The sequence below is a fragment of the Lycium barbarum genome, chromosome 6, assembly GCF_019175385.1.
Source record: "Lycium barbarum isolate Lr01 chromosome 6, ASM1917538v2, whole genome shotgun sequence".
Lineage (NCBI taxonomy): Eukaryota > Viridiplantae > Streptophyta > Magnoliopsida > Solanales > Solanaceae > Lycium > Lycium barbarum.
Genome location: NC_083342.1, coordinates 124,009,784 through 124,081,872, shown reverse-complemented (window position 1 = coordinate 124,081,872; position 72,089 = coordinate 124,009,784). Strand labels below are relative to the sequence as shown.

General features: G+C 36.2%; 3 protein-coding genes and 1 long non-coding RNA gene across 4 annotated transcripts; 3 read left to right on the top strand and 1 right to left on the bottom strand.

Annotated features, from left to right (window-relative positions):
* Positions 1-18,992: 18,992 nt before the first annotated feature.
* Positions 18,993-20,028, top strand: LOC132600117 (germin-like protein subfamily 1 member 18). Its single transcript, XM_060313227.1, has 2 exons — positions 18,993-19,175; positions 19,291-20,028. The coding sequence occupies exons 1-2, from the start codon at positions 19,052-19,054 to the stop codon at positions 19,851-19,853; spliced, it is 687 nt and encodes a 228-aa protein (XP_060169210.1). The 5' UTR covers positions 18,993-19,051; the 3' UTR covers positions 19,854-20,028.
* A 29,948-nt stretch (positions 20,029-49,976) lies between these two features.
* Positions 49,977-50,996, top strand: LOC132600116 (germin-like protein subfamily 1 member 13). The gene is made up of 2 exons (XM_060313226.1): positions 49,977-50,159; positions 50,271-50,996. Exons 1-2 carry the CDS (start codon positions 50,036-50,038, stop codon positions 50,831-50,833), a joined length of 687 nt encoding a protein of 228 aa, XP_060169209.1. The 5' UTR covers positions 49,977-50,035; the 3' UTR covers positions 50,834-50,996.
* Positions 50,997-58,260: 7,264 nt separating this feature from the next.
* Positions 58,261-59,784, top strand: LOC132600115 (uncharacterized). Its single transcript, XR_009567127.1, has 2 exons — positions 58,261-58,349; positions 58,562-59,784. It is a non-coding gene; the product is annotated as an uncharacterized LOC132600115 (long non-coding RNA).
* An 874-nt stretch (positions 59,785-60,658) lies between these two features.
* On the bottom strand, positions 60,659-62,617 carry LOC132644582 (disease resistance protein RPV1-like). Its single transcript, XM_060361169.1, has 2 exons — positions 62,094-62,617; positions 60,659-61,802 (listed from the first exon to the last, which is right to left on the bottom strand). Exons 1-2 carry the CDS (start codon positions 62,615-62,617, stop codon positions 60,659-60,661), a joined length of 1,668 nt encoding a protein of 555 aa, XP_060217152.1.
* Positions 62,618-72,089: the final 9,472 nt, after the last annotated feature.

The following is a 72,089-nucleotide window of genomic DNA, read 5'->3' as shown; positions in this document are numbered from 1 at the left end:
CCTCCGAAGAATTTCGGAAATAACCTTCATGTTTCAGCAGCTGATAGATAGAACTATCAATTTTGAAAGTAGCATTTCCAGTTCTAGGAGGAACCACAGCAGAAGCATAATCAGCTTTATTGATGAATTCCGCAAAGATATTTTCATCCTCATCCTCTTCTGGTGCAGGTGGGTTCACTTGGAGTCCACCTTGGTTTCCTTGATTCCGATTCGGTCTTCCTGCCATGTTCACCTGGTTCACCACAACAGCAAACAAGGTGTGATGGAATAGAAATTTTTTTAAAGAAGAGTACACAACAATCAGTGATTTCTAAACCGTATTCCCCGGCAACAGCGCCAAAATTTAATACGCTCAAATTACACCTATTAATGGCGTAAAGCGGACGTTGCCAAATATAGTAACCCAAATAAGGTTGGGGTCGAATCCCACAGGGAATATGGAGAGAAAAGGGTACTAATTGTATGCGATATTAGTCTTTAAAGGCTTTAATCCTATTCCGAATATTTTAAAAAGAGATTTGGTTTGTAATAGCTATTCTGAAGTGTTTGGAATTTGTTTGGATTTGGAGAACCAAAGTTGTGTCCCCGCAATGATTAGATGTTATACTATGGGTATCAATATGATATATTTCTAATGGGTCGCGGTTATGTATGCACTTAATCTCTAATATACTTTCTAATATTTTTCCAATAGTTAGAAAGTATTTCTTTTCATGATTTTCCCAAATGCAGAAAAGTTATAAATAAGGTTGATTAAATATGCCAAGTAGAACTCATCTTATTCCTAAGCGAGTTCATTAAACGAGGGTTAGCGCCCCGAGTCCTTGTTATATTATTTCAAATCACACCCTAGTTCATCTTTCCAAATAAACTAGGGTTTGTGCATGAACAAGTGTTTGCAACCACTTATAGAACAATGAATACGAGAAATAATAAAACACATCACAACCCATTATATATATATATATATATATATATATATATATATACAATGTTAGATACCCACTACATAGCACCCATATTTGGGTCCACAACTTTGATTAAAGAAACTACTCACACATTATGGTCTCAAAAGTAGTAAGCAATAAATGAGACATAAAACTTACAAATGTAATAAAGATGATGGAAAATGGAATCTTGTTGCCTTCACTAAGCTCCAAAAGGGGAGTATTTAATGCTCACCCACCAATGGGACTTTTTAAGTGAGTATAATAAAACCTGCATCCAAAGAAAATGTAACACCCCGTATCTTGGAACTAAGTTTAGACTCATATGATTAGAGTTTTAGTGGAAAAACTGAAGGTTTGAACGTTTTGCGAAAATGGTTGATAGGCCTACTTCGGGCAGCGATAACTCCTTGATTAGTTGGGAATTTGGGAAAGTACCCTTAATGAAAGTTGTAGTATGTAGAAATACCTTTCTAACGATATAAGGATCAGGCCAATCAGAGATCGTAGCAAGGAGATATGATCGTCTCAATATGGCTAATAGTAAGACACTTAAAATTCTATAGAATCGGCTAAGTTTTCAATACGTCTACCTTCCAGTCACATTTGGTGAACATCCGTTGGGAATTTGAGGAAACTTAAAACATGAAAGTTGTAGCCCTTTGAAATAGCTTTCCAGCGGTATATTGTGGAGCCCAAACAGAGCTCCGTACAAGAAGTTATGTCCATTTTACCGAACACTGTGCAGAACCGACACCCGTCGCTACTCGGGGCGCTTGAGGGTGCGTGGGAGAGCGCGCGATGGCCCCGCTTCGCGGAACGATCGCGTAACTCTGAGTTTTTAGCTGCAGAATGTTGCGCGATGCACCCGCATCGCGGAACCATCGCGGAACAGGTCGATTTCGGGTTAATAGTTGGGATTTCGCGTTTTAAGTTACATTTAACCTTGGGGTTTATTTTCCTAACACCCCTAGTCACGAAAAATCACCCGGAAGTCAGAGGGAACGAGTCCCTGTTGCACCTTATTTTTACCAAGGCTAAACAAAGCACAACTTATGGAGCTCTGAAATAATTAATTATGTACAGAGTCGCCACCTAGCATTTAAGGTATACTAGGGTACCTATAAATTATTAATATATGCAGCTTAACATGGTCTACGAAAATAAGTGAGATTCTAGGTAAGGGTTCAAATTATTCCGAAGGGAAGGTGTTAGGCATCCTTCAGAATCCACAAATGTGGTTCCCGGCTGGACCAATTTAACTATTCGAGGGATGTGTAAAAAGGCTTGATTATTACTTACAAAAATTAGTAGAATTTAGACTAAAGAATAACTAATATGACTATTCACATAAATAATCGTGCAATATGTATTTTTTTACATATGTGATATAATAATTACTTTTTTTAAAAAAAAAAAAAGGTTATGTGCAACTTAGAAACTTGGGTATGTGACAAAGGTATAAAAAGAAAATGGACATGAAATTATTTTGCACTCGAAGTGAGTTAACTAATTTAACTAGTTAAGTATGTACGCCTAATCAATTAATTATGAGAGTACATTCTAAAGCCTAAATATTGAGGCAAATCACCCTATTTATTCACTTAAGTGTGCTAAGCTATTGAATTAAAACTCTAGCGAAACATGATAACTATCAGAATATTAACTACAAAAATAATAACTGTCTAATATTAATTTATCTAAAACACATAAAATTTAAATCACCTAAGCAGATCATAAATAAATACCACTAGCCTACACCCTAAAAAGTAAAGTTTCACTATATTTTATGCTTGCATAATTTAAGAATGTAAAATATATATATATATATAAACAAAGAATTTAAGAAGCTATTTGAACTTCTTTGAGTGCCATCTTCCAAAAAATAACTTCAGATACCTGCATGAGACTTAATAAAAAATGTTAGTAAGAAAATAAATAATTATCGGATGAATTAAAAAATAATAAATAAACTTAAAATAAAAATTCGTCTTTGTACATGGAAGGCCTTGGAAATCGACGGAAATTTCTTCATCGGCCAAGTTCCTAACATTTCTGCTCACTCTTTTTTGCAAATTTACCAGTCAAGTCAATCCCTTTTTTTTAGCGCTGAATAAAGTTCTGATTTTTTTCTAAACACAAGCTCAAACTAGCTAATTAGCAAAAACCCATCAGCACAAAGCTAAGTATAGATGAACAAAACCAGATACCAAAATTAGCGAGAAACAAACAAAGAAAAAAAATAGATACCATCAGCTCATACTAACTAATTACATGCTAATTAACAAAACCCCATGTCACAAAATCCGCTCAAAGTTAAGTAGAACAAAACCCAGATTCTAAAATTGGCAAAAAAAATGACCTCACATAAACAAATTCCAGATTTAGGCAAATGGGGTTACTCTAGTCAAATTTGTAAGCTGCCAAAAAGATTCAAGAAATCCTAGAATGCTTCTTCATCTGTATTGCAATTATAGTAATTTTTATTTTTTTAGAAATTTATTGGTGTAGCTAAGAAAATGGGTTGGATTGGAGAAAAGAGAAAATGGGTTATTTTTTTTGTCGGCGTTCGCCGGAGAGAGGTGAAGATGAAGTGGTGGGTTGGTTTCGTGGTGGTGAAGGGGAATGGAGAACGAAGTGGGCAGCGGAGTTGTGGTGGTTGTCGGCGTTAATGGACGAAGCAGTGGTAGCTCATGATGGTTGGCTGCTCTGGCATGGTCTGGTTGGAGTAGGGGTGGCGATGGGAGGAGAACGAAAAGGAAAATGGGGGGAAGGGCGGCGTGGCTGCTCCGGTTCACCGGAGCTGGAAGCTCCTCGCCGAAGCAGTTAATTGGAGCGACGCGAGGAGAAAAGAGAGGTGTGAGGCAGTGGGAGATGGAAAACGAAAGGGGGCTGTGCGGTGGTTATCGTTTGGTTCGTCGCCGGAGCTCCGAGCTCCGGCGTTGTGCGGCGGCGGCGAGAGAAAAATGAGGGGGAAAAGATGTTTAGGGTTTTTGTTTTGTTGGAAGAGAGAGCCAAAAATCTGAAAATTAAGTGTGGTGTGTTGTGCAAATATGTGTTGGATCCCATCATTAAATTAACCCCCCTTTTTCTTATAATATAAACAAACACCCCTTTTTTATGCCCAAAAATAATGAAGCCATACCCCTTTGTCCCCAACCCATCATCTCAATTAACTCTTTTTAAAAAAAAAAAAAAAAGTGTTGAGATCTTGACTTGAACAAAATTTTACTCTGCGTTTAAAAATTAATTACTCTGATTTTCTCTGCACTGTCGAACTATATTAAAATATAATTAATTAATACATATATGAATAATGACGCAAGTATAAAATATAAATATTAATGTCTATGATATGAAAATGTATTGATATAAAATTAAGAAACAATTATTAATTGCACAAAAAATGGTAATATTACGCTGTACATGTGCAAAATAATGATTCTTGAAAAATGACAATAAATTGAGAAAATTCCTAAAATAATGATAATCATCAATAAATTGTTGAAAAAGTGTAAAAATGTGTAAAAAATGTATTTCGTGCTCTTTAACGAATCAGGGCCCCCCAAAACGTTAATTTTAAGCACGTCGAGCCAAAATTAGGTGTCAACAACTTGTCCCTCTTCGACTGGAGACGATGAAAGAGTTTTCGGACGAAGACGTTGATATGTAGCTTATTTTGGCTCGATAAAGAATTGCTAAAAGGATATGTACGGAGAAAGAAGCCAGACGTTGGTAGAGCTTTGACAATACTCTTAGTACGTCGGCGGGGTTGCAATAAAAAGAAAAATGATAAACGGGAAAGATTGTTCAGGGCCGAAAAAATGTTCGCATACCCACGTCGTCACTTCCAAAATTGCCCCAGTATCGAGCTACGAGATACTGGGAGGGTGCAAGATTGCATACTTGCTGGGAAAGAATGATTCTAGTCCCGATGTGACCGAACTCTGCATAGAGCTTCCTACATATCTCGTCAATCACGAGAATCAGGTCAATTGAAAGGGCGGTGCGCAGCCCAGGCAGCATATGAAAGGCGGTCTCAGCTTTATACAGAGATTACAAAGGGCGGTGCATGGCCCATGTAATATATGAAAGACGGTGCTCAGCCTTATGCAGAAACTTAAAAGGGCAGTGCATAGCCCATGCAACATGAAAAGCGGTGCTCAGCCTTATGCAGAAATTAGAAAGGGCGGTGCATGGCCCATGTAATATATGAAAGGCGGTGCAAATTACAAAGGGCGGTGCATGGCCCATGTAACATATGAAAGGGATGCAAAGGGCGGTTCATGGCCCATATAACATATGAAAGGGATGCAAAGGGCGGTGCGCAGCCCATGCATCATATGAAAGGCGGTGCTCAGCCTTATGCAGAAATTACAAAGGGCGGTGCATGGCCCATGTAACATATGAAAGCGATGCGAAGGGCGGTGCGCAGCCCGTGCATCATATGAAAGGCGGTGCTCAGCCTTATGCAGAAATTACAAAGGGCGGTGCATGACCCATGTAACATATGAAAGCGATGCGAAGGGCGGTACGCAGCCCGGGCAACATATGAAAGGCGGTGCTCAGCCTTATGCAGAAATTACAAAGGGCGGTGCATGGCCCATGTAATATATGAAAGCGACGCAAAGGGCGGTGCGCAGCCCATGCATCAATGAAAGGCGGTGCTCAGCCTTATGCAGAAATTACAAAGGGCAGTGCATGGCCCATGTAATATATGAAAGCGATGCGAAGGGCGGTGCGCAGCCCGTGCATCGTATGAAAGGCGGTGCTCAGCCTTATGCAGAAATTACAAAGGGCGGTGCATGGCCCATGTAACATATGAAAGCGATGCGAAGGGCGGTGCGCAGCCCGTGCATCATATGAAAGGCGGTGCTCAGCCTTATGCAGAAATTACAAAGGGCGGTGCATGGCCCATGTAACATATGAAAGCGATGTGAAGGGCGGTGCACAGCCCGTGCATCATATGAAAGGCGGTGCTCAGCCTTATGCAGAAATTACAAAGGGCGGTGCATGGCCCATGCAACATGTGAAAGGCGGTGCTCAGCCTTATGCAAAAATTACAAAGGGGCGGTGCGCAGCCCATGCAACATATGAAAGGCGGTGCTCAGCCTTATGCAGAAATTTTAAAAAGGGCGGTGCACAGCCCATGCAGCATTGAAGGCGGTGCGCAGCCTTATGCAGATGCAGTGCAATGCGGCCGCGAGCATACGCAGGGGCATTTGAAAAATAAATAAAGCAATGCAGGTGTGGAAGATAACGCCTTTGCTTCGGCGCGAATGAAATGCAGAAGGTAAGGTCCTTGGGCCATGAAATGGTGCCTTTAGGCAATAAGAATGATGCCTTTAGATTATGACGCCCTCGATGTCCTATTGTGGGGCTGGACGAGCCAATGCAGTGTCCTACTGTGGGGCTGGCCGAGCCCGTGCCTTTTCTCTCGAAATGCGCCATTGGTGGAATTTTTGAGGCCCCCCTCAAAAATTCTGTCCCAGTTTAGAAAACAAACAAAGATTTGCATACTTCCCGCGAAATGCGATGTGCACTTGCGGTTTTTTTTTTTTTTTTTTTTTTTTTTTTTTTTTTTTTTTTTTTAAGCTACTCAAAAATGTTCTCCCAATTTCACTCTTCAGCGAAAAAAAATACGAGGATCTTTCATGGTAAGACCAGATGTTGATACCTCGTAGAGTTAGTAACAACACAACAACATTGAACTATATTTACTGTGCAACGATAAAAAATAAAATTAAGAAAAATAGCAAAATCATGAAAGCAAAATCTAGCAAAATGATTTTTTTTTTTAATAACAATGATTTATATAACATGCCTCAACTTCAATTGGTACGAACAAATAGTATTGTGCATAAGAATTCGCCATTATCTATCGTCCAACAAACCAAGATCGACTTATTGGTAATTTCTACAGCTTCAAGTGGTACCTCAGACATACCTAAGGATCGACAAGATTGGTTCATTTTGCTTTAAACAAGGATTATGAACTATACCTATCCTCATGTTTCAAGTGCCCTCACCAGAAAGAAAGTCACTTTTCACACATATTCAGTATTTTTGAACTTTGAGACATCTAGAGAAGTACACTCAAACTCAGAAAGATGTTCAATGCTTGCAATTGTAATACCATAAGCTTGGCCGTCATGTAAGTATCCACTAATGAGAGAAACCTTAGCATAGAATCACGTAGGGCTTGTTATGGTGTTGTAATGTAGGCTTGGGAAAAGGGTAGGATATTATTTGGGTAAGGAGTGACTAATCCTTCCCTAAGCGTTGCACTATGTCTGTGCTCAGTATTTGTGTGCTCTGACACTTTGTTTTATTGTCCCTTTCTTTTGTACTTGTGCGACCTCTTTTGCAAGTTAAAGCCCTTTTTTCGTTTTTTTTTTTTTTTTTTTTGAGTTTAGGGTTGCATGCCCGAAACTCTGTGGGGATTAAGGGAATTGACCTGGGTTGCATGCCCGAGGTCTTGATAGTAATTCCAGGTTGTATGCCTGAGTGTGAAAAAAAATAAAAAGAAATAGCGGGTTGTATGTCCGAGATTCCGAATGACTAAGTTTTTTTTTTTTTTTTTTTTGTGTTTTTGTGTTTTTGTGGGCTCCTTCTTGCTTTGGAGGTCGTTCTTAGCCTTTGTTTTTCTGGGACGGTCGAATCATTTTTTTATTTTTTTTTGAAATCTTCAGCTCAGATCTCTATCCGCGATTGCACATTTTTAGTGCGCTCAGGGAGGTTGGGCCAAGAGAGAGATAGTGCATATAAGCACTCAGAAATGGTATAAGCTTATGATGTGGTGGTCAAAGAAAAGACTCTAGGCTCAAAGGGGAAATGCTAGGGATAATGTCATTTGGTAGGCTAGAAAGGCTCAAACGGGTCAAAGAAGGCCTACGATCCTTTTCTATGCTGAGTGTTACTCATAATTTCGCCTCAACAGACATTCAGGCCAAGTTCTAGATTACAATGCAATGCAATTGAACGCTATCTAAAGCTCATCACACAATGCACATGAAATAATGAGATTGGTTTTGTTCTTGTCTTACAAGCATGCAAGAGAATTTTTCAAGTGTCACTTAAAGTGTGAATGAGAGGTACCAAAAGAATCTATAGTTTACCACGAAGTCAGTCCTCCCCATCATATTGATTGTTACTTATTTCTTTCCTATGCCCATTCCTAACCGTGTTGGTACCAACCAAGTCAAAGATATGAATCTAAAAAATATTTTTGTATTTTTTGAATAGGGGTACCGAACCCAAAAAGGGTTGCCTACGTATCTCATCTTTGATGAGAATCAGGTGCGCGTAGTTCGTTCAGATAGGATAGAAAGAGAAAAAAAAATTGTGATTTTTCCAAATAAAGAATTTTTTTGCGATTTTTTGAATAATGAATAATGAATACCGAACCCAAAAGGGCTGCCTACGTATCTCATCAAAGAAGAGAATCAGGTGTGCGTAGTTCTTGCAAATAGGATAGAAAGAAATAAAATATTTTTGTGTTTTTTTTTTTTTTTCAAAATAAAGGATTTTTTTTTTTATGAATAATGAATAATGAATACCGAACCCAAAAGGGCTGCCTACGTATCTCATCAAAGAAGAGAATCAGGTGTGCGTAGTTCTTGCAAATAGGGTATAAAATGCATGATTGAAGAAAAAACATTTTACAAAATGCAGGGTTCAACGCAAGTCAACTAAAAAATAGTTAGATAAAGTGCTAAGGTAGTGCAAAGCAAATAACAACAATATTTATTTAAAAACAAAACATGTAACAAATAAAGAGTATGTGAAAAATGAAAAAAAATGTTCGAAATAAAAGATAAAATTCAACCTAGCTAAAAATAACTACAAAATGGGATGTACAGTAACCTAGGAATTCTAAGAGTTGGTTTTCCTATGACACAAGGCTCCCGAGCGGACTACTCGAGTGAGAAGGCCACGCGGTCCCCGTTACTCGGGCACCCCGCGCATACGCCAACTCTCCTAAAATTTGGATTCTACGAAAAAAATTCGCGGGTGCGCAAAACACACCTCGCGTGTACGTGTGATAGTGTGAGTTTTTCAGAAGTGGAGGAAATATGAACGACATGCCATTTTATATAAACCGATAACACATATGAATATTAATATAAAACCACCAAAAGATAGCAATCAAAGAGAAACAGCAAAAGCAAGATGCATAATTTACAATAAAGTAAAAAATGAGTATGGTAAATGAAACTTGCTAGTAAAAAGGCAATAATACAGTGTATGAAATTAAAAGCAGATATGTACGTAAACAAATAAGGGAACAAGGGAAAGGATATACATGACGAATAAATACAGGCAAGTAAAATAAAGAAAAATTCAAATAAAGACAACATACCTCGAATAACAAATTGCGTCCATATGGTAAGAACCTAAGTGTCCCCAGCAGAGTCGCCATGTTGTTGCACCTTATTTTTACCAAGGCTAAACAAAGCACAACTTATGGAGCTCTGAAATAATTAATTATATACAGAGTCGCCACCTAGCATTTAAGGTATACTAGGGTACCTATAAATTATTAATATATGCAGCTTAACATGGTCTACGAAAATAAGTGAGATTCTAGGCAGGGGTTCAAATTATTCTGAAGGGAAGGTGTTAGGCATCCTTCAGAATCCACAAATGTGGTTCCCGGCTGGACCAATTTAACTATTCGAGAGATGTGTAAAAAGGCTTGATTATTACTTACAAAAATTAGTAGAATTTAGACTAAAGAATAACTAATATGACTATTCACATAAATAATCGTGCAATATGTATTTTTTTACATATGTGATATAATAATTACTTTTAAAAAAAAAAAAAAAAAGGTTATGCGCAACTTAGAAACTTGGGTATGTGACAAAGGTATAAAAAGAAAATGGACATGAAATTGTTTTGCACTCGAAGTGAGTTAACTAATTTATCTAGTTAAGTATGTACGCCTAATCAATTAATTATGAGAGTACATTCTAAAGCCTAAATATTGAGGCAAATCACCCTATTTATTCACTTAAGTGTGCTAAGCTATTGAATCAAAACTCTAGCGAAACATGATAACTATCAGAATATTAACTACAAAAATAATAACTGTCTAATATTAATTTATCTAAAACACATAAAATTTAAATCACCTAAGCAGATCATAAATAAATACCACTAGCCTACACCCTAAAAAGTAAAGTTTCACTATATTTTATGCTTGCATAATTTAAGAATGTAAAAAAAAAAAATATATATATATATATAAACAAAGAATTTAAGAAGCTATTTGAACTTCTTTGAGTGCCATCTTCCAAAAAATAACTTCAGATACCTGCATGAGACTTAATAAAAAATGTTAGTAAGAAAATAAATAATTATCGGATGAATTAAAAAATAATAAATAAACTTAAAATAAAAATTCGTCTTTGTACATGGAAGGCCTTGGAAATCGACGGAAATTTCTTCATCGGCCAAGTTCCTAACATTTCTGCTCACTCGTTTTTGCAAATTTACCAGTCAAGTCAATCCCTTTTTTTTAGCGTTGAATAAAGTTCTGATTTTTTTCTAAACACAAGCTCAAACTAGCTAATTAGCAAAAACCCATCAGCACAAAGCTAAGTATAAATGAACAAAACCCAGATACCAAAATTAGCGAGAAACAAACAAAGAAAAAAAATAGATACCATCAGCTCATACTAACTAATTACATGCTAATTAACAAAACCCCATGTCACAAAATCCGCTCAAAGTTAAGTAGAACAAAACCCAGATTCTAAAATTGGCAAAAAAAATGATCTCACATAAACAAATTCCAGATTTAGGCAAATGGGGTTACTCTAGTCAAATTTGTAAGCTGCCAAAAAGATTCAAGAAATCCTAGAATGCTTCTTCATCTGTATTGCAATTATAGTAATTTTTATTTTTTTAGAAATTTATTGGTATAGCTAAGAAAATGGGTTGGATCGGAGAAAAGAGAAAATCGGTTATTTTTTTTGTCGGCGTTCGCCGGAGAGAGGTGAAGATGAAGTGGTGGGTTGGTTTCGTGGTGGTGAAGGGGAATGGAGAACGAAGTGGGCAGCAGAGTTGTGGTGGTTGTCGGCGTTAATGGACGAAGCAGTGGTAGCTCATGATGGTTGGCTGCTCTGGCATGGTCTGGTTGGAGTAGGGGTGGCGATGGGAGGAGAACGAAAAGGAAAATGGGGGGAAGGGCGGCGTGGCTGCTCCGGTTCACCGGAGCTGGAAGCTCCTCGCCGGAGCAGTTAATTGGAGCGACGCGAGGAGAAAAGAGAGGTGTGAGGCAGTGGGAGATGGAAAACGAAAGGGGGCTGTGCGGTGGTTATCGTTTGGTTCGTCGTCGGAGCTCCGAGCTCCGGCGTGGTGCGGCGGCGGCGAGAGAAAAATGAGGGGGAAAAGATGTTTAGGGTTTTTGTTTTGTTGGAAGAGAGAGCCAAAAATCTGAAAATTAAGTGTGGTGTGTTGTGCAAATATGTGTTGGATCCCATCATTAAATTAACCCCCCTTTTTCTTATAATATAAACAAACACCCCTTTTTTATGCCCAAAAATAATGAAGCCATACCCCTTTGTCCCCAACCCATCATCTCAATTAACTCTTTTTTAAAAAAAAAAAAAAAGTGTTGAGATCTTGACTTGAACAAAATTTTACTCTGCGTTTAAAAATTAATTACTCTGATTTTCTCTGCACTGTCGAACTATATTAAAATATAATTAATTAATACATATATGAATAATGACGCAAGTATAAAATATAAATATTAATGTCTATGATATGAAAATGTATTGATATAAAATTAAGAAACAATTATTAATTGCACAAAAAATGGTAATATTACGCTGTACATGTGCAAAATAATGATTCTTGAAAAATGACAATAAATTGAGAAAATTCCTAAAATAATGATAATCATCAATAAATTGTTGAAAAAGTGTAAAAATGTGTAAAAAATGTATTTCGTGCTCTTTAACGAATCAGGGCCCCCCAAAACGTTAATTTTAAGCACGTCGAGCCAAAATTAGGTGTCAACAGTCCCAAGCCTCAATAACCCTCCAAGGTAAGTTTTATCATGATTCTAGGTTGAATTCAAGTCCCTAATCTCTCTCTAACTTGAGTAAACCCTTCTAATCAATAGAGTTGTGAGTGGAACATTATTGTTGGGCGTGGAAACCCTAGAACTTGAATTCAAGAGGATTGAACGTCAAAAAGGTAATGTTTCTACACTCTAATCATTCATAATAGTGAATTGGTGAGTTCTTGGGAGAATAGTAAATGGGTTTAGTAAAGAGAATTACACGAACTATAGTAGGGTTTTGAATTGTTGACTTGAGATTGTTATAATGATATGGGTGATGGAGAATGATGTTAATTTCATCTAATTGAGATTGTAGAATCACCTAGAAGTAATAGAATGGAATTGGGTGAAGAAACACCATTAATGGAGATTGTGGAGCTTTATGCCCACTAAGTGTTTGATAAAATGCTTAGATGACCAAAGCATGAATATTATTGCTAATATAGAATCCCTTTGGCTTGTATTGATATAGATCAAAGTTGAAAGGGGTGACGAACATTGTATTACACTCAAAGGCTGGAATTAAGGTATGTGAGGTTAACTATCTACGTTAGGGAATGTTCATGATTCTCCCTACGCCTCATTCTTCATACTTGTCAGTAATATGACTCAGAATACAGTTTAGCCCTAGTTTCGTGATATGTTGTAGAACTGTTATCTTCTAGGGTTGCAGTTACATAATTCGTTCATGGTTGTCACTTTGAATATCATGAACTCAGTACGTAATCTTTATAGACTTATGTATTGTTACCACATGAGTCTCAGTCTAGAAATTCAGTATGCTCAGAAACAGTCAGTGTTTTCAATTCAGTCCAGCATGTCTATTTCAGTTCAACATTGTTCATTGTTGTTATGGTCTCAGTCCTTATTAATTAACCATAATTATACATATGTGATTTTGCCCGAGGGCACAGCACAGTCTTGTGTATACGTATACATGGCCGAGGCCATTGACTGACGCACTACTAGGCCAAGGCCATAGCGTGCATTTATTATTGGGCTGAGGCCCCACATATACAAACACAGATAATACAGATGATTCAGATACAGAGCAGGGAGTATTCATATCTCTACTCCCTTGCTATTACAGTTACGGTTATCAGTTTCAATTTCAATTTTAGTATTTTATTGCTTCAGTTACTTTACATACCAGTACAATTCAAATGTGCTGATGTCCCTTTTTATTGCTTGGGGGGCCTGCATCTCGCGATGCAGGCAACGATACACAGGTTGACGACTCAGCTATTTAGGAGCACGTATCAGCTACTGGTGAGCCCCAAATTCCTTCGGGGCGTTGTCAGCTATCCAGTCATTTCAGTTTATAGAAAGCTTTATTATTCAGTGCTCTTAGAGGCTTCATAGACACAGTTCAGACAGTCAGATATTTATTATGTTAGCCTAGATGGAAGTTGTTCAGTTGTTTTGGTTTAGCCATGTTGGCTACTTTTAGATATATTTCAGATTGTCTATGTATTTCCGCATTATGATTCCAGTCAGACCTTTAGTATATCAGCAGGTGTTTAGTTGTTTCCACATTTAGTTATGTTTTGATATCACATGTTGATTCAGTCAGCCAGTTGGTTCGCTCGGTCACATGCAGTCAGGCACCGGGTGTCGTGTTACGTCCAGGCCCAAGTTCAGGGCGTGACAGAAAAACCTAAAATGTTCTTTAAATAGGCTCCAAAAACGCACAGCAGAAAACTGACAAAAGTGCCCCCGATAGCAAGATCGACGATCCGTCGATTTCTCCGTCCTTTGTACCTTCAGCACTGTGTTTCATTCGACGGTGCCGTCGACCAGTTCGACGCTCCGTCGAGTATTCCGTCTTTTTCTTCTTTTGTTGAGAGATCCTGTTTGACGACACAAACGACGAACCGTCGATCAGTTCGACGCTTCGTCGATGCCTCCGTCCTTTGTCGTTTTCAACTTTGTCATCACTGGAAAATCGAGCTTATCGACGCTTCAAAGGACGGTTCGTCGGCTGATCGACGGACCGTCGATTCTTCATTTCTAGCCAATTTTTCTTTTGTTCTTTGCTTTTTTCTTTTGGGCCGTTGTTTTCCTAAAACACAACAAAACATATTAACGAGAACCAGACTTACTTGAAAACAACCAAAATTCATAGTAAAAAGGCGTCGAATGTGCCACAAATCCGCGGCACATCAATAACATACCAAAAAAAAAATTAAAATTTATAATTTACTTTGACAGAGATTCTCATGGATCAATTTGGGCTACATATTAAAGGCCAACACAAAATAGGGACAAAAAGTGCAAATGACACCTGCATATTTAATTCAAATCAGCCCAACTTTTAAGTAGGCTGATTGGTGGGGTTAAAATGAGTTGAGTTAATAAATAAGTGAGTCACTAACCTCATAGACTTGGGCGGGTTGGGGTCATATGTTTATGGGCTAGTTTGGTCACACCTAATATGCATACCTACACACACACACACACACAACTTTATGTATGGCATGGGCGGAGTTAAGGGACACAAGGTAGTTTATCCGAATCCTTCGTTGAAAAATTACACTATATATATACTAGGTCGAAATTGTTCTTTATCTATATATATAGTAATAGATGTTGCATCTTTTTGAATTCATTGTGTGTTTACTTCTTTATTTTTTAAATCTCTTTAATGAAAGTCCTAACTCTATGTTTGATGTGTGGCCGTGTGTATTATTAGAAGCCGCCCCCCAACCCCACCAAGTCGAAGTAACAAATATAGTACTATTAAGTAATTGAATACTAAAATATTAGCAGGTGAATAGGCACGGAGTTTAAGAATGAAAGGAAGACTTTGAAATTTGTGGTATAAAATAAGCCATAAATATTTGTATGGCTATAAATCATCTCATTAAGAATAAAATAAAAAAATTAAAATTAAATTGTTACTAAATGAGTTGTCTTTTTTTTTTTTTTTGACTAACTAAAAAGGGAAGAGTGTCACATAAATTGAAACGGATGGAGTTATATTTTTTGTTTTTCATTATTGTAGGGCTCTTAAACTGCCCGCATGCTCTGACTGGGGAAATTATGTGCCAGATCATACAAAAGAAACAAATTTTATATTATTGAGGCCAAGATACATATTGATATTGGTATGGTGTCGTTTATTCAGATTTTTTTAGTTGCTATAGCAAGATGTTGTTGTAGAGAACAAATAATGTAACATAAGTGTTGTGAACCAAATTGACTCCATAAGAGCCTATGGGATAAAAGTGGTAAATATGACTGAGGGCAATTTGCACGATTTACCTATTCCGGGTGGTGTTAAATTTTGCCCTTCAGATGTTGGTCTTTAATTTTTTCCTTTCGCCTAAAATACCCCAAGGTTATGGGTTCGAACCCCGACTCAGTCCAAAAAAAATCGCAAGACAGAATTTCATAGCAAGATTAGGCCTATTAGGGCTTGTAGAATTCCAGCAGAGTTAAAAAAAAAAATATGCCTTGCAAAATTTCGCAAGGCAAATTCTGCTTTCTAAGGCAAAATTTTTGCGTAGCCTTGCCTTGCGATTTTTTTTTTTTGTTACTAAGCGAGGGTTCGAACCTAGAACCTCAGGGTATTTTCGGCCACTTTTTTACGCGAAGGATAAAAATTAAAGACCATCAATTTGAGGGGCAAAAATTAAAGACCAACGCCTTTGCAGGTCAATCCGTGCAACAAAAAAAATGTATGATTGATCCAGTTGGGATTTTAGGGCCGAGTAAAATGTTGAATAGTTTTACTTGGAATCCATACCCATTTAGAAACTAGTTAAAAAGGACTAGGGGTTGAAAAGAATGGTTATGCTTATTGTTCAGAAAAATGTTTTTTTCTCACATCCCTTTTCTTTGAGCCTATGTTTCTCATCCCCTTCTGGTTTTCTTTTCGTTATCTTCTTTAATTTTTCCTATCATTTTACCTAGGGGTGTACAAAGTAAACCGACAAACCGCACCAAACCGATAAACTGAGAAAAAAACCCGACTAGTGGTTTGGTTTGACTTGGTTTGGTGTTGGAAAAAAAAACCCGACCATAATTGGTTTGGTTTGGTTTTAACTAAAAAAGGTCAAACCGAACCAAACCAACCCGACATTACATGTATTCAATTTTTAAAATATTTTATACATAAAAATATTTATTTGTAATGTAATTTATAAATATTTCTTAAATTTTTTCATAGTTTTTTTTATCTATTATCATATTATTCAAGCTTGAATTTAGAATTTTGAATGTCAATAAGTTTTATATCCTATGGATGTTAGTAACTCAAATAAAGTCTAAACCAAAACCAACTCAACACTAATGCTAACAAAAGAAATTCAATTTACCAGTAGGAATGACAATAACGTTGGATATCTATTCTATAGTTTTGCATAATTGATTTAGAGAGTGAAAATACATAACTTAAGTTTTTTTTCTTTGTCATGTAATTAATACTTATTAGCCGTACTTATTTTAGCATGACTTAGTATTTTTAGATTATGGTCATTTTCTTTACGGCTTGTTAATTAGCAATATTTATTTTAACCGATTTTATTAGCTTTTGTTGAATATTTAAATACAATGTCATCACTTTTCTCACATTTTGTGTTATTTTCTTAAGAAACACCTTAATTATATAGTTGTATCTTACTAGGACTAAAGAAATATTTGAAGTAAAAGTTATATGTTTTGTATCAAGACTATTCCGAAAAAACATCTGAAAAACCCGAGAAAACCCGAGGTTGAAAAACCCGAATTTTATTGGTTTGGTTTGGTGTATAAATTTAAAAACCCGACGCAATTGGTTTGGTTTGGTGTTTAAAAAATCTGAACCAATCCGGTTCATGTACACCCCTAGTTTTACCGATAGATTGTTGTTCTACAATTACCTTGTTAATTCCATTTTTCTATTGTAATTCTGAGTAGTAGTTTGTGTCGTGAATTTGGAGTTGTTACATGTATACGATAATGGATTCCAAATAAACTTGACCGTTACAATAAAATGTTGTAGAAAATAACTGCTATAGATAGCTAGGTGTGAGTTGTGACGCGGTATATAGTTATTTTCAAATATTACTCCTTTTTAAATTACAATGACAAGCTTGTAATATGCATGGTATTAGTTCAAAATTAAGAAACTTCAAAGGTCTTCATGTAATCATGTTGGGATGAGTGAATTTTCCTCTTGCGTGCAAACCAACGTAGTCATCAGTTTAATAAATTTTAACTTTAATAGTACAGTGGTTTAATATGTACCAATGAAGATTTTAGACTAATTAAATCAACGGATTATTGTACACATTATTTATTCGCTCGTCCAATATAATGCTTCTCAGTCTACATCTCTTAGGTTATAATCTTTTCTTTTTTCCTCTCTTGGAAAGTTAGTCATTAACTGTCAAATCTTAATTTTTCAAATTATAAGGTAATAAAGATTTGGTCTTTGTAGTTGTTGAAGAAAGCTTTAATATTCAGGTGTGTTGAAAAAAAATTAGACATTGATGAATTGATACTGCAGAAACCTAATGTACAATTTGTTTAAGGGGAAATTGACTTGTTAAGTCTAACTTTTCACTTTATTGTTACTTTTTTTTTTGTACTCCATTGATTATTATGATTGATGATTAAATTGGTGACTTCTTCTTAAAATTGACGATTATATTGGTGACTTCTTCTTGAATGAAAGGTGTTCCTTTTTCAACTGTGATTTTTTTATCATCAGGTTATCCCCTTAACATATAAATTCCCACATATACATATGTATTACTCCTACAGGAGCAATACAATAACTATACCTCAGTCCCAAATAATTTGAACTCAAATGCATATTGACCATATTACTCCACAAACTCATCTCAAGCAAATATTGTATAAAATACAATAAAAAGTGTACTAAGAGTCGTTTATATTTTCAACAGGGATATTAATCCATGATGCAATATACAACTCTTAGAAAAATACAGGACACAAAGTAAAAGTTCTTTGTTACTTATTTCTAAAAATCTTGGTTATATTGTACATGCGATCGATCACAACCAAACAAAGAAGACCTTAATTTGGTCTTACTAATCTATACTTATTTTTATACATACATATATAGTACATACGTACATATATGTATCCACAAATATGTCTGGCCCTGTGTGTTATATAATTAGAAGCCACCCTCTTCAAAGTCAAAGTAACAGATATATTGAATTTTAATAAAACATTAGCAGGTGAAGAGAGGAAGCCTTCTGTTAGCTTAGTACTATCTTCCTCTTCTTTTATTGGTTGGGCACCATAGGACTCATAAACTGCATACTCTGACTAGTATATATAACTATATTCTAGATCATAGAAAGAAACAACTTTATATCATTGTGGCCAAAAGTACATATGTATAATAGTAGTTAATTTTTAATTAGTGCTTTTATGGATTAAAACGAGAAGCTTGTAAGCATGCAGTGAAATTAGTGTTAAAATAATAAACTTCCAGGTTGTTATTGTTGAGATGAATGAACTGTTCTCGCACGTAACCAACGTAGTCATGATCAGTTTAATTGAATTTAAATGTGAAACTGTAGTTTAATAAATCAATGCGGTGGTTGATCTGATTTTCCAACTCAACAAGGAAATAAGTTCTAGTTTCTGATAATGTCAATAAAGATTTAGATTACTAATTCATTTCAGATTATTGTAAATTCATTTTAACTTGGGAAGTTGCTATCATATCTTATTTCTCAACCTAATCTCCTTTTCCTCGATCTATCTTCCTCATTTTCATGACTATTTCAAATGGACGTACGGATTAGCTGAGTCCCAGGTAAATAAATTTAGCCTTTGTAGTTGTTCAAGGAAGCTTGAATTTTATTAAAAAATTAATTACCATCGATGACTTGTTAATCCAGAAGACTAATCCACAATTTGTTTATGGGAAATTAACGACCAATTCAAACAAATATTCATCTATAAATACGCAGCTCTTTCTTGTTATGTTTGTCAAAAATCAACAGAGCAAATTAAAGATCATTTAATTTGAATTGTTTCATAAGATAGTTTATTTCTAGTAGCAATGGCTCATAAATCATTTGGATTAACCATTGCCATTATGGCTGTGTTATCTTCAATGAGCCATGCATTTGATCCTAGTCCTCTCCAGGATATATGTGTTGCTGTTGACGACTACAAGGCTGCTGGTAAATTATTATATCAAATTACAATCATGATGTTTATATTTTTTTTATGAAGTTCTATGCACATTTATTATAGCCCTTTTGTTATTTTCTTAATTAATTAGAGATTCTTTTGCAGTTTTTGTGAATGGAAAAATTTGCAAGGATCCAATGAAGGTTGTGGCAGATGATTTCCTTTTCTCTGGTATAAACATGCCTGGAAACACTTCAAATCAAGTTGGATCTGCTGTAACTAATGTGAACGTCAACAATTTACCTGGACTCAACACTCTGGGCATTTCGTTAGCACGTATTGATTATGCACCATATGGTCTCAACCCACCTCATACTCACCCCCGAGGCACCGAGCTTATTACTGTCCTTGAAGGCACACTCTATGTTGGCTTTGTCCTTTCAAACCCTGGCCCAAATATGAAGAATAGACTCTTTACCAAGATTCTAAAGGCCGGAGATGTGTTCGTTTTCCCATTTGGTCTTATTCATTTTCAATTGAATATTGGAAAGACTAAAGCTGTTGCAATGTCTGGACTCAGTAGTCAAAATGCAGGAGTTATCACTATAGCAAATGCAGTATTTGGCTCAGAGCCACCAATCAATCCTTTTGTTCTCACAAAAGCGTTCCAAGTTGAAAAGAAAGTTGTGGATTATCTCCAATCACAATTCTGGTGGGACAACAACTAAAAAGTTAATTTCAAAATATATTCATCTACAAATATTTATGTTCTATTTGCTTGTGTTACATAAATAAGTAATCTTACCGACGTACGACGGGATTTCCTCTCCATTTTAGTGTGATGTATTGGATGAGGATATATTATGGCTTATTATGCAATAAAATTAAGTTTGTTGTGTGTGATATTTTGTTCCCTTTTTCTGGAACAAAGAACAAGCGGAAGAAAACGTGGCAGAGTGCTTGTATAATTGGTATACTTTATGTATACCATGCATTATCACCATCCACTTTTCTATGCGTAAAGATATTGAAGGCTACTTTTTTTTGTCAAAATTGAGTTTAAGTTTATGCAATTATTTAGCCAATCGATCATTCATAATTTAATGCAAATCTGTATAATAAATTAACCATTAACTTGTTAACTTAATAAAATTGGCAACTAACTACAAGTTATATCATACTGATAACATAAGAAATAAAAAAACAAAAACAAAAAAACTTTATACTGTTATTATATGCTAACATTTAAATTCATGGATTTGTAGCAAGCGAAACACAAAATATAGATGTCATGTGTTTTTAATGCCTTACCCCGTAATTAGCCTCGTAGTGGAGAAAGTGCACGGTTTGTTCTTCAAATGGGTTGGTTTTTAATTTTTGTCCTTCAAAATTGAACTTATGCCTAGCGGGGCATAAGTTGTTTAAGGGCACATAATTTGTAGAATATTATGATGCGAAAATATAAACTTATGCCCTGTTAAAAAGTTATTTGTCCTAAGGGACAAAAATTAAAGACCAGCACAAAGAAGGGACAAAGTGCAAATGACCCTTCAGCGTATGTGTCATATTTTTGACGGGCCGACTTTTTTGGTTTCTTTTTGGGCCACCTTTGGGCTTCGTGCTTTTACGCATTTGCACTAACTTTACGAACTTGCTCCTTCTCTTTTTTTTTTTTTTTTTTTGTGTGTGTGTGTGTTCGGATCTTCCTTTTATATATTTTTTGCTTTTAAAACTAACAAAATATAATAGCAAGTAATAATAATAATAATATCAAGCGGTGACGAAATGTCACCTGGAGGTAGCATGGACTAAAAAGACTATTGAATTTAATGTCTTCAAGTGTCATTATGCAAATGAAAATTTTACTTGATACAACTCTATAAATTACTATCTTTTCAAACAATATTGTAGTGTGCAAACTAGTTTTTTTAGAAAAACGGAGGAGCTGGAAAGACTACAAAATTCTATGTTGTCGAGACAAATGTAAACATTAAAAGGAAAGAACAGAAAATTTTACCTCACATGGAAGTCAACAATTTACCTGCAACTTAACATATTTGGAATTTCTTTAGCTCATATCGAGTTTTGCACCATATCGAATCAACCCACCCCACACACACCCTAGTTGTCCTTGACGGCACACTTGAAATTCTTTAGCTCGTACTGATTATGCATCATATGAAAAATAAACTCTTTACTAAGATTTTAAATTCTAGAGATGCATTTTGTTTTCTCAATATATTAGTGGTCTCAATATTTGTGTTTTCTCAATATTCTAGAGATGTATTTTGTTTTCTCAATATATTTTCATTTTCAGCTTAATGTCGGAAAGATTAATGCTATTGCATTTGCTGGACTCGGTAGTAAAAATCAGGAGTGCATCATGCACCTAAGATACCATCATCATGTACCCTTACAAGTGTTGCCAATCTATTTGCGCACAGAAGTATCAAACAAAAAACAATAACTTTGCTTGTAATATATTCTCCGATCCCCACCATGTGGAGGAAAATTCCATCTTGTGGAGAATAATTTTTTTTTTTTTTTTTAAAATAGCACTCCTTGGGTTTCTAAATAAATGATATTTTAGGCTTTTTATTGTGTTTTAAAGTAAGTAGTGTTTTAGAATTTTAAGAAGAAATTGATCTGATTCTTGCAAAATTATCTTTTTTTACATAATCAAGATCATTAAGTAACTTTTCTTTTACTAGACATTTACTTAGCAGTAAGTTAGTAAAAATACTCCTAATGTTTTAGGAGTGAGTAATTCCTTAAAAGGTTTGTATAAGCTAAAAAAACATTTATTATGAAACGGAGAGAGTAATTTTTTATTCTGGCCGACACTAACGGCATCATCACCACTCACCATTATCCATTAGGAAGAGAACATCTATTAATCTATGTATCAACAGTACCACTGGGGACAACATCAGCGTATTAAGATATATACACGCTTCAAATAATTCCACCGGATCTGCTTTTACTTTTTTTGTTCCGGGCCACTTAATTGGTACCCGAAATTCTTAAAATATAGACTGTAGTCTTTGCAAGTGGAATGATTATATCTTGAACTAGTTTCGTGAGGCATGACATTTTGACTTTCGTTATTAATAAAATTATTCACTTCAATTCAGATGCTGTTGCTGAAATTTGGAGTTTGAGTTCTAAATTCTAATTTTTTTAGTTTATTCGATACTAAATCAATAATTTATAGATAAATACAAAATTTGTGAACCTAAGCTATCGAATTCGATTGATACTGTCTGACACTCTAGCTCCACCCTACTTCTAACTCATTGTGCACTAAACTAAACTCATTTGAGATTTTAATAATGTATTTTATTTTTACCTGTATTAACAAAACTCGTGTTTTTGTCTTCTAGAATCATCTAACACAACAAAAGAAATTCCAATAACTTCAAATCTATACTACAATAAATATAGCCTTAATTTAGAATCTTCACAAAAATCAACCTAATGATCCTACAAGAATATTAGTAAATAATAAGTAAAGTACATTAATAAAATAAAATATCTTAAACTGTATTTGAAAATAATTTTAGGATAATAAGCATATATGAGCTTACTAAAGAAATAAAATTTTGGACGTTTTAAGGATAAAAGATATTGTAATACCTAATAAACACTTCAGTTGTAAAATAATAAAATTTGGCTCCAAAGTAACCTTGATTTTACCAGAACGTATAAGGAAAGATAATATATTCTCTCCGTCCCAAAATATAAAGGCAGTTTGACTAATTTCAAAGCTAAATTGAGTTAGATTTTCAATATTTTAAAATTAAAATTTAGATATTCGAAAAATATACGGAAAATATCATAAATTGCAATTCTTCTATCAATATAGTGAAAAGAGTCTTAAAATATTTGTTAAAGTTTATGTAATTTGACCACTGAGAAGCGAAATGGAACAAATATTTTTAGATAAAGGAGTAACAAATAATTTAATAAGGAGCAAAAGAAAATTCACAAAAAGTCACTATAGTATTGACCAATTACAAAGGCCCAAATGAGATATCATAAGAAAAGAATAATAGTAAAAGTGATAATATATGGAAAAATAATAGCAACACCAATTATAAAGGGCTCATGGATTGTCTTAGAAAATAAATAAGGGCAAAAATGAGAACAAGAGAAAAAAACCAAAGCCACGTGTAGAAGCCTCATAGTATGAAAGGTGAATGTGAGGACTACAAAACTCTTTGATTCCCTCTTATATATAGTAATAACTAGATGATGGAAGCCCGTGCTAGCACGGACCTAACACAAAAAAATAGTACCATATTTTTTTTAGACTGTCTAAAAAAATATAATATATTTTTATGTTTAGAAATCATTTAACTTGAAATTTTCCCTTTTACCTTTAATGAAATGATTTAAATTCACACAAATATCTATGACTTGTTTTAGACCACAAGTTTCAAAGATCTTTCCTTTCTTTTTAAACTTCGTGTCTAGTCAAATTATGTCACATAAATTAGGACAGAGAGAGTACATTTTAGTAATATAATTATGGAATTTTTATTACAGAAAGTATTATAATTCAATTAATTGAAAATATCACTAAATTATTTTACTTAGTCCGCTTCTCCCATATATGACTTTCCTGGTTTGGTTCTCCAATTGAAAGATTTGAAATACACCTTCTCCTACCGAGTTTCATGCGATCATCTCTTTCTACTCAAAAACACTGAAAAGCGCTTTCATGTGTCAGCATTTGCTGTTGTCTTAAAATTTTAAGTATAGACCAACTTCATCATTTTAAGAAAATATGTGTATACGTTTCTTGACCGTTTATATTTCGTCTTCTCGATGTTATTCCTCATTATTTGTGTGAGACGTATGTGTCTAAACTTATACCCAGCTTTAAATTTTTTGGTTTTATGACTCTATAGCGGTTTTTGTGTTCAATTTAAATCGTTATTTTTTTTTTCCTGAATTTCTTTTCTTTAAATTTTCCCTAAGCGTACCTTTACCATTTTCTGAACTTATTATCATTATTTAAATGTCCTATTTTTTTTCTTCTTCACGTGGACCCCACCTTAATTTTTTTTTATCTCTACTATTATGGAAGAGTCTCTACTATTATGGAAGAGTGGACCTCACCTTAATTTTTTTTTTATTTGCACTATTATAAAAAAGTGAGCCCCAACTTAATTTTTTTTTTAAATTCTGCTATTATAGAAGAGTGTGCCTCACCTTTTTTAAAAAAAAATAACTATTATAGAAGACCGTTTATATTTCGTCTTCTTGATGTTATTCCTCATTATTGGTGTGAGATGTATGTGTCTAAACTTATACCCAAAGGTATAAGTTTTAAATCTTTTGGTTTTATGACTTCTTTAGTAGTTTTTGTGTTCAGTTTAAATCGTTATTTCTTTTTTCCCAAACTTGTCTTCTTTACATTTTCTTTAAGCGTACCTTTACCATTTTCTGAACTTATTATTATTATTTAAATATCTATTTTTTTCTGTTGCAATTGTCTCCTACTTCTTCACGTGGACCCCACCTTATTTTATTTTATTTACAATTGTCTCATAATTCTCCACGCGGACCGCACCTTAATTTTTTTATTTAATCTCTACTATTATAGAAGAGTGGACCCAACCTTAAATTTGTTTATTTTTTCATTCCTGCTATTATAGAAGATTAGGCCCCATCTTAATTTTTTTTTAACAAATTTTCTACTATTAAAGAAGAGTGGGGCCCACCTATATATATATATATATATATATATTTTTTTTTAGTGACTGACGACGATCCTCGTTTCTATATAGTAGTAAAGTAATATGGTACAAGTTAAGAATGTGTAAATCCCACAATCACACCTTCATACTATATGATTTCCAAAAGACTAGTGATCAACCCTCAAATCTTTAAATAACCCTTGTTGCGACCAAATTAATTAGGTAATTGAGGAAAAGACTTAACAAATAAATAGCAATAGTTATGTCCAAGAATGAAAGAAAAAAATTGTGTCCAACAGATTTCGAATGTCATCCTTTCCATAGCAGAAGAGCCCAGGACTAATTTCTTTTAGAATGTACGCTTACTAGTTACTAGTGTGCCGATTTCTTATATACCCCTATAAATATTTTAAAATAGTAAATAGACAGAAATATGTATCTTTTTATTTTTGAGTGAATATATTCATTTGTACTTTGCATGTAAGGAATATGAGCCCGTTTGGATTGGCTTACAGCTTAAAGCTGTTTGCAGCTTATAAGCTGTTTGCAGCTTATAAGCTGAAAAAAATAAGTTGGGGTAGTCCAACTTATTTTTTTTGAAACAGCTTATAAGCTGCTTTAGATAAACTAAGTCAAATGGGTCCAATTATTTTTTTGAGCTTATTTTAAGCATAAAATGACTTTAAGCTGGCCAGCCAAACACTCAAAAAAGCTGAAAACAACTTATAAGCTAACTTATAAGCCAATCCAAACGGGCTCTATATTCTCCACCATTGCATGACAGCGACTTCTAAATCTAGGCCATGCTTGAAGCATGTAGTCATTCGGAATAGAGCATCACTCAATTAGCGTCGAAGGTCTAGTGAGAAGCTTAGGATTTCTCCATGTTTAATCAGAGATTTCGGACTAGTCACAACTCACACGTGAAACAATATTTAAAATCTTCAAGACACACGTAAAGATATAGAGTATAATAATATAAAAATGAATAAGTGCATGATGTTAATTAATTAAGAAATATTGAGTAGAAAATTAAAGATTCTCGTACGAGCTACGGAGCTAGAAGGATTTAGATACAAGAATTTGTCATCATATAATAATCAAATATCAACTTTACATATTAATCAGTGGCGTAACTAGAAGTTTTACTAAGGGGTGTCAAAGTATAAAAAAGTATATATACGACGAAATTAAGAGAATTCAAGACATAGTATATATACATAAAAAAGTTCTTTTTTCATATTTACACAGTTTAATTTTTTAGTGAAGGGGTGTCGGTTGACACCCCTTGGATGCATGTGGCTCCGCCGCTTATCTAAAGTCCTAAACCACAAATTTTATAACTTTACTCAAGCTCCTACTACAATAGGGTAAAATAACACAAAATTCATTACTACTATTTTGGTGGCTAGCTAACATAGATGAACTTTGTTCAATGGCCACCAAACAATTAGCTTATGATCAATCATTCAACAATTCTAGAGATTCATATGGTGTGTTTTTGAGTTTCAAAAGTGAAGACACTGGTAAAAATTTCAGTGATCACCTCTTCATAGCTTTAAAACAAGCCGGATTTCGCACGTTCAAAAGTGGTGATGATGAAACCAGAAGTGAAGAAGATATTAATTCAGAGTTGCCTAAAGCAATACAAGAATCAAAGATGTCTATCATTGTATTCTCACAAAATTATGCATGAAAAGGAGGCTCGACCTACAGGGAGAGTGGTGGGCAGGGATTCTCTATAGTGACACTGTTGTAGACCAATTGAAAGGGATGTAGCACAGTTTGGTAGCGCCATTGTTTTGGGTAAAAAACGTCACGGGTTTAAATCATGTCATCCGTACCTATTCTTCTCTTCTGGGCAGTAACGATCAACTTGTTGCAATTCTTGAACATAAAATGAAGTTTGCATGTACAATATTACCTATATTCTACCATGTTGATCCTTCCAATCTAAGGAAGCACGAGGGAAGTTTTGGAGAAGCATTAGATAAACATGAAGAAAAATTCAAGTGTGAAATACATGTTGACACCCAATTTTGTCCCGCCTTCCTTCCAAAAAATATTTATTGGCATTTCTAATATTTTTAATAGCTTAAGAATAGGCATTTATACTTTTTTAATTAGCTTTCTATTAATACCGCCAACTATAGCCATTGCCTATTATCAGTATTATTACTGTTATTATCGTTATCATTATCATTATTGTTATTATTATTATTATTATTATTATTATTATTATTATTATTATTATTATTATTATTATTATTATTATTATTATTATTATTAATATTATGATTTACATTACGATCACTTTTAATATTTTTTATTTACCGTCTTATGCACACACGCATCGCATTTTATTTTACGCAATTAAGCAATAGTTTTTACTTACTGTTAAACTTTAAAATATTATCGCACGGCTATTACGACATCGTATAATTTTATTTGAGTAATAATAAATATGCTTTATAGTAAGTAGTATTTTAGCACACGTTAATATGTAATTAATTGAAGAAGGTCTTTTATGTAAATTTAGAAGCCCAAAATAGCACAAGAAGAAAAAATATTTTTAGCCCATCCGCCCAAACCAACTTACAAACGTTTCGGACTCAACCCATATTCTTTCAACTCAGCAACCCACTACCCGCTAACCTACCCGACCCGGCCCACGTCTCTTTTCCTAAAAAACCCTAAACAATTCCTACTCCTCTTCAAACGGCGCCTCTCTTCTCTGATCCCTCTCTCTCTCTTCAAGAACAAAAACGGTAAAATTCGTAGAGGTTTTCACGAACACAGGCCATGCATGGCCATTTTGGGGAAAGGGATTAAATGCATCGTACCTCCTCTATTAGAGTCAACGTTGAAGAGGTGACCTACTGTCTTTCGGTTTTCCTTTCGATCTGGAAATCCTTAATGAGGTTTGTCCGTTTGTAAGATTCAAATCCGTCTTTTATCAGTTCCTTTTGCATTTTCATGGGACAAGTTTAATGGGTTTTGTCTCCTTCTCCTTTTTTCTGGTCCGATGACATAGCAAGGCATTTTAACGTTTTGATTTAAATGGAATTCAACTTAAAATCCCGCCCAAATTTTTGAACCCCAGCAAACCCTAGAAACTCCCCTATAAATACTCGTTTCTTTATCCATTTGGAAAGGAGTTCTTTTCAGCCGCATTAATCCCTCCTAAAAAACATTAACATTCTTTAATCCCTATATCTCTGGGTATTCAATCGAAATACTAATTATTTTTTTATATTTTTTCCCTGCTATTGTTTCGAGTCTGAGTGCATGCAAGTTTGGAGTTTGTAGTGTTCGAGGGCAGATCAGATATCCAAAAACCCCTGTTCGCTGCACCCGAAAAAGGTCAGTAAATCCTCTCTTCTTTAGTTATTTTGAATTTATTAGTTGCTTTCTGCTTATGTGTGTTCTAGGTTGTTATTGTGGTAGTATTAATTACTAGTTTAGATTGTTGTTTATGTGTGTGTTAATAATTATTCCTGCCCAGCATGCTTACTAGTTACTAGTTTAAGCATGTTTGTTCATATTTAAATCCTGTTTTAAGTTTAGCCTATGCCATAGACAGTCTGCATAAGTCCAAGTTACATGCATAAAGTTAGTATAAATTATATCCACTTACCAGCATGTTTTAAAAAATATATGATTAGTTGAAATATTGCTTCAGTTAAGTGGTTTGAGATTAGTACAAATCTTGTTAGTTGGTTATGAACTTAGCCTAATATGACATAGGGTGGTTAAGGGAAATCCCTGTATAGCTTAAGATTTGCACTAAGTTCTGCCAAATAAAGAATGAATAAGCATGTTTTAACTTTCTTTGAATCTGCATATACTATGTGTTGGTTTAAAAATGAGATTCATAATGATTTATGCTTAGTGTAATGTCCTGTAAGTTCCCCTCACAGATCTGCTAAACAAATGATGGTCCAAAGAGTCAAATATTGATTTGTTTGAGTTGGTTCTGCACCTGAACCTTGGAAATGTTGTATGAAAACTTAACCAATGTGCAGAACGTAACAAGTTTAGTCCAGTATGACGAATGTGTGTAGATTCTTGAGATGTCAAATGTTGTTATTAACTGAAAAAGATCATATGTGCTATGTCACTATTTTATTGGAGCCTTCATCAAGTCTGGAATTCCTTCGTTGTTCATATTAGCCCCTGCTTGATTGCATTATTGCTCGAGTGTCATGAACCCTGCGTGCTGCCTCAATTTTGGTTTGAATACTCAAATGCTTACACTTAATCCATGTCGGCATATCATATAAACATAAGAAAAGAATCCTATGTGTTGTAGCTTAAAAGTAGTATGCTAAGCCTAAAAATTTGGATCTCTGAAACTTTACAGTATTATTTTTAAGTTAACTGCTACTGCTGTGCTGTCTACTTGCTGGGCTACTATGTTTGTTGTCTAGAATCACTGCTATGTTTATGAGGATCTCCTTTGTTGATTGTTTAGCTACTGGTTTCTGCCCTTTCGTAATGTGCTCAGTTTTCTCTAAAACATTAGGCAACTACTTGATTTAAAACTTCATACAAGCCTAAGAGTAAAGTACCCTTTTTCTCTTATAATTAAAACCTCAACCTTGAGGAGATTAGTTAATTGAAATTCAAAAATATTAAAACTGGGTCCATGATTTTCTGAGCTGGAGTATGAAGCTGATCTTCAAAAGACTTTGTCCAAAACTATTTTTTTTTTTTACATGTCTTCAATTAGTTGTATTATGCTGTTTGTGGGATAGGATATCTCCTACTTGGTTTTTACTTCATCTAAAGGCAATTTGGTCTAAAACTGAAGGGAGAAGGGATTTTGGAAAGTATAAAGTATTGTTTTGCACCGCTTGGTTTGGAGAAAATTGCTCACTTGTCTGATCATTTACTAAACTTGCTTACTTGTTTTTTTTTTTTTTTAAACTGCATTATTTCCAGTCTGTTGATGTCAATTTTCTAGAAAATTTGGTTGGTCCTGTATATGTATAAATATTTCCCGTATGCATCATTTGAGTTCTGTATATGGTGTACACTTGCATGCTTGTTTGTTTTATTCTGTGTGTACCTGAATACTACAAAAAATGTCCTTGCTGAGTTCAGTATGCGTTTGTATAGAGCAAATATGCCAGGTTTAGGCTCTGTATGTGTTTGTATGCTGCCAACATACCTTATTTAATTTTTGTGCATGCCATATGCCTTATTTGAGTTCTTTAAATGATTGAATATTGCAAAAATACACTTAGTCCAGATTCTGTGCATTTTCGTATGAGTATGTGTTAGTTAGTTCCTATATATATATATATTCTATATTACCAGCGTATATCTTTGTTTAAATTCTGCATGTGTTGCAAGCATATTTTGTTTAAAGTATGTATACATGTGTATATCTACAGTATGCTTTAGTTAATACATTTATGGGGAGATTAGTTGGTCATTATGGATTAAGCTTGAACCCTCCCCGGTGTTAGCCATGCCTGGGATTCCTGGAAATCCCTTGGAACTTGTGCAACATCGGGAAGACGGGGGCAAAAGCTTTCCAATATTAACCTTCTAAGTATCTTTATGAATGTGTATATATGAAGTATACTCAAATATACATAATGTATAAGTCACTTGTTTGTCTTGAATATCGAAAATGCGCTGTTATGCTGGTTATCTTTTCATAAAATCTTATATATTATGAAATTATGTCGTGGCTCTAATTCTTTTTCTTTTCTTTTTTTTGTTTACATGAATACCGGAGCCGAAGAGTCTCGGGTTGAGACTCGACGTCATTGCAAGATCTGAACATGCATCCACTATACCACTCATATCTCTCATCCTTTTTCGAAACTTATCCAAACAGAAGGAAACGAAGAGTGAAAGGAAATGACGAGCAATCAAATATGCTCTTCCATTTGATTACCATACTCGATAGCTTTTATATTTCCTCTTCAGTTGTTACTATGGATATTTGCTGCTTTGTTTTCGGTGATCTGTCTGAAACTCGAGGCATTATGGAATTAATTGAATACAGGTCTAGACATCTAGAGAACGCCTAGTTATTAATCAAGTCACCTGGCATATAGGATCATCACTTCTAGATAATATTTACTCATTCTATCACATGGGGATATTTTATGCATCCAAAAAAATTCATAAAAAAACAGATTTTCAAAAAGTCCAAATGATTCCTTTAAATTTGAGTTTGAGCTTCTATCTGCGTTAAAAAGTCTGATGTCTCGACATTTTCCATGTTCTCAATTTTCCTTAAAGTCGAAGGCATTAAAGTCAGATTTTTCTATTTAATAGAGTAATTCAACTATTGAAATTGTCACTTAGGTCTAAACCCATTTTTACCAACTTTAAGTCCAAACCTTTTCTGTGTGTAAATGTCTTTATCTAGCCTAATAACGGATTCAACTTTTTCCTGCTTCGGAAAATGGACGTTATTCCGATATAGTAGCGGAAACGTTTTAATTCATTTTTACGAAGTATTTTATGTATATCTTTGAAAGAAAATGGGCATTGTTTCTATATGATAATGAAAGTATTTTGGTATTTCTTTGAAAAAGAAAAATAAGTTTTCAATGTTTCGAAGTCTTTATTTTCGCCAAGTCCCTCATTTAACCATAGAAAAGAATCTGATTATAATTTATTTTTATTTTTTAAAATTTACATTAGCTATTTATTTATCTGTCTATACTCCTAAGCCGCAGAAATCAATTAATACCTCGCCATTTGAGTTATTTCAATTATTTATAAAACGTTGCACAAACCCGTACTTTCTTTTACTTATAACTAAAGTCTTTTTTTATGCAACTTATTATCTTTTCTACAAGTCTTATTTTAAATAGCATTATTATATTTCCATTTATAACCTTAGCAACATTTACAAGCTATTTTCTTAAAAATTTAAAATGCTATATTTGCATCTTTAGCCTTAATTAATTAACTTAAGTTTGGACGGCAACCGTGTTTAACGGATCCTAATGGATGCCTAAGACCTTCCCATTAAGATATCTAGAACTCTTACCTAGAATCACATTAATTAAGCAGACCATCAATGGAGATTTAGTTTAGCTTTACCTTAGTTAATAATTAGGTGTCCTAATTCACCATTAATTAATTAGGTGGCGACTCCTTAAAATTAAATAATTTGGGAATCACCAATATGTTGTACTCTACTTTGACCCATTTAAATGGGGTATAACAGCTTGGCGACTCCACTGGGGACTTTAGGTTCTAACCATAACAAACTTAGGTTAATAATTAATTTGTTGGAGGTTTTGGTTGTTTTTCTTTATTTTTGCCTTTATTGTTGCTTTTATTGTTTCCCTTATGTGCTTTTAATTATTATTTATTTCCTTATGTGAAATTTGTTCTATGTAATAATATGTTTTGCTTTCCTTAATTGGCATTCCGCTCATACTTCCTCCACTCCTGAAAAATTCACACAAATTCACACACTTAAAGCGGTTTCGCGGTTCGCGGCCGTGCACTACTAAATCACCCTTTAGTTGGATCGATCTTATGAATTTAGTCGATCGGCGGTGCAGTCGACAGCCACAGACTTTTCACTCCTAAATTGTCCACTTGGGGGAGCCTTGCGTCATAGGAAACCAACTCTTAGTAAGCCTAAGATAGAGCTCAGCCAAAACCCTCTTTAAGGACATGCATCATACAAACTTAGGAGGCTTAATACCTAAGGTGCATTAAGTCCATTAGTCAACCTTGTCCAAATGTCCGAGTGGGTGTATGACCCCGAGCGACGGTTATCACGTTATATGCATTGGTTTGAAGGATAAACATGTGTATTATGTGGACCATGTGCTACTTAGAAGGGTAATGGGTAGAACTAACCATTTGTGAATGCAGGTAGCCATGAGTCAGCACAATATTTACCCAAGGTTTAGCATGGTCTTGAGCGTTCCTCCTCAACTAAAGGTATGGTGGATTGATTTGGGGGACTATGGGCAACAGGTGGTACGTGGAGCACTAGGACATTTACCGTCTTTAATGGACATCCAACCATATAGAGACATCATCGAAGCGACAACTGTGTTTTAGGATGAGAAGAGAGTCATGTTTAGATTCGGCAACAATGAAATGGCTCCATTGTTAGAGGAAATAGGTGGCTATGTAGAAAATGCAGCTTTATTACATAAGAAAAAAAAAAGACAAAATTGCGGCATGATTATTCCAAAGGAACCTTTACCAAAAGAATTTGTTGATAGTTTCGGATTCAGGAAGGGTAAAGGCATAGAATGTTTACAAGGGTCTACGATACCATTTGACTACTTGTATCATAGATTTGGCTATCAACGAAGTTTCACCAATCATCAAGATGAATTTTTCTCGTATGACTCTTGGAAACAAAAACGGTGCTTCGCTTTCGCAGTGTGTTTTTTAGGAACTATGGTGTTCCCTAAAGGGACAACAAGAGATGTTCACACCCGACTCATTACTGTAATAGAAGCTCTATTTGGTGGCATTGAAGGAAAATACTACACTGTGGTCCCTATAATCGTGGCAGATATCTATCGAGCGTTAGGACGTTGCAAGCACGGGTGCAAGCATTTTGAGGGATGCAACTTGCTTTTACAAATTTGGCTGATGGAACATCTTCAAAAGGTCGACAGAGGTCTAGCATTTCGAAAGCCGACGGGTGAAAATCACATTCTTGGACATGTTCCAGGCGCTATTTCCACTAATAGATCATTTGAAAAGCCAAATTGTGTAGAAGGGTGGGTAAGACTTCTTAGCCATTTGAACGGTGATTCAATTCAATGGATGTTCGGTTGGTTTCCTTCCGAGGGTTTGGTGTTTCGTACGAAGATCGTATCATTTTTAGTTTTGATGGGACTTCGGGGCTTGCAACCTTATGCCCCACTGAGAGTTTTAAGACAATCTGGAAGAAAGCAAAACATACCCTTAGTGGCAGACATGGATCGTTATCGAGCCGATTACAAAGAGGGAAAAATTCCTTTTGCAAAATAAGTTATAAGCATGTGGAAATCAAGGGAAACTATGAAAGCAGAGTCAATTGAGCCAAACAGATATTAAGCTGGATGTGATGATAACTATTTGGAGTAGCTGACCGCTAACTTGGAAGGATCAATCAAACCCAGCGTTAGCCTGAGAGGACAAATTAAGGATGGAGAAGCAGAAGCACATATCTTACTCCGGCAACTGCGTAAGAAAATCTTGTCTCTGAAGCCGAGCACCATGCACAACTTGAGGAAAAGGAAAGGGAGGCAGAGAAATGGAAGCAGCAGGCACTTAGTTACAAACAAAGCATGCGAGAATTAGATACACTTCTAGCTCAGCAAGGAGAAACTTGCATCAAAGAAGGCATCAAAACGGGAGGGGTTCTGGCTATGTCATACATTATCCAGAATCGTCGGAAGATCGGTCAATCAATCCAAGAAACCAAGAGGCTCAAGAATGACGAAGGGTCTTCCTCGTGTTAATTAGCTTATGAAAGTCAAGTAGTAGTTGTAATAATTTCTTTTGTACCAAGATTTAAATTTTCAAACATTGTATGTTTTGGGGTCTTCAATTAATAGCACATTGGGATGACGGATAATTACACGTTTTATCCTTCAGATCCTCGCTAGGCCTACCTCTGGCACAAAAGAAGTCCTGTGCATAATAGGTCGCGCTATGTGTCCTATATTTCTCTTTTACTATGTGATTTGTTTGCTATGCAATATATGTTTCTTTCAACGTTATTTGCCCAATGTTCGCATTATTTTATTTAAAGCAGCAATCATTCGCACTATACTAACGCAGTTTTCTTCATTTTTTAAGGTTTTCTTTTATTTTGACTACTCCCCCCAAAGGTTGATTCGTGTTGACTGCGAACTGGCGGATCAACCGTACTTCACAAGATCAAAAGCACGAGCATCCAACGATATGAATGATTCAGGGGCATCCGAACAGACTGTCTTGGGACTTGTCACCGTTCCAAGAGACGAACCTGAGGGTTCGGGAGGAGGGAATGATGAACTCATCGCCCAATTAATGCAGCAAATGGCCAACATGCGAAGTGAAATTGAGCGACTACGAAATCTCACCAACCTGTTCATTACCCTCAACACTCCTCATCATGAACAAAGAACAAGTGCGACGATCCCACCATCCTTTTCGCCTGTTGACTCGCCCGCTCCTCAGCTCTTTCCCTCAAACCCTCCGCTTCACACAGTCAATCCAAGCACTACCAATTCACCCCCCATTCCACAACAAACTAACCTGCAACAAACCATCTCACAATAATCTAATCCACAACAAGCCATCTCACCACCGATTAACTCACAACAAGCCATCCCGCAACAAACTAACCTACAACAAACCATCCCGCCACAAAATGACCCGCAACAAGCCAACCCACAACAAGTTAACTTCCAACAATTCAATCCGCCACCTTTCACTACTCCATATATTCCTCAGCCTTTAGTTATCCAAACTACCCCACTTACCCAAAGCTACCAAACAACCCAACACATACCATTGGCACACACCGCTAACCATAATACGCAGTATGTGCCACCGGTATATGTAGCAGAAGCTCAACCTTTCACTACCCAATTGCAGGCCGTGCAACATCCAGAGGTTGACCCTTATGAGGAGATAGAAAGGGAAGCTAGGGCGAAAGCAGACGAGAATGTGGCGAAGGAGATTCGTAGTCTGAAGGAAGCATTTAGAAGCATCCAAACCCACAAGGGATGTGAGGGACTAGAATACGAGGATTTATGTATTCATCCCGACATTGAGTTGTCTGCTGGATATAAGGTGCCAAAATTTGATATGTTTGATGGAAAAGGAAATCCTCGGGCTCACTTGAGATCATACTGTGATAAGCTTGTTGGAGTAGGGAAAGATCAAGCTATTAGGATGAAGTTGTTTATAAGGAGTTTGACAGGAGAAGCACTTGATTGGTACACATGCCCAGATCCGCAGAAATGGTATAGTTGGGGAGAGATGGCACAGGAGTTCATGGATAGGTTCAGGTTTAATACTGAGACTGTCCCAGACAGATTCTATCTGATGAAGTTGGAAAGGAAGTCAATAGAAACCTTCAGGGAATATGCCATGCGTTGGAGAGCAGAAGCCGCAAAAGTCCAGCCACCAATGTTGGAAAGTGAGATGACGACGCTCTTTGTACAATCTTTAAAAGATGTCACATACTATGAAAGACTGATAAGTGTCATTGGGCAAAAGTTTTCTGAAGTTATTAGGATGGGAGATTTCATAGAAGAAGGTATCAAGAAAGGAAGAATCACAAATTTGACAGCCTTGCAAGCAACAAATAAGGCAATTCAAGCAGATTCAGCTAAGAAGAAGAGGGACGGAGTGTCCGCGATCATGACCATCCAGGAACGTAGAACAAACCAGATGTTAACCTACCAATACCCTTCATCCCAGCCTTCATATTACAGCCAATATGCCCAAGCCCCTCAGCCTTATTACCAACCTCCACCCACTCCTCATCCTGTTTACCACACCCAGCCAGCATATTACCCACCTCGAGCACCTGCCCATCAAAGCCCATCACAATACCAGTCAACCTACTCGCCTCGCCCAAACTTCGAAAGAAAGCCAACCAAAACTTACACACCGTTAGCCGAACCCTTAGCCCAATTGTACGAAAGGTTGAAAACCGCAAGGATACTCCAACCAATTCAGGGAAGAGTTTCTAATCCCCTTCCTGGATGGTATGACGGGACTAAACGTTGTGCGTATCACTCAAGAGTTACAGGACATGATACTGAAAATTGCCTTACTCTCAAAGACAAAATCGAGGCATTAATCAAAGAAGGAGTCATCCAGCTCAAAGGCGCTCCCCCGAACATAAACAACAATCCTCTGCCCAATCATGGTGATGCAAATATGAACATGATTACCATTGATGAGGATTATGACTTGGAGGGGACTATTGTATCGGTCAAAAAAGAGAATAAGATTAAATCGTCAGCCTTTATTGCTCCCGTAATCACAGTTCAAATGAGGGCGCCAATTGAAGTGGAAATGCTCACTCTAAGGCCTAGGATCACAACCTTAGTCGCTCAGGCACCTTCTTTCAATACCAAAGCGGTTCCTTGGAATTATCCTCTGGTGAAAGGAACAAAGAAAAGGGAAAGTTGGTTGTAGAAACTGTTGCTGCTGGATTAACAAGATCTGGGCGGTGTTATGCCCCCGAAGAGGTAGCACGAGGAGCACCGAGCAAGGAAAACGATCAAAAGAAGGCTGTGACCGAGGCTGAAGTCAAAGAATTCTGGAGGAAAATGCCAACTAAGGAATATTCTGTTGATGAGTTTTGAAACTCATAGGAACGCTTTAGTGAAGGTGCTGAATGAAGCTTATGTTCCAGCTGAAACCTCTAGCGAGAAATTTTCGGCCATGGTTGGAGAAGTCCTCGAAGCCCACAAAGTCTTTTTTCATAACGATGAGTTGCCACCTGAAGGTTTGAGTCACAACAAGGCATTGAACATTACAGTCAAATGTAGGGACAAATTCATTTCTAAGGTGTTGATTGATGGGGGTTCAGCTGTTAACATATGTCTTGTCACTACTCTCCGAGCTTTAGGAATTGATGTCGAAAAACTTCACGACAGTCACGTGAGAGTTAAAGGTTTTGACGGAGCTCAAAGAGGTGTCATAGGGGAAATCGACTTAGTATTGGAAATTGGACCCGTGGAGTTCACGGTGGAATTTCAGGTGATGGACATATCTGCTAGCTACAATCTGCTGATAGGAAGGCCATGGATCCATATGGCTGGTGCGGTCCCTTCTACCCTGCATCAAAATTTGAAATTTTTCTAGAATCATTAGGAAATTGTGATCCATGGAGAAGGCAACAATCTGATCTATCTTGAAAACTCAATTCCTGTTATTGAAAGTGTAGAAAGGCTAGATGGATCTGTCTTCTATATCAAGGAAACCATGTGCACTACTTAAGCTGAAAGGGTAAAATTGCCACGTGTGCTTATGATGGTGGCTTGGGAAATGTTGAAAAATGGTTTTAAGCCTGGTCAGGGTCTCGGAGTGAATTTAGATGGAATAGTGGAACCAATTCAGTTACCCAGTCAGAAGGATACTTTTGGTCTTGGATACGAATCCACTCTTGAAGAAATTTCACTGGCTAGTCTTAAAACAAGAAGTGATGTTCCCTTGCCACAGCCTGTTCCTCTCCTGAATCAGTCATTTTTCAAGGCATCCGTCACCCAGGTATCAGAGGAAGCAGCTGAAGACAACCTCGTGGAAAGACTCAAAAATCTATTCATTGCCGAGGAGGAAGCTGAATGCAACGTGATTCTGGATGATTGCCCTGAAACTCCAACCATTTGGGATGCTGAGCCTGGAGATGTTTTGAACAATTGGACTTGTACCCCACCCCCGGTTCTCCGGGAGTCTTGGTAGACAATTTGTATTAGTATTTGATGAAACAACACGATTCAAAATTGAGGCCTGAATCGTGTTTATGCTTTTGTTATGTTTTGCCTCCAACCTTTGAAAGCTTAAATGCCAAATCCAAACTATGATTTACTATTTCTTATTCCGTCTTTATTTAATTAATTTTTCTTTTATTTTTAGCAATCAAACTAGTAAATCTGCTGATACTGTGAATGTGACATGTAATGAAACAAACGAGCCCATAGTAAATGCCGAACAAGACTCTGAAGAATATGAAAAGGACATGCAACCTGAAGATTTAACTAAGGATTTTGAACATTTTGAGAATAAGCCAAAACCAAATTTGGATGAAACAGAAACCATAAACTCAGGAGATTTAGAAACAAGTGAGGGAAACAAGAATTAGCGTCCATTTAACTCCGTCACAAAGGGAGGAATTGATCAACCTTTTAAGACAATATATAGACGTGTTCGCATGGTCTTATGATGATATACCGGGTCTAAGCACATATATTGTTTCGCATAAGTTGCCTATTGATCCATCTTGTCCTCCGGTGAAACAAAAGAAGAGAAACATTAAATCGGATTTGAGTTTGAAAGTCAAGGAAGAAGTCTCCAAGCAATTTGATGCAAAGGTCATTCGAGCTGCAAGGTACCCCACTTGGCTAGCCAATATCATGCCTGTACCAAAGAAGGATGGCAAAGTCAGGGTATGCGTGGATTATCGGGATCTCAACAAGGCTAGCCCGAAAGATGATTTCCCCCTCCCAAATATTCACATACTCATTGATAACTGTGCGAAGCATGAGTTGCAGTCATTCATTGATTGCTTCGCAGGATATCACCAAATTCTGATGGATGAAGAAGATGCTGAGAAAATGGCATTCATCACGCCTTGGGGAGTATACTATTACCGAGTGATGCCTTTTGGACTCAAAAATACAGGTGCCACCTATATGAGAGCCATGACTACCATTTTTCATGACATGATCCATAAGGAGATTAAAGTCTATATGGATGATATCATCATCAAGTCACGAAGGAGTTCAGATCACTTGACGGATTTGAAGAAGTTCTTTGACAGATTGCGGCGATACAATTTGAAATTATATCCCGCAAAATGTGCATTTGGTGTTCCCGCTGGGAAGCTATTGGGTTTTATTGTGAGCAGGAGGGGCATAGAATTGGACCCTTCGAAGATAAAGGTTATTCAAGACTTGCCTGCCCCAAAGAGTCGAAAGGACGTGATGAGCTTCCTCGGCCGTCTCAACTACATTAGCCGGTTCATATCACAATCGATAGTAATATGTGAGCCAATAATCAAGTTATTGAGGAAGGATGCTGCTACCAAATGGACGGAAGATTGCCAACGAGCCTTTGAGAGAATCAAAGAGTATTTGTCTAATCCACCTGTTTTGGTGCCTCCAGAAGCAGGAAGACCTTTGTTATTATATTTTTTCGTGTCAGCAAATGCATTTGGATGTGTGCTGGGACAACACGATGAAACGGGAAAGAAGGAGCAAGTGATATACTATTTGAGCAAGAAGTTCACGCCTTACGAGGCCCGATATATTTTGTTGGAACGCACTTGTTGTGCCTTGACTTGGGTTGCACAAAATTTGAGACACTACCTGTCTGCATATACTACTTATCTCATTTCAAGAGTGGATCCACTCAAGTATATCTTTCAGAAGCCTATGCCTACTGGGAAGTTAGCCAAATGGCAAATTTTGCTAAGTGAGTTTGATATTGTATATGTTACCCAAAAGGCTGTCAAAGGGCAGGCAATAGCCGATCATCTTGCTGAAAATCCCGTAGATGAAGAATACATGCCCCTTAAGACTTATTTCCCTGATGAAGAAGTGTTGTTTGTCGGAGAAGATAGCGCAGAAGAATATCCATGGTGGAGAATGTTCTTTGATAGGGCTGCAAACTCCAAAGGATTCGGCGTGGGAGCAATCTTAATTTTGGAGTCAGGCCAGCATTATTCAATTTCAGCAAAGCTCAGGTTTTCGTGCACCAACAATATGGCAGAATATGAGGCTTGTATTCTTGGACTCAGAATGGCCGTTGATATGAACATACAAGAATTATTGGTTATAGGTGATTTTGACTTATTGGTTCATCAAGTACAAGGCGAATGGAGCACTAAGAAGGTAAAAATACTTCCATACCTGCATTATGTGAAAGATCTATGTAAGATATTTATCAAGGTGGAATTCAAACATGTCCTAAGGGCTCAAAATGAGTTCGCTGATGCTTTGGCAACCTTGTCCTCTATGATTCAGCAACCGGACAAAAATTACATAGATCCTATCAAGGTGAATGTGCACGATCAGCAAGCTTATTGTTTCCATATAGATGAAGAGCCTGATGGAGAACCTTGGTATTATGATATTAAGAAGCATCTCAAGGCAGGAGACTACCCAGAAGGCATAACCAGTGTTCAGAAGAAAACACTTCGAAGGTTAGCGAACCACTTTTTCCTAAATGGAGAAATCCTTTATAGGAGGACTCCAGATTTAGGATTGTTAAGGTGTGTTGATGCCAAAGAAGCGGTCAAGTTGATTGAAGAAGTGTATGGCGGTACATGTGGACCTCATATGAATGGTTTTACTCTAGCTAAGAAAATTCTACGAGCTGGCTATTTCTGGATGACTATGGAATCAGACTGCATTCGTTTTGTACAAAAGTGTCATCGATGTCAGATTCATGGCGACTTGATTCGAGTCCCGCCAAATGAATTAAATGTGACGCGTTCTCCGTGGCTATTCGCAGCTTGGGGCATGCATGTCATTGGTATTATCGAACCTGCCGCGTCAAATGGACATAGGTTCATTTTGGTAACTATTGACTACTTCACAAAATGGGTAGAAACATCTTCGCACAAGTCAGTAACGAAGAAAGTGGTGGTAGACATTGTTCGCAATAACATCATCTATCGATTCGGAATCCCTAAGTCGATTATAACAGATAATGGAGCTAATCTTAATAGTGGTCTGATGCATGAGATTTGCGAAACATTTAAGATTACTCACCGCAATTCCACCCCATACAGACCTCAGATGATTGGAGTAGTTGAGGCAGCCAACAAAAACATCAAGAGAATATTGCGGAAGATGATTGATAATTACAGGCATTGACATGAAAAATTGCCATTGGCCCTTCTCGGTTATCACACCACTGTAAGGACTTCAACTGGGACAACGCCTTATCTTTTGGTCTATGGGACAGAGGCGGTGTTACCTGCAGAGGTAGAGATACCATCTTTGAGAATTATCCAAGAAGCTGAGTTGAGTGATGCCAAGTGGATACAAAATCGATATGAACAATTGATGCTCATTGATGAAAAAAGGATGAATGCAGTTTGTCATGGGCAACTTTATCAGAACAGAATGGCCAAAGCTTTCAATAAAAAGGTAAGACCGAGACAGATCAAACCGGGGCAATTGGTGTTGAAGCGCATATTCCCACACCAAGATGAAGCTAAGGGAAAATTCGCACCTAACTGGCAAGGGCCTTACATGGTTCATCGAGCATTGACTGGAGGAGCATTAATTCTAGCAGAAATGGATAGCGAAGTTTGGCCGAAAGCTATCAACGCAGATGCCGTCAAGAGATACTACGTTTAGGAGCTTTTCATTTATTTTATATGTAATATCTTGTAATGTCTTTCTATGTAATGAAGGCTACGTTCCCTCGGCGGGATACGTAAGAAACCTATATCGGTTTTGGGCTTTTAAGATAGAAATTTTCAAAATTTCCATTTTGTTTGTAACATGAACTACGCCTGACCTGATTCTCTCGGTGGGATACGTAGGCGGCCTACATAGGATTCGGTCACATTATTAGAAAACCTCAATTTTATTTTTTGCTTGTATTTTGAACTATGTTCGACTTGATACCCTTAGTGGGATACGTAGGCGACCTATATAAGACTCAATCTCGTCATGTAAAAGTTCAATATCCTCCTGTGCCAGAAACTGGGACAATTTTAAGGGCATCATTGCAAAACGACATCGAGAGGCATGAAAGAGTATATGGTCAACAAAGTCGTCAGACAAAGGAAAGATTTTGGAGAAAGGACCCTCGCTTTGTTTCACAGTGTGTCACAGTCCCAAGTGCAGCAGAAATTATTTATCACTATATACATATTTTACTATGCATATTTTCTTTTGAAATAATATGATTTTTAATCAAATAGTTTTATTAGTTGGCTAAGACTTAGAAATAGGCTGAGGTTACAGGTCCAGACCAAATTGAAAGCATGAAGCATCAAGAGCCGGATCTTCAAAGTTAACGCGAATCAACCTCCCTCGAAACTTACAAATTTTCTTTGAGTGCAGGTTTCCAAATTGCGGAAGCTGAAATGTATAATGTTTACAGCCTTGCAAGGACTACGCGTCGAACGGTTTGAGTTTTCTTATAATATTTAGGAGAAACTATACCTCTCAAATGTCGATAATTCTCGGAATTTATGATAAATTAATGCTTAAGTCTTACAAATGATTTTTCAAATGTATCGACGCACAAATATTTTCTACTGCTTTCAAATGCTTCGCATAAATGCTTTCGAATCGCCCAAAATCTCCCTCCTCTTTCTTCTTTTCAAAAATTCAAAATCTTCAGCGTTTTGGAGAAGCTACTTTGAACCCTTTGGCTATAAATACTAGCCATTATCACCCTCAAACACCACCAATTCACTACTCATCTTTTACACAACCTATTTTCACTTCTGTTTTCTTATTATTTTGTTCTCTTGTTTTTCTCGGATTTTTGTTCGAGTTGGAGTGCGGATTTGAGCCGAAACCTCTCGGCGATACAACAATAATTTTATTGTGATGATTGTTAGTCGACACTATGCATTTTTAATAAAATGATCATAACTTTGTGTAACAAAGTTCAAACGATGAACCGTTGAGAAGTGACTCAAAAAGGAAAGGAACTAAAAAAAAGGAAGGATCAACCATTCATAATCAGTAAGCAACTAGAGTTAGAAGTGATTTCTGGATAACGTAAGAATCAACGGGTTAATAACACATTAACACGTATGATCTTTCAAATTTCACTTTATTAATGTCGACGAATGACTTTATAGTTGAAATTAGAAAGATTACAAAGGTTGAGTTAATAAATGGTTGAGTTATTAACCCGTCCAAGGGCCACCTAAGTTGAAATGAGCTTGATCAAGATGGGCTAAACAAAGAGGTCATTGCAACACGTTCAACATTTATCAAGTTTTAATTTCTTTGTTTGTTTTCTTAATATTTGTTTTATTAATAAATAAAATTAATTACGTGTTTTTTTCATGTTTATATATATAGTGGCAGAACCACATGTGCTTAAGGGGTGTCAACTGACACCCCTTCGTCGGAAAATTACACTGTATAATTAGGTAAAAATATTTTTTATGTACATATATCACATATTGACACCTCTTGACTTCTTCATGGATTTACTTTTTTATATTTTGACACCCGTTAATAAAAATTTTGGCTCCCCCACTGTATATATAACATACCAAACAAAATAAAATTTATAATTTACTTTGACAGAGTTTCTCATGGGTCAATTTGGGCTGCACATTGAAGAGATTGCACGGATTGCCTTCAAATGGGGTGGTCTTTAACTTTTGTCCTTCAAATGGGGTGATCTTTAAGTTTTCCCTTCAAATGGGCTCGTCTTTTTTTTTTTGCCCTTCAAAATTGAACTTAGCCTGGCAGGGCATAACTTCTTTAATGACGCGGCCCGTGCGAGGCATAACTTGTGGGATGTTAGGATGCGAAAATATAAATTTGTGCCCCGCGAAAAAGTTGTTTGCCTTGAGGGACAAAAATTAAGGACCAACACAAAATAGGGACAAAAGTGCAAATGACCCATACATATTTAGTTCAAATCAACCCAACTTTAAAGGAGGCTGATTTGTGGAGAGGGGGGGGGGGGGGTGTTAAAATAAGTTGAGTTAATAAATGAGTGAGTCACTAACCGCCCAGACTTGGGCGGGTGGGGTCATATGTTTATGGGCTAGTTTTTCACACCTATTATGCATACCTACACACACACACCAAAAAAAAAAAAAATATATGTATGGCATGGGCGGAGTTAAGGGACGCAAGGTGGTTTATCTGAACCCCTCATTGAAAAATTACACTATATATATATATATATATATACTGGGTCGAAATTATTCTTTATGTATATATAGTAATACATGTTGCATCTTTTTGAATTCTTCATGTGTTTACTTCTTTATTTTTTAAATCTCTTTAATGAAAATACTAACTCTATGTTTGATGTGTAGCCGGGTGTATTATTAGAAGCCGCCCCCCAACCCCACCAAAGTCGAAGTAACAAATATAGTAGTATTGAGTAATTGAATACTAAAACGTTAGCAGGTGAAGAAGACCTAGGAGGAGGACCTCTACTGGTTTACTCCCTCCGTCCAATTTATGTGAAAATGTTTGATTAGGCACAGAGTTTAAAAATGAAAGGAAACCTTTTAAAATTTGTGGTCTAAAATAAGCCATCAATATTTGTGTGGCTATAAATCATCTCATTAAGGATAAACTGGAAAGTTTAAAATTAAATTGTTACTAAATAAGATTTCATTTTTTTTGTTTTTGACTGACTAAAAAGGAAAGAGTGTCACATAAATTGAAACAGGTGGAGTAATATTTTTTGTTTTTTATTATTGTAGGACTCTTAAACTGTCCGCATGCTCTGACTAGGGAAATTATATTCTAGATCATATATAGAAAGAAACAAATTTTATATTATTAAGGTCAAGATACATATTGATATTGGTATGGTGTCGTTTATTGAGAGTTTTTTTTAGTTGCTATACCAAGATGTTGTAGAGAACAAATAATGTAACATAATTGTTGTGAACCAAGTTGACTCCAGAAGGGTCTATGGGATAAAAGTGGTAAATACGACTGAGGGAAATTTGCACGATTGCCCTTATTCGGGGGTGGTCTTTAACTTTTGCCCATAATTTTTTTCCTTCGTCTAAAATACCCTGAGGTTCCAGGTTCGAACCCCAGCTCAGTAAAAAAAAAAATCGCAAGGCAGAATTTCGTAGCAAGATTAGGCCTATTCGGGCTTGTAGAATTCTAGTAGAGTTTTAAAAAAAAAAAATCTGCCTTGCAAAATTTCGCAAGGCACACTTTTTCCTTAAGGCAAAATTTTCATGAAGCCTTGCCTTGCGATTTTTTTTTTTTGAGCGAGGGTTCGAACCTAGAACCTTGGGGTATTTTCGACTACTTTTTGAAGAGAAGGACAAAAATTAAAGACCAACAATTTGAGGGCCAAAAATTAAAGACTAGCGCCTTTGAAGGGCAATCCGTGCAAGAAAAAAAAAAGTGCTACTAATCCAGTTGCGATTTTTGGGCCGAGTAAAATGTTGGATAGTTTTATTTGGAATCCAGACCCATTTAGAAACCAGTTAAAAAGGACTGGGGGTTGAAAAGAATGGTTATGCATATTGTTGAGAAAAATGTTTGTTCCTCACATCCCCTTTCTTTGAGCCTATGTTTCTCATCCCCTTCTGGTTTTCTTTTCGTTATCTTCTTCAATTTTTCCTATCGTTTTACCGGTAGATTGTTGTCTATAATTACCTTGTTAATTCCATTTTTCTATTGTAATTCTGTGTTGCAGTGTTTGTGTCGTGAATTTGGAATTGTTACATGTATAAGACAATGAATTCCAAATAAGCTTGATCGTTACAGTGAAATGTTGTATATAGTTATTTTCCAATATTACTCCTTTTTAAATTACAATGACAAGCTTGTAATATGGATCATATTAGTTCAAAATTAAGAAACTTCAACGGTCTTCATGTAATCATGTTGAGATGAGTGAATTCCTCTCGTGTGCAAACCAACTTAGTCGTCAGTTTAATAAATTTTAACTTTAATAGTACAGTGGTGTAATATGTACCAATGAAGATTTTAGACTAATTAAATCTACGGATTATTGTACACATTATTTATTCGCCTATCCAGTATAATGCTTCTCAGTCAACATCTAGTAGATCGATCTTTTCTTTTTTTCCCTCTTGGCAAGTTAGCATGTTACTATCAAATCTTAATTTCTCAAATTAGATAAATAAGATTTGGTCTTTTAGTTGTTGAAGGAATAAAGTGTTTAAAAAAAATACACATTGATGACTTGTTAATGCAGAAACCTAATGTACAATTTGTTTAAGGGAAAATTGACTTCGTAAGACTAACTTTTCACTTTATTGTTACTTTCTTTTTTTTTTGTACTTCACCGATTATTATAATTGATGATTAAATTGGTGACTTCTTCTTAATTGAAAGGCGTTCCTTTTTCAACTGCTATTTTTTTTTTTTTATCATTAGGTTATTCCCTAACCGACTAATTTCCATGTTACTACTATATATGAGCAAGAATGGAGAGTTTTTTGTAGTCCTCACAGGATTAATTTTGTAATTTCCAAGAGCTATTTTTATAGGTGACATGTGTTGTTCATTTGTTGTTCAACTTTAAGAGTTTGTCTTATTCCTCTTTTATGTTGCCCTTAATTTAGTTTAATATTACTTTAATTGTCATCACATAATTTGATAAATAAGAAAAAAAACACTTCTGAAATATTTTGCAAGACCCTAATTCAATCTCTCACTCCCCCCCACCCCCCCACCCCACCCCAACCAACTCTTTTGCGTTTTATGTATTGGTTAGTCACTAATTTTCCAAGTGGTAAAACAAATATGTTGTTCTTTTTTATTTTACTTATAAGCTTTTGTCAACAAAAATATAATAATTCATGTAGGAGTGCAATTATTCATATATTTTTTGTGTGTAGTTTTCAAATATGTAAATTTATTTTAATGATTTAGAAGTACTATAAGTCCACATAGTTAGTAATTCAAAATATTCTAAAAGAAAATTAAAAAAATATAGTAAAAGAAAAACGATCTGACTACCCAAATAGTAATACCTTCACATAAAATGAGAAGGAAGGAACACTTTTTTTCCTTAAAAATAATGAAATCAAGATACATATTACACTATGCCAATATAAATCAACTAAGACACATCAGACATTGTGCATATTCATTATTCATTGCTTAATGATTCCATCTTCTGAGATGGGTATCACTAACATAGATATTTACAAGTCTATTTATAGATCCTATTTTCATGTCATAAGCTCAAAAAGTATAGATTCCACAAACAATATTGTTTATGGCACTCCTCTAGAGATTTTAAAATTTTACATTACCATGAATAAGTTTTTTGAGCTCTTATATGGTGAGCTTGCTATTGAAAATAGTGCCTTTAGGGTGGCTAATAAAATAAATGAATATAGTTTTGGGTTGTTTATTAATTTGAGCTTAAAATCAATCGTCGCATTTGTTCTTTCTTCTTGAAATATTTTGCAAAAAGAATGAACCGATCTATTTGATATTGAATTTCCACAATAGATATTGAAATACCCAATGCGATAAAGAAAAATAGAAAAACATTTGCAAACAAATGATTAGCTTCATCAACAGACTGTTGCTTTGTAATGCATTAGTTCATTTTCAATCAATTAATAACGTCACTTATTCACTATTAATAAGTCATAGTGTCTTTATTTATTTGAGGTTGAAAATCGTGCCAGCATTTCTTGGACACTCAAATATCTTTTTTGCAATAGTTGGTTAGTCAATATTGATTTAGCTCAGAAAAAAATGAGTAATATTAATCCAACATATGATAAAGTTCAATTTGAATTATTGGACACTATATTCTCAAAAGCCTTCAATGAAATAAAAAAGAGAAGAGCTCTAATTTGAACATAAAAGGAAATTCTTCTTTAACTTTCAAATACTTTTATATTATGATGTAGTTTTTAAGATTTTGTAGAAAATGGCAAAGTACCAATCCTTCTATAGCGTCACTCCAATAGAAGTAATATATATATATATATATATATATATATATATATATATATATATATATATAATTTGAACTCAAATGAATATTGACAATATTACTCCACAAAACTCATCTCAGGCTAATATCATATAAAATAAAAAGTGTTTGGGCAATCTCATGAGAGGAAATCATGTTTGAATATGCAATTTAGATTTCTTCAGTTGCAGTTTTTTTTATAAACAAAAAAGCCCCGCAAGTTGTGAAAATCATCAAAATTTTCTTAATTCTTATATAATCTTACCAAATGAGTAAATCATAGTTCATAATAAAATTTAATATGCTACTAGAAGGTCTTTCTAAAAAATACAACATCAATTGATCAAACTTTAGTTCAATAAAAAGGAAAATTTAACATGAATAGTAATGTAACTACTCTTTAATATAATCCTCCCACATGGTAAACATGATTGGTAAATATATTTTACCAACTTGCAGATTAATATTTCATACAAATGATTGGTAAACATGATTGGTAATTATATCTATCAACTTATGGGTCTTTTTTTTTATAAAATATAAATGTATGGGTCAAATTTTACATTTATATTTTTTGAAATCATGATTTCAAATCCCAAATCATGCCTTTTTAAATGATTTGGGATTTCATCTCATGAGATGAAATCAGAGATAAAATCGCTTCATCTCATGAGATGAAATCGCATGGCCAAACGCCTACTAAGTGTCCTTTATATTTTCAATAGGCATATTAATCTCTGAAATGCAATATACAACTCTTAGAAAAATACAGGACATAAAATAAAAGTTATTTGTTACATATTTCTAAAAAACTTGGTTATATTGTACACGCGATCGATCACAACCAAACAAAGAAGACCTTAATTTGGTCTTACTAATCTATACTTTTTATATCTACATATATATAGTACATACGTACATATTTGTATCCACAAATATGTCTGGCCCTGTGTGTTATAATTAGAAGCCACCCTCCTCAAAGTCAAAGTAACAGATACACTGAATTTTAATAAAATATTAGCAGGTGAAGAGAGGAAGCCTTCTGTTAGTTTAGTACTATCTTCCTCTTCTCTTATTGGTTGGGCACCATAGGCTCATAAACTGCATGCTCTGACTAGTAAATACAACTATGTTCTAGATCATAGAAAGAAACAACTTTATATCATTGTGGCCAAAATTAAAGTATATATGTATAATAGTAGTTAATTTTTAATTAGTGCTTTTATGGATTAAAATGATAAGCTTGTAAGTATAGTATGCAGTGAAATTAGTGTTAAAATTATAAATTTCCAGGTTGTTATTGTTGAGATGAATGAATTCTCGCATGTAACCAACGTAGTCATGATCAGTTTAATTGAGTTTAAATGTGAAATAGTAGTTTAATAGATCAATGCAGTGGTTGATCTTATTTTCAAACTTAACAACGAAATAAGTTGTAGTCTCTGATGATGTCAATAAAGATTTAGAGTACTAATTCATTTCAGATTATTGTAAATTCATTTTAACTTGGGAAGTTGCTTTTATATCTTATTTCTCAACCAAGTCTCCTTTTCCTCAATCGATCTTCCTTATTTTCATGACTATTTCAAATGGACGTACGGATTAGCTGAGTCCTAGGTAAATCAATTTAGTCTTTGGAGTTGTTCAAGGAAGTTAAATTAAAAATTCAAGTGATTAAAAAATTAATTACCGTCAATGACTTGTTAATCCAGAAACCTAATCCACAATTTGTTTATGGGAAATTAACGACCAATTCAAACGAATGTTCATCTATAAATACACAGCTCTTTTCTTGTTATGTTTGTCAAAAATCAACATAGCAATTAATTAAAGATCATTTAATTTGAATTGTTTCATAAGATAGTTTATTTCTAGTAGCAATGTCTCTCAAGTCAATTGTATTAACCATAGTCATTATGGCTGTGTTATCTTCAATGAGCCATGCGTTTGATCCTAGTCCTCTCCAGGATATTTGTGTTGCTGTTGACGACTCCAAGGCTGCTGGTAAAATATAAAATTACAATTATGATATTTATAGTTTTTTATGAAGGTTTATGCACATTTATTATAGCCTTTTTGTTATTTTCTTTTAATCAATTAGAGATTCTTTTGCAGTTTTTGTGAATGGAAAAATTTGCAAAGATCCAATGAAGGTTGTGGCGGATGATTTCTTTTTCTCTGGTATAAACATGCCCGGAAACACTTCAAATCAAGTTGGATCAGCTGTAACTAATGTGAATGTCAACAATTTACCTGGACTCAACACTCTGGGCATTTCGTTAGCACGTATTGATTATGCGCCATACGGTCTCAACCCACCTCATATTCACCCCCGAGGAACTGAGCTTATTACTGTCATTGAAGGCACACTTTATGCTGGCTTTGTCCTTTCAAACCCTGGCCCAAATATGAAGAATAGACTCTTTACCAAGATTTTAAAGGCTGGAGATGTGTTTGTTTTCCCATTTGGTCTCATTCACTTTCAATTGAATATTGGAAAGACGAAAGCTGTTGCAATTTCTAGACTGAGTAGTCAAAATGCAGGAGTTATCACTGTAGCCAATGCAGTATTTGGCTCAGAACCACCAATCAATCCTTATGTTCTCACAAAAGCGTTTCAAGTTGACAAGAAAGTTGTGGATTATCTCCAATCGCAATTCTGGTGGGACAACAACTAAAAAGATATTTCAAAATATATTGATCTACAAATATTTATGTCCTATTTACTTGTGTCTTATAAATAAGTAATCTTGCCGACGGCAGGCTCTCCATTAGTGTGATGTATTGGATGAGGATATATTATGTCTTATTATGGAATAAAATTAAGTTTGTTGTGTGTGATATTTTATTCCCGGGAACAAAGTACAAGCGGAAGAAAAAATGGCAGAGTGCTTGTACAATTGGTATACTTTATGTATACCATGCATTATCACCCTCCACTTTTTCTATGCATAAAGAAATTAAAGGCTACTTTTTTTTTTTTTTTGTCAAAATTGAGTTTAAGTTTTATTCAAACTTTAGCCAATCGATCTTTCATAAAGTAATTATATGCAAATCGTCGTAAAGTCGCCTAGGGATAGCAATGGTAGAGGTGTTGTTCACCTATCACGTCCGCCCACATCCGTTCATCCCCTTTTCTCCTTTCTCACACTCCATATCTGAAGCTTGCAGGCTCGAGCCATGAGCGATTTCAGCTGATTTTTTGGTAAGTCCCATCCCATTTCCGTCTCATTTCTTCTTTTGAATCGCTCAAAATCTTCCTCCTCTTTCTTCTTTTCAAAAATTCAAAATCTTCAACGTTAAATATATAAGGACTCCTTCCAAGATGGATAATATTTACAACCGTTAAATATATAAGGACTCCTTCCAAGTTTCCACGACCTGGTCTAGACTAGTACAAGAGCGACTAATGAGTTCAGATTACCACTACATTCTAAGACTCAACCTCCGTCCCTGAATGAAATGGGAGGAGGCCTTCCAGATAGGCACCGCGTATTTCCACATATGCTTCGATCAATCACCTGAAACAATCTACACCCCAAAGAGGGTGTAACAAGTGCAATATCAGTACAACCATGTGTACTGAGTAAGTATCATAGGCCGACAATGGTTAGTAACACATATCAGTAAAAGAATTCACAGATAAACATGATAATAACCCAATCAAGTCATACGTCTATCTACCACACACTGTATATCAATACCTTTAAGCATTAATTTCACTCTAATAATTCACCAGTCAATCTTGCAACGATCTCTGAACTCACATATCATTAAATCGATCGTTTCAGTCTAGTAGTCAACTCATCATTAAGACACCCGCTATCCTACATCACATAGAGACCAAACATATAACTAATCTTATTGACGGTCTATGGGATACCTCAACAAGTTCAATCAATGAATCCAGATTCAAGTACACGTCATTGCCTGAGTAAAGCATCTAATCCCAAATGTGCCAAGTCTGAATAAATCAATCTGAATCCAATCATCACAAATAAACACCAAATCATCTCATACAAGCCATTGTTGACACCCAATTTTGTCCCTCTTTTATTTAATTTACTCGGGTTTTTCTAAATTTACTGACAAACTAAATACTTTATTTTTTTTAAATATTTATTGCTACTACTATTAATATCACTATTTTTATTTTCAACATTACAAGCGTTACTTTATCACAAATTTTAAATGTTCGTCATCGTTTTCATTTTCGGGTTTGGAGTCGTTAAATTAATTACAAGACAACACTTTGCAAAATCTTTATTTTTCTACATATTAATTATTAATTGTCTTTACATAGTATATGTCGTACTAGTTATTAAATTAGAAACCCAAAATAATTTAAATAAAGGAAGAAGGACCCATATTTTCGGATCAACATTTAATACTCAACCCACATTATCAGCCCATATTTAAATTAATAGGCCAGCCCAAACGGACCAGCCCATTACCCATGTTTTCAACAGATCCAGCCCAACACCCGGTCCAGCCCATCCCTTTATCACTCCAACCCTAATCCCTTTCCCCTTCTTTTTCACCCTCAGCCGACACCCCCCATCCCCTTCAGCTCTCTCTCTCTATCGTCTTTTTCTCCTCTCACCACTGCACACCCCACGTTCCTCCCCACTCCTCTGCACATCCACACTCCTTTGTCCCTCACGTTCTCTCCACCATCGTCTCTCCCATACGCTCCCCCTCTCCTCACCCTATAAAGAGAGAGAGATCGAGCAGAAATGAGGGGGGGTATTATTTTTAGAGGATCTGATTTGAGTTGTTTTGGAAAAAAAGATGATTCAGTGTTTTTAAAGGATTTTTGGGGGGAGATTCAGTGTTTTTTTTTGGGGGGAATTCCATTTTTGTTTCTTGACATCAGTTCGAAATTCTAAACCTTATTTTTGTTTGCTCTTTTATTATTTCGGGGTCGAGTATGTAAAAGTTTTTGGAGGATTTGTTTGGAGAAAATGGGGATTGGGAACTCAACGTTTTCAGAGGAAAAGGAAATAAAACAAATCAAGAAAAAAAACCCGATGAACTGAGACAAAACAAGGACTCAGCGTTTTTGATTGGAAAGAACAGAGGGCATTCAACATTTTGGGGGAACTCCATTACTTTAGAAGTTCGAATCTGCTTCACTTTAAGTTTGTTTCGAGCCATTTTTATTTACGTTTTTTAGGATTACTAAAAAATCAAACCAAACTTCCTTTAAAAAGGTGTTCGGTTCTGTCGAATTTTTCGATTCGAAAGACTTTTTCTCGAGTTCGAATTCGTCGCGTTCAAGTGTAGATTCGAGACTTGACGTCCCCACTTCACTGCACCCAACAAAGGTAACTCTCCCTCCTTTAGTTATTCTGTTTGGTTTCAGTTTGGTTATGTTGTTGTTTTGTTTACATTTCAGTTAAGCTCGTAGAAGTAGGATGTTTTCCTGTTGTTACTATCAGTAGATTAGTACGTCTGTTTGTGATGTATTTATCAATTAGCAAGGTATACGATAAAATGTTAGTTTATATGATGCGTTGGTCAAATGATCATGTTTAGCTTAAATGTTGTTGTTAAAAATCAAGTAAGCTAGCTCAGAATCTATGTCGATGGCGTTGTTATAAGGAAATCACATCATCGATAATGCGTAATATAAATATTCCGCTGAATCTGTTTGAGTATAATGGTAACTGCTTCCTATTCATCATGATGATTAAAATTGTTACAGAGATATAAATATCGAAATTTTGTCGCTTATCTTAATGCGCTATGGGAATAGAAGAACATGTGATGTTTAACATTTAAACTGGAAATTTTCTTAAGGTATGAATTCAGTTCTATTTAAGAAAGAATATTAGGAAAATGGCTTTAATTTTGACCTTGCGTGATCATATTTTCGAATCTTTCAAACCTGTGCCAATGTCCAGCTTCAGTTCGTTAGCGATTAATCAGCCGAGAATCATCTTGCATTAAAATTGAATAGTCTTTCCTATTGAAACTTATGAATAAATGTTGTAGCTAATGGACCCAAGCTTGCGTTCTTCCCTGTTTGAGGAAAGTAGGAGTTCAATGAACTAGCAGGGTGTTGCTTTCTAAAAAGAGGGGTTGGTCTGAACTTGCTCGTTTATAAATATGTTAACTTGTGCTTAACCTGCCTCCATTTAGCTTAAGCACAAAATTGCTAGGAAGGTGTTTGATATTGATAAACAGGTCTTAATTCTCTAAAGAATATCCCCTGTACCTGCACATGTTTCTCCCTCAAAAAAATGCTTGCATAAACTTTGGTTTGGTTGTTATTGTTATGATCGGCTGAACCCGAAGGTTCTGGCAGTATCTTGACTGCCACTTCAGCATGATAACTTGTGCCCTCTCAAGGGTTAAATTAACCTACTATGAATTGTGGTTATTTGTTGTTTGCTATGGATGTTATCTTGATAAAACAAGTGCTATATTTTGAGGGATCAACTATCTGCATTGTTGCCCTTCTCTTTGCTGTTGCCTTTAGTAATTTGGCTGACTTTCAATGCATTTTTGCTATTTTTCTCAGAATCACAGTTTAGTTTTCTTAGACAATTCGACCAGTCTTATTTCTGTTCAGATTCTTCACTGATGTTTACGTTAATTCCAATACTTATCTGGTTGGTTGTTTGAGTTAGAATAGGTTAAGGCGTCGAAAATGCTTATTAGCTAAATAAAACTGTTTGTCGTGTCCTGTTTGCATTATCTTTGTTTTTTTCTTTTGCCTACTATGTGCATTCAGCTTTCCTTGTCCATTGTAGTGGCTCAATTGTTCGCATACATTTCCCTTGCCCATTCTTTACCCCTTTCTCATTCAATCATATCCCATAAGTTCTGCACTTTTCATATCTGTTTTGGCTGGTCGTATTTGACATGGGAATTCATTTGTTTTTCTTCACATTGTTTACATTATAGTAAATATAATGTTTTGAATTTGTTGGGCATAAGTTCTTCAACTTTCTTCTTTATCCTTCACAATTGCTCTAATCCTACTTTTTTTTTCCCCTTCTTTTGCATGATATACCGGAGTTGAAGAGTCTTATTTTAAGACTCGATGTCACCCCGCAAAGGCTTGAACGTGCACCTGCTCTATCATTCTAAGCTATCGTTCTCCCGATATTCATCCGAACAAATAGGGTGGTTAGCCAAATAGCGAACTGCTGAAAACGTCACTTTTCCATCGGAGCTAAATAATGGCTTTACTTCATCCCTTCTTAGTCGTTGATACTGCTTATTTGCTAGATTGATTTGCTATTTTATTTGTGTTGTGATTACTAGTTGTCAACAATTCCACTTTGCTTAATCTTGCGGGGTCGTCCTCCAAATTGATATTAGGATACTTGTTTGATCACTTGGGTATTTCCTCTAATTGAGAATGCGTTTTTTCTTGTTTTTATTTTTTAAGCCTCAATTGCCATCTGTTTGAATGAAAGAAAATAGTTGGTCTTCATCTTAGATTCATTTATTTACTTTGGAAAATCGTCAATTTCATTCAACCCATTTTAGCTTTGTCTAACATTTGAACACATATTTGTTAGCAACCTTTACACAACTTGTATTGAACTAATATTCTTTCTATAAAACTTTTAAACGTTTATTAAAATTAATCTTACAAACAAACTGTTTTCATTTATCAATCAACGTAACTCCCTTTCTCCGAGTATTCATAAAACATTGCATCATCTTGCGTTTTCTTCAGTTTATTTACAACTAAACTCTCTTTATGTAAATCATTATTTTCTATAAGTCCTATTTTAATAGTACTCTTACATGTCTATCTATAACTTTAGCAGATACTTAAAGCTATTTTCTTATCTATAATATTATATTTATATTTAGCCTAATTGATTTTAAGTCCGGTCGGTCAACCATTATTAATGGGTCTTAAAGGATGCCTAATACCTTCCCTTTAGACTAATTGAACCCTTACCTAGAATCTTAAGTTTCGCAGACCTTAAACAGAGCTAACTTTAAACATAACTTTAATAAACTTTAGGTGTCCTAATTCACCGTAAATAATTAGGTGGCGACTCCTTAAAAACAACAAAAACAGGAATCTCCAATATGTCGTACCTCTAAATTGAACTCCCGCGGGTTAAAATGGGGTGTGACAGCCATAATGCAATGCAATGCAATGTCATGCCATGCAAATGAGGTGTACACATGTACTCCGAACGGAAATATCGACGTCTCGGTAGTACAACCCAGTGTGACTCGCGAAGTCTAAGTGCCACCCGTCCCGAATCTTTGCCCAACAGACAGACGGTACCCTAGCTAATTGTTCACAGGGGGAGTCTCACTGGCATCATTCTGGGGGACCCGTGGAGTCTATGCACTAACAACGATTTCGGGATATCATCGGAATCGGCCATGCAACAATGATGCCGGAATAGATCATCGGACATCGGCCATCTCACAGTCACTCAAGTAAAAGAATCTGTCAAATATCAGTTTCACACAATCAACGATTCCGAAATTGAGCCTCGGACATCGGCCTTCTCACAATCACTCAAGTAAAAGAGTTTATCAAATATCAGTTCCATATAATCAACGATTCCGGAATGGATCTTCGGACATCAGCCTTTTCACATTCACTCAAGTAAATAGTTTATCAAAATATCAGTTTCGCTCAATCAACGATACAGGATCATCACTGGGTATCGGTCATGCATCATGAATATGAGAGAATGCGTGCAATGCATATGTAAATCGATCAAGTCCAATATCACAAGTACCACAATGGGGTACGCCAACAACGTATCCTATCACGATACCAACAGTGGGTATGCCAACAATATATCAATATCACAATACCAACGATAGGTATGCCAACAATGTATCTAGATCACAATACCAACAGTGGATATGCCAACAATACATCCGAACCACAAATACCACAGTGGGTATGCCAATAATATATCCGTACCAAGACGGATAACGAGATCTAATCTCTATCAATAACTCATGGCATTGAGTCAATACAATAGAACTGTCAAGCACAACACAACGGGGTGGCTAGTCCCAACACACAACAGGTCAATCAATTGATATACATTAGTACCACTTCCTTAAATCAGCCTATTAGCTTAGAACAAGTAATCTCACCTTACACTCACAATTATTTGTCACAACTTTTTTTAGAACTCAATCACAATCGTTGGTGTATTTTATCCTCCCATTTATCAACTAGGTTCACTATTAATGGCATAACACAATAATCACATATTATGAAAATTTCTCATCTTTAGACACAACAATAGGTTTCACCCGCTACTTTCAAGTCACATATATCCACCGATATTAAAGAAAACCCACATCAAACAACCTAAGGAATTTACAGGCCATAAGCCCGAACACACAAATCACACAACAATACCATCCTAAGATTCCATCCCAAATCTCCAATTCATATACATGCATTCTCCGTTTCTTCTAATACACGAATATATGAAACAAACCGGAGTCTACCAAAAGGGAAGCCATAACATACCTGGCAGCCGAACAGGTGCCACGAACCCCCCACACGTTGCCTTGTCTTTCGAAGCATCTCCAAATAATCAAACTCTATCACATATGAATCCTATGTAAGAAACCATGAATAATGATACCCATATTGGCTACTTTCTATTCGGGTCAAATTTCAACCCTTAATTTAGGAAAAAGGGGCCCCAAGGGCAAAACAGAAATTTTATGACCAAAATACAAAAGTCAATACTAAAAGGTCAAAACCCATTACTTTAATCATAGGAATACTCAATTAATTCTCAAAATCATCATTTATACGAAAACCCCCAAATTTGGGTCTAAGAACCCTAACTTTGATTCAAGAATTCGAACTCTAGAATGGAAGATTATTGCTTAACAAGTCTAGATATATTATTATCTAGCATAAATAGCAACATTAACATCATTTATTCACAATCTAGGAAGCCAATTTGTTTTAAGAAACCCCCCCATAAATCCTCTTTGATTCTATGAGTTCTATGGTTATATTAACAATTAGAAGGTGAAACTAAGTAAGTAAGAGGTTAAGAACTTTACCTTAGGAAGAAAATGGCTCTCTAGACCTTCAAGTCACCTCCAAGAGTGCTTACACGAGTTTTTAGAATCCTCGTACACAATTTGGACCGCGAACTCCTCCAACTGTAACTCACACATCAATGCAACAGAAATCTTGACTTTATCACCTCTATCCAGGTACTGTCCCATCTTCCAGTGGCTTAACCATGTGATACCTTCGACAAGATATGGGACACCCATTATCACTGGACTGTAGGTCCAGTTTAGATCCTTAGTCTCATTGTTAATCGTAATGCGATTTTCATTCCAAAATCCTTCATGGTCTATGGTGCTTATGTCACTATTTTTGTAAATAATACAAATATTCAAACTATGAATGTGGTTATCAGGCACCAAAGGTACATTGAAACGTATTGGATTTCCTATGCTTCTATATGCAAACCACGGTGGCATCCCAGTTTTGGGAAGAGAAGTGCTGAATATTCCAAACTCATAGAGACCCTATTCAAGCGAAGAGCCAAGAATATTAGCATGCATAAATCAAAAAGGAAGAAGGAAGATTGGAAACAAAGAGCAGACTCATAAATAAGACACAGATACAGAAAGAGCGTACCTGGATGGGTCTTATCCGTCTGGTCTTGGTGAGGAAGTTGTACAAATTTACATGGACCTTATTCAGGATTTCTATGTCTATCAGGCTGAACATATTGGTCAGGTTAGAATCAAAACTCCCAATGGGTTTTAACTGGAACAGTTCCTCAACCACTCTTAGTTTTCCACAGTAAAAGCCAAGAAAACTTAAGGATGTCAACAAGTTTGGTAAATTTGTTATCACTTCTAAGGATCTGCATTCGTGGATACTTAAGGAATTTAAAGTCTTTGGAAGCTCTGGAAGAAACTGAAGCTCTCTACAACGCTCCAGCTGAAGCGATCGAAGGCGAGGAAGATATTTGATGCCCTTAGGCAGGCTAGTGATTGGGTTTTCATTAAGAATCAATTCTTGCAGCATAAATAGGTTGCCAAGGTCACATGGAATTGCATCATCTGTTACTTTGCAATCAACGAGACTTAAAATTTGCAATGAGCGTGATAGTGAAGCCAATGTGAAACTGAGAGACTTTGAACCATCTCTTGGATTTGGCGGCAATGACCAAAAAACTGACCCCACTAAATTCTTGTCAGCCATGGAAAAAGGTGGTTGATTTATTGGAGTCCCACCTGCATAAAGTTGCTTCAGAGATTGCATGTTTTCCCATGGTATGGATGACCAGTCAAGTATGGAGCACCAAGATAAAACAAGCCTTTCTAGCAACTGAAGATCACCTACACTTGTTGGAAGTCTCCTGAGGTTTTCACAGCCTCTTAGGTTCAACAGAAATAACTTTTTCAAGCCCCCGATTGATTCATCAATCTCTATCAGCCTTTTGCAATGCTTGAGAAATAACCTCTCAAGATTGGGAAGCTCCGAAAAGTTGGGACTTCTAGAAAGGTTATATGAATTACTGAGATCAAGGATTCTCAATAGTCTTAGAAACTGTCAGAAAAATAGGTAGAAATTATCAAGGTTATATGAATAACATTAATCCAATTAGAATGAAAAGCATATGTAAAATGGCAGGTAGAGTATATATTGCACAGTACCCTGGTTCCACTCCAGATTTGCTCCAGCCTGCTGTAGCGCATCTGTAGAACAACCAGGCTCTCCAACGGCAGATCATCGTGTATCTGTCTGTATGGAAATTTGCACCAGCATAGCCATCTTAGCTTCCTGGGGAATTCCTCGTAACATCCCTTGAGTGATGTACTGTCAAGTTGGAGCAGCCTTAGTTCATGCATTCTTGAAAATGCATCTGTATCAAACTCCTGCTGTTTTGGTTCTAACACTAGATGAGTTGATCCTGCAGATTTTTGGGGGGGGCAAGGGAAGAAACTCCTAAGGCGACGTCTCTTTATGGGATTTTCTTCAGATATAGACTTTGCTTCTCTAATCTTACGAGCATACTCCAAAAGGTAATCTCTTGCTATAGTTGGGTCAGAAAATGTCTTGGGTGGTTTATCTTTATTCATTGAAATACAGAGGCTTAGTCCTTGTATAGTATATGCACCCTGTTCAAAAGCATATATAGTCCAGTTAAGAACGTTTTAGGGGAGACAATAAGGCATTTAATACAAATGAAGTGTTAAGAAAATGGACCTTGGTCATAATTCAACCCAAAAGCTCCACGAAGTGAGGATTACCCAAGATTATATAAGGACACAACATGCAATTTCCTCAATCAATGTGGGACAATCTAAAACTCCTCCTCCCCCAAGCACGCCCAGGTTTAGACAATTGGAGTGTGGATAATATAACATGGGATTCAATATTGGGAAGTACAATAACATGGATGTGTTTGGCTCTGATATCATGTTAAGAAAATGAATCTTGTACCTAACACAATACTAAGCTAGCTTATGAGGTGAGGATTGCCCAGAATCATATTCTGTCAACCAATGTGAGACAATCTAACATAAAGCATTGATCTTACCTTCTTTTCGTTCAAGACTTTGATGCAGTCTTTGTAATGCCACAGGCGAGTGCGTTTTCCAGGATCCCTGGTTGATTCTTGCCTTACAATTTCTCTTCCCATAGCTCTAACAGATTGGTGCATCACAACTTTTTCATTTTGATCAATGGTTAGGAGAAACCTGTCAATCAGATTCTGGATACCAACTATTACATAATAACCACAACCTTCAAGAACTGTAGCCACAATGTTTATGTTCTTTGCGACGAAGAAACAGGCAACATCGAGGAATAAGTTCTGGTCATGATCATCTTGCAATGAGTCATAGCTTACTTTTAGCTTTTTAGCAACATGACTGTTAGGGATCGCTTCCAACTTACTGAGTGCACTTTCCCATACATCTACATCTTTTCCAGACAGAGAAGACCCAACAAGTTGAAGAGCTAGAGGAAGTCCTTCACAATGTTTTACCACTCTTTCTGAAAGCTGCTTATAGTGTTCAATTGGCTGGCTCTTCCCAAAGGCATGCCAACTGAATAGCTCAAATGATTCTTCTTTACTCAATTTATCAACCATGTTGACCATATCAATTTCATAAGCTCGTAGCAACTCTGAATGCCTAGTTGATATGATAATTCTGCTTCCAGGGTGAAACCAATCTCGCATTCCTAGGAAAGCATCCAATTGCTCTAGTCTATCAATGCCATCTAAAACAACAAGAACTCTTTTTCCATAAACGGCAGCTTTGATTTGATAGATTCCTTCATCAATGCTCTGAACTTTTGTTTTTTGTCCTCTCAGAATATCAGCTAGAAATTGTTTTTGCATATGTATAAGTCCATCTTCATATTCAGAATATTGTCTTATGTTCCCAAGAAAGCTGCTTCTTTCAAAATTCTCGTAGTTTACATTGAAGACATACTTAGCAATTGTTGTTTTTCCAATTCCGCCCATACCACAAACTCCAGCCACGCTAACTGTACCTGTCCCATTTTTTAACCACAGATTAAGGTCTTTCGCCCGAGAATCTATTCCAATTAGATAAGGTGCAATGCCTATAACTGAACGATTTATTTTCTCTTCAATTACTTTGATGATCTTCTCAATAAACTTTGTCTTGTTCCTACAAGAGCAGCATATCATAACACAAGGACCAGACTTTAGAAGGTAGAATCACAAACTTCTCATCCAAAAACAGAAAGAAGAAGGCCATCACATTAATGTCAGATTGATGTGAGACTTAAAAAAAAAACATGCAACCAATGAACTGTTCTTGAATAATGACAACATCCAAAACATTTTATCAAATTATAAGTTCAGAGGAGACAATATCAAAAGAGTAATGCAATGATTTGTCAGGAAGACACAGTACATGGGCAACACCACATAAAACTTAGGTGATAATGGAGGTTACCTTTCATTTTGGCCCTGTAAAGTCATCCCCCCAAGACTAGCTACTTCTTTGAGTCCTTTCCTCCATCCTTCGACCCGCTTAGCCCATGCTTGATTATCTTCTGAATTTTCCAGCAATTTCTTTTCATGTCGAGCAAAAGCTATAGCAAAGCTCCCCAATTGATTTTCGACATCAGACGAATCAACATAATAGAAAACAGGAAGAATGACATGTCCTCTGTTCTTGTTGTTCTCCAGGATCATCACAAGTTCATCAAGGCACCAGCTGGAAGAGGCATAGTTTTGCGACAAAACAATGACTGATCCCTTTGACTGATGGATAGCTTTATCCAGTTCAGAGTTAATGTTCTCTCCTCTTTCAATCTCATTGTCATCCTTAAAAGTACGAAGACCCTCATCAACCAAAGCCTCATAGAGCTGGTTAGTGAAAGTTTTGCGAGTGTCTTCACCCCTAAAACTCAAGAAAACATCATAAATACATTTAGACCTGAACTTGGAGGCTTCTTGAACTTGTTCATATGCCATTGGTCAAAATAGTAAAACAAATTTGGCAGCTTTTCAGTAATAAGGATTTGACCCTTGGCAGAATGTAATCAATTGGTACAAGATTTAAGCTTAAATCTTGAAAGAATGATCTTTGTTCTTGTTTAGACTTATTTCTCTCTTGTATGGTTAGACCTTAGAAATATTGATTCTTGTTTATCTTGTTGTTTTCTAGTTCTTTAGTCCAATTATCTGACTTTCATCTTTGTTGGTCGATAGTTTTCATGTATTGTAGAATATTAAATTAATCAGAGAGAAAAGAAACTGTTTTTCCAATGCAAAATGCCCAAACAAAAGACAAACAAGAAAAATGGAGTGCTCGTTGTCATACTTAAGCCACATCCTAGGAAGTTACTGACTGGGGAAAGCAAATTCAGCAATCTGAAGTGAGCCTCTGCAGTGCAGGACACCCTTTTTCAATATAAAATGGTTTGTTTGGTTAAAAAACAAGAAACGTGAATTATCTCTTAGCAATAGATGCACTTGCCTCAGTAACTGATTTATTTCTCATTTCCGTTATTTCACTTTTTGTCACTTTTGCTACTGGTTTTGGCTAAGTTTACATTGTTCCATCATAAACGAATAAATTGTTTTTTTCCGTTCCACAACTTTTTATCAAATTTTAAGTATGTCGCTTTGCAGCTATCATTATTTGATATGGTTTTTCATTTGTCTAAAATTGCTGCTTTCGTCTAATTGACTTAAAGGTTAACCTTTTCCGATCCTACGAATCGTTCTTTCTGTTTCTTCCTTTCTTTCCTTTTGTGGTCATGTAACACCCTCTCATTCATGGCATAGGAATAATTACTCGGTGAGAATGAAATTTACAAAATATATAGCAGATAGAAAGTAGAAACTTTAGCATAGGGTATTGGATTTACATACTACAGAGAGAACAAACACAAAATGTTACTTTATCAAACATCTGAGAAGATGCAGAGAACCACTACTTGATCAACAATACTCATCAATCTCATTATACCATACAAAGGGGAATATGAACTAGGGGATTCATGTCAACATTAATCATCTCATCCTTTTAGCATGGAACCAGAAGTTGCAGCATCTGTATTTGTTTCTTCTTCAGAATCCTTGACTAAGAAATCCAACCAGCCATTCGTGCGCCAACCATCGTTCTTTGAGTTTTCTTGGTAGATATCGAGATCATGATGACAAAGAAAGTAAGAACCTGTGGTCACTTCAAAAGCAGAGATATCAACTCCATTAATAAGATCTATTTACCTCATACACAATTTGGACTCCGAACTCCTCCAACTGTGAGCCATGCATCAACGCCACAGAAATCCTGACTCTGTCACCTCTATCCAGGTACTGTCCTATCTTCCAGTGGCTTAACCATATTATACCTTCGTCATCATATGGGACACCCATTATCACTGGACTTTAGGTCCAGTTTAGATCCTTAGTCTTATTGTTGATTGTAATGCCATTTTCATTCCAAAATCCGTCTTCATGGTTTATGATGCTTATGTCACTATTTTATAGACAGTACAATTTTTTAAACTATGAATGTGTAGATGAGGCACTGAAGGCACATTGAATTCTATTGGATTTTCGTTACTCCTATATATAAACGACTGTGGCATCTCATTTATGGGGAGAGAAATGCTGAAAATGCCAAACTCGTAGAGGCCCTATTCCGAACAAAGAACCATGAATATTAGCATATATAGATCACAAATGAAGAAGCAAGCTTTGGAACAAGGTAGCAAGCGCACCTGGATGGGACCTTTCCATCTTGTCAAAGTGAGTAAGTTGTACAAATTTACGAGGACCTTACTCAGGATTTCTGAGTCCACCAGGCTGAACATACTGGTCAGGTTAGAATCACAGTTCTCAATGGGTTTTAATTTGAAGAGCTCCTGAACCTCTTTTAGTTTTCCACAGAAAATCTAAGGATGTCAGCGAGTTTGGTAGATTTGTCATAACTTCTAAGAATTTGCATTCCATGACACTCAAGGAATTTAAAGTATCAGGAAGCTCTGGAAGAAACTGAAGCATTTCACATTGTGCCATCTGAAGTGATCGAAGGCGAGCAAGATTTTCGATGCCCTTTGGTAGGGTAGTTATTGGATTTTTGTTAAGAATCAATCCTTCCAGCATACAGAGATTGCCAAGATCATTTGGAATAATATAATCTGTTATTTTGCAATCAGCAAGATCTAAAATTTGCAATGACCGTGGCAGTAAAGCCAGTAAGAAACTGATAAAAGTTGAATCATCTCTTGGTTTCGGCAAACGTGAGCTAAAGACTGACCCCAATACGTTAGCCATACTCGTGGACAAAGGTGCTTCACTTTTTTCAGTCCCATATGCATAGAGTTGCTTCAGAGATTGCATATTTCCCCAAGGTACAGATAACCAGTCAAGTCTGGAGCAGCCAGATAAGAAAAGCCTTTCTAGCGACTTTAGATCACCTACACTTGTTGGAAGTCCCCTGAGGTTTTCACAGCCGGTTAGGTTCAACAGAAACAAATTATTCAATTGCCCGATTGATGCATCGATCTCTATCAGCCTTGTGCGATACTTGAGAAATAATCTCACAAGATTAGGAAGCTCTGTAAAGTTTGGACTTCTAGAAAGGTAACTTGAATTACTGAGATCAAGGATTCTCAGTCGTCTTAGGAACGTCAGGAAGAAAGGAGGTGTCATATGAAGAACGAGTTTAAGTTTGGTACACCATCAATGTATCTTTGGAACTCCCAGATAAATTGGATCTTGATGTGGAAAATTGGAGATATGAGATTTCGATTTTGAAGGATGTAGCAGCCACCCCGAGGCCAAGCCGAGAATCTGGGATCAAAGCTAGGCTCAAAATCCAGATTCCAGTTAATAGGAGACCGTCGATGAAGATGGGGGATAAAGTTGATGGAAAGGTCAAGTCAGACCACGTGCGTGGACAGTTGGACAAAAACAACTTTAATTCAAATTCAAAATTTTTTGGGCCCATGCCTAGCCGATTCAGTGATAGGGTTTCTTTTCCTTCTTTTCATCACAGGCCCAATGAAGCCAGCTGCTCTACTTCTTTTAATGGAAAAGTGTTGGGCCAATCTGAAAACTATTCTTATTATAACAGAAGCCCAAAAAGAAAAGCCCACAATAAATCAAAGCCTAATTTTTTAAAGACACATCAGTGGAGTCCAACAGGGAAAACTCTCGAAAGGAGAGTGCTAGAAGATACGCTCTTCTCTCTAGAACAGTCCTAGCACAACAACAACAACACAATCATCTCTCTCCCACATGCAGAATTTTTGGAGACTATTTCAGAGGCAGATGACGAAGCAGATGAAGCAAAAGTGTTCATCAACAATCTCAGGTTTCTCTCTCAAAGATTGGATTGGCCAGAGGCGACCTCTTCTACCTTGGTTTTTTCTGATACAGATTCTCACAATGAATCACTCCATCCCTATTGGCGCCAAAATGATCAACTGGAGACAATAATCCAAGAACCAAAATTAGTGGACACTTCAAAATGGTCAAAGCTAGTTATGGGGAAGGTATGCAAGGCCTTTGGGATCCATGCAAATGGGTTCAAACATGAAATTTTTTATTTAATCATGAGAATGCATGTAAATAGACAAGCTCAAGTACAGAGAAAGAGTTCAAATGACACGCCTATCAAGAAGAAACAGGGGAAGAAGAAAGGGGAGATTGAAGTCCAAAATCTAATATGTGGGATCAATTACGAAGGGAGCAACATGAAAAACAGGGGCAGGAACCACCAAAACTATTCCAGATGAAAGTGAAGAATTTAAGCTAGAACATCAGGGGTCTTAACGAGATGGATAAAAGAAGTACCATCTAATCACTAGTAAAAAAAAATGGAAAGCAGACATTGTGTGTATCCAAGAAACTAAAATGGAAGGTTTGAGCACTAACTTGATACACTAAATCTGGGGGAATAGATGGGCTGATTGGCAAGAGCTGAAAGCCAGTGGCACCAGGGGAGGTATCATAATTATGTGGGACAAAAGATTGTGGAAATGCATTGATTTCCATGAAGGATGCTTTTCTATTACTTGCTTCTTAGAGAGCCTCACAGAGGATTTCAGATGGGGATTTGCAGGAGTCTACGGTCCTCACACAAACATTGAGAGGGAGGAATTATGGCATGAATTGGGCGGAGTTAGAGGTCTATGGGGTGAAAATTGGGTTGTGGGAGGAGACTTCAATGTGTGTAGATATGTGACCGAAAGATTGAAGTGCTCCAGAAGATCCAAGGCTATGAGGTGTTTCTCAGAGACAATTGAAGATCTTCAGCTTATAGATTTACCACTTCAAGGGGCTCAGTTCACTTGGTCTAGAGGGGATACTTTGCTACAAGCCTCCAGAATCGAGAGATTCTTAGTCTCTTCAGAATGGAATGAAAGCTTCAAAGTCATCAAACAAATAGTGTTACCAAGAGTTATCTCTGACCACAATCCCTTACTGCTAGAGAATGGGGAATGGGATTCACCACCTTCTTACTTCAAATTTCAAAATATGTGGTTTCATTGACTTGATGAGAGGATGGTGGCGGAATTATGCAGTCAGTGGCAGTCCAGACTTTGTGCTTACCCAGAAAATGAGGAACTTGAAGAAAGATATTTCCAATTGGAGCAAGGAAGTGTATGGCAGGTTTGAATCTAAAAGAAGCAAGGCCCTAGAGGAACTGACTCTCCTAGAACAGGCAACAGAGACCAGGCTCCCAACTCAGGCAGAAAAGCAGAAGTTCACAAATTTGAAACTTGAGTTGGAACAATTAGCCAAAGTTGAAGAAATTTCTTGGAGGCAGAAATCAAGATGTTTATGGTTGAAAGAGAGGGACAGGAATACCAAATATTTTCAGTCTTTGGCCAATTCACATAGGAGATACAATTCTATTGATAAGCTCATAATTGACAATGTTATTTCAGAAGACAAATACATGATCAAGGGGCAAATTCTGAACTATTATCAAAATCTCTTCACATAAACTGAAGATTGGAGGCCAACCTCCAACTTTGAGATAGTGGCTAGTTTATCAGTAGAAGACAGTGAGGGGCTAGAAGTGGCTTTTGGGGAAGAAGAAGTTTATGCAATCATCCAATCTTATGCACCTGATAAAGCCCCTGGACCAGATGGTTTTACAATGGCTTTCTTCCAAAAGTCATGAGAGTTCATAAAACAAGACATCATGGGGGCAATGAATCACTTTCACCAACATTGCTATATGGTGAGATCCTGGAATGCCACTTTCATTTCCCTGATCCCTAAGAAGTCTGGGGTAATGGAAATGAGAGACTTTAGACCGATAAGTCTCATTGGAAGTGTTTATAAGATAGTGGTCAAACTCTTAGCTGAAAGGTTGAAGAAAGTAATTGGTAAACTGGTCTCTAGTCATCAAAATGCATTCATCAAAGGAAGACAGATAACGAATGCATCCTTAATTGCTAATGAGGTTCTAGATTGGAGAATGAAATCAGGAGCCCCTGGAATCATGTGTAAGCTTGACTTAGAAAAGGCTTTTGACAAGTTAAATTGGTCTTACCTAATCTCTATCATGAAGAGAATGGGTTTTGGGGCCAAATGGCTTAAATGGATCAAGTATTGTTTCACCACAGTTAAATACTCTATCTTGATAAATAGAGGGCCAGTTGGGTTTTTCTCTCCACGGAAAGGAATTAGACAAGGGGATCCTCTCTCCCCTTTTTTGTTCATCTTGGTTATGGAAGGACTAAGCAAGATGCTGGAAAAGGCAAGACAGTTGCAATGGATTCAGGGATTTAGTATGGGCTCAAACACAGGAAACATTTTGACAATATCCCACTTACTCTATGCTGATGACACGTTAGTTTTTTGTAATGCAGACAAGTCCAAAGTTCTATACCTGAATCTTACTCTGAAGCTTTTTGAAGCTTTATCAGGATTACACATCAATATGTTGAAGAGTATTATCTATCCTGTCAATGATGCTAACAACACAGAGGAACTGGTAGAAATCCTGGGATGCAACATTGGATCACTTCCTAGCACTTATTTGGGCCTTCCCCTGGGTGCCAAGTTCAAGTGTTGTGATATTTGGAATAAGGTGGTGGAGAAATTTGAGAAGAGACTGTCTACTTGGTAACTCCAATACCTATCTTTGGGTGGAAGACTCACTTTGATCAGTAGTGTTCTAGACAGTATTCCAACATATTTTATGTCCCTTTTTCCCATCCCAAAGAAGGTGCTAGAAAGGCTGGATAAGATCAGGAGAATCTTCTTATGGGAAGGAAACAACAGCACTCATAAGGTCCATCTGATAAAATGGGACAAAGTTTTGCTCCCAAAATGCAATGGGGGTCTTTGGGTCAAAGATCTGGCAATCCATAACAAATCTCTACTTATGAAATGGCTATGGAGATTTGGTTCTGAAAATGGTAGCCTCTGGAAAGATGTGGTCATAGCAAAGCATAGAAAGAAAGACAATTGGAGCTCTAACACTGTGAATCTACCCTATGGAGTTGGTCCTTGGAAATTTATCAGTAAGCTAGGCTCTGAATTTTCTCATGGAATACACTTCAAACCCGGGGCTCGTGAGTATATCAAGTTTTGGAAGGATAGATGGCTCAACAATTCTACTCTCATGGTGGATTATCCCAATATCTTTAACATAGCTATGGATAAGGACTCCACAATTTCTCAAAATAGGACTAACAACCACTGGGATGTGCATTTCAGAAGGTTTGTGCAAGACTGGGAACTTGGGAGTTTGATGGAAATGTTGGCAAAGGTGGAAGCTCACAATATTGATGAAAATGAAGCAGACAGGCTCAGGTGGGGAAGCAAAGGCATTTTCACAGTGAAAGAATGCTATAGACAACTCTGCTCACAAAGTCAAGTACCTGATAGATGGCCATGGAAGCTAGTATGGAAGACCAATCTGCCTATGAGGATCAAATGCTTCAGTTGGATTACACTAAACAATGCTTGTCTTACTTTAGACAATCTAAATAGGAGAGGATTCGAGTTGGAGAACACCAGATGCTTTTTTTGTAACACAACTCCAGAGACAGTCAACCACCTTTTTCTTCAATGCCCAGTAGCATATGATCTCTGGAACATGTTTTTGTGTTTTTTCAGTTTAAGTTGGGTGATGCTGCAAAGATTAAGGGAAGCTCAAATTTCTTGGAGTCTTCAGTTAGTTGATAAGACCATCAGAAAGATCTGGAATATGATTCCTGCTGTAATTTTTTGGTGTATTTGGATCGAGAGGAATAGAAGATGTTTTGATGGTTCCTCAACTGCCACTCCCATTCATGCACTTAAAGCGAAATGTCTAGTAAACCTTTATTGCTGAACAATGTTGTCCCCAGTGACTAGTACAAATCAGTTTTTGGATTTTATTAGCACCCTAGTTTTAGAGGGAGCCAATGTATAGGGGCTTATAATTCTCTTTTGCTTTTGTCTATTTGTAATTAGCCCCTGTAATTATGCATCTGCTTGAGGCCTTTTCACAATGAAACAACTTACTTCATCAAAAGAAAGTACTATTAATTACACTTACTTTAATTACTTAAGAAAGTTAATAAATTTACTTAGAAATTACCTGATGGTGTAAAAAAAAAGATACACCGACGGTGCACCAAACTTATAACTCTATGAAGAACATCGTAACTTAATTAAAATGAAGAGAAATATGTAAAATGGAAATTTTAATATCTATTGCATAGTACCCTGGTTCCACCCCAAATGTGCTTCAATTGGCTGTAGCGCATTTGTAGAACAACCAGGTTCTCCAGTGAAAGATCATCTGGTATATGTTTGTATGGAAAATTACGCCAGCATAGCTGTTGACACCCAATTTTGTCCCTCCTCCATTTAATTTTATTTACTCGGGCTTCTAAATTCATTGACAAGCCAAACACTTTATTTTCACTATTATTTTTTACTGCTACTACTATTAATATCATTACTTTCATTTTCACTACTTTACTATCAACATTACTAGTATTACTTTATCACAAATTTTAAATGGTTCGTCATTATTTTATTTTTCGGATTTGGTATTCGTTAAATAATTATACTTTATTTTTTACATATTATCACTAAATTAGTATACATGGTACTAGTTATTAAATTAGAAACCCAAAAATAATTGAAATAGAGGAGAAAAGATCAACATTTTTCAGCCAATTAATGGCCCAAACGGACCAGCCCATTACCTATTTCCCAACGGACCAGCCCATTACTTCCAACCGACCCGACCGGCCCACCCTTTTACACAAAATCATCATCTGCCATAATTTTTTTTTCCATTCACCCACACCCCCTTCACCCCAACGCCTCCTCTCTCCTCTCTCACTCACGCCCTCTCCCACTTCTCTCTCACACGTTCGCTCTGCCGCCTCCACTCACCCCTGTTCCCCACGCCTGTCCCCCCGCTCCTTCGTCTCTCTCTCATACGCTCCCCTCTCTCCTCATATTTTTCTATAAAAAGGGGACTGATCTTGAAAAAAAGGGAGGAATCTGGACTCTCTGTTTTCCTTAGGATCGGGTTCAATCCATCAAAAAGAAGAGATCAAAAAGATCCTTAGCATTTTTAAACTGGCATTCTAAACTTAAAGATTGCTCAAACATCTCGTTCTGTCTCGGTGAACTTTAGCCGCGACTGAGATATTCGGTTTACACAATTATAGTTTCGAAATCGTCCGTCGTATTCGAGAATAGATTCGAGGCCTCGACACCCTTGTTCACTGTACCCAAAACAGGTCGGCACTGTCCCTCTTTGCTCTATTTATTTTTGAATATTGTATTCTGGTACATAATTAGTTTACTTGAATTTGGATATAATGAAATGATTATACCCTATGTCGATGTGGTTTGTTGATTTGATCTGATCTCTATCTTATGTTCTGCGTTCAACTCTGTTCTGTGTAAATTTATGTAGTTAAATTAGTTTAGTTTAGTTTGGTTCTAATCTGGTACGTTTAGATTGCTCGTTTGTGTTCCTTAGTGTAACATCCCTTTCTTTCATTTGTAGCATTTTGTTTCATGTTCTCTAGTCCTAATTAGCTAGCTCATTAAGTTATATGATTAATGTCTGTTTATTTCCACTTCTGTTTTGGATTTAACTTCATGTTTATTGCGAGCTAAAGATGAAATTCAGATTTGTCGTCCCTTTAAGTTTTATTAGTAAGTGATGATTTCGTTCTGATATGCTTTGTGTTAATTTTATTATTGTCATTCTCATGATAAGGAATAACTAAATCTTGAGTTAGAGGACTAGTGGATGAATACTCAACGAATGCCTTTCACTGTTTGGTGTGCTTGCATCTACTTTAAGTTAACATATAAAGAGTTTATGATTTGAGATACAATCAATGTGCTCTTCCTTCATTTATCAACAGATTATTTCTTTGCTGATTAAGTTTAACGTATAGTTTTGAATTCAGTTATCCATATTTTATTACTTCCCTGTCCTCTATGTTTT

Bases quoted from the DNA above. Each gene is read 5' to 3' on its own strand.
- LOC132600117 (XM_060313227.1), top strand. From the start codon at position 19,052: ATGGCTCATAAATCATTTGGATTAACCATTGCCATTATGGCTGTGTTA. The intron at 19,176-19,290 runs GTAAATTATTAT...ATTCTTTTGCAG, and splicing joins TGACGACTACAAGGCTGCTG to TTTTTGTGAATGGAAAAATT.
- LOC132600116 (XM_060313226.1), top strand. From the start codon at position 50,036: ATGTCTCTCAAGTCAATTGTATTAACCATAGTCATTATGGCTGTGTTA. The intron at 50,160-50,270 runs GTAAAATATAAA...ATTCTTTTGCAG, and splicing joins TGACGACTCCAAGGCTGCTG to TTTTTGTGAATGGAAAAATT.
- LOC132644582 (XM_060361169.1), bottom strand. From the start codon at position 62,617: ATGGCATATGAACAAGTTCAAGAAGCCTCCAAGTTCAGGTCTAAATGT. The intron at 61,803-62,093 runs GTAACCTCCATT...CTGCTCTTGTAG, and splicing joins TTACAGGGCCAAAATGAAAG to GAACAAGACAAAGTTTATTG.